The 72,089-nt window shown below is 36.9% G+C and overlaps 3 protein-coding genes and 2 long non-coding RNA genes across 8 annotated transcripts in view; 4 read left to right on the top strand and 1 right to left on the bottom strand.

Moving 5' to 3' along the window:
* The window catches only part of LOC112796472 (uncharacterized), a 4,895-nt gene extending 1,396 nt beyond the window's left edge, over positions 1-3,499 (top strand). The window contains exons 1-7 of one of the 2 annotated variants that reach the window (XR_003199214.3): positions 1-145; positions 237-361; positions 797-1,396; positions 1,537-2,038; positions 2,131-2,269; positions 2,618-2,749; positions 3,083-3,499. The exon at positions 1-145 is cut by the window's left edge and continues 1,396 nt beyond it. Coding sequence is in view for 1 of the 2 variants with exons in the window: in XM_025838937.2 (XP_025694722.1) it covers positions 1-145; positions 237-361; positions 797-1,396; positions 1,537-2,038; positions 2,131-2,269; positions 2,656-2,749; positions 3,083-3,200 (1,723 nt within the window). In the remaining variant the exon portion in view is untranslated. The remainder of the gene's footprint in view (positions 146-236; positions 362-796; positions 1,397-1,536; positions 2,039-2,130; positions 2,270-2,617; positions 2,750-3,082) is intronic. The other variant, XM_025838937.2, reaches the window with a different exon arrangement.
* Positions 3,500-6,358: 2,859 nt separating this feature from the next.
* Positions 6,359-8,792, bottom strand: LOC112796473 (fasciclin-like arabinogalactan protein 4). Its single transcript, XM_025838938.3, has 2 exons — positions 7,302-8,792; positions 6,359-6,866 (listed from the first exon to the last, which is right to left on the bottom strand). The coding sequence occupies exon 1, from the start codon at positions 8,609-8,611 to the stop codon at positions 7,304-7,306; it is 1,308 nt and encodes a 435-aa protein (XP_025694723.1). The 5' UTR covers positions 8,612-8,792; the 3' UTR covers positions 6,359-6,866; positions 7,302-7,303.
* A 7,563-nt stretch (positions 8,793-16,355) lies between these two features.
* On the top strand, positions 16,356-19,508 carry LOC112796471 (uncharacterized). Of its 2 annotated transcripts, XR_011881017.1 has the most exons (4): positions 16,356-16,888; positions 16,965-17,025; positions 17,145-17,327; positions 19,269-19,508. It is a non-coding gene; the product is annotated as an uncharacterized lncRNA (long non-coding RNA). The 2 variants fall into 2 exon arrangements; XR_011881016.1 differs by lacking the exon at positions 16,965-17,025.
* Positions 19,509-49,274: 29,766 nt separating this feature from the next.
* Positions 49,275-50,968, top strand: LOC140184300 (uncharacterized). The gene is made up of 2 exons (XR_011880726.1): positions 49,275-49,640; positions 50,725-50,968. It is a non-coding gene; the product is annotated as an uncharacterized lncRNA (long non-coding RNA).
* A 6,566-nt stretch (positions 50,969-57,534) lies between these two features.
* LOC112796469 (uncharacterized) lies at positions 57,535-60,874 on the top strand. Of its 2 annotated transcripts, none has more exons than XM_025838934.3 (2): positions 57,535-57,942; positions 58,410-60,874. In XM_025838934.3, exons 1-2 carry the CDS (start codon positions 57,887-57,889, stop codon positions 59,419-59,421), a joined length of 1,068 nt encoding a protein of 355 aa, XP_025694719.1. In that variant the 5' UTR covers positions 57,535-57,886; the 3' UTR covers positions 59,422-60,874. The 2 variants fall into 2 exon arrangements, with proteins under 2 accessions (XP_025694719.1, XP_025694720.1); XM_025838935.3 differs by having other exon boundaries at positions 57,635-57,942; positions 58,752-60,874.
* The last annotated feature ends 11,215 nt before the right edge of the window (positions 60,875-72,089 follow it).

The following is a 72,089-nucleotide window of genomic DNA, read 5'->3' as shown; positions in this document are numbered from 1 at the left end:
CATGATTGGTGCCCCGGGAAGGATTCGAGGCCGCCGGATTTTCACCGATATGCTTATGCAGCTGGAGAGGGACCGCCGAGGGGAGCTTAACCACCTGGCAGAACGCCGAGCCGTGTCGAGGTTCCCTCAAAAAGGACGAATTCAGGTATAATAATAGGAGACATCCTTGTTTCATTTCCCAAATTTTATAAGCTTTATGTTCATTGCAGCTAATTCTTTAATCTAACATGATGCAGTCATTGCTTCGATTAAGATTGTTGCAGCGGAATGCAGCGGCTGAGAATGATAAATCTCAACAGAAATCAACATTATCTAGACAGAATAAACAGACACAAGAATCTGCTGTTGTTATGGAACGAAGGTTTGACTATTTCTCATGAAATGGTAGCTTTTTATTTATTTTGTGATTTGCCTTGCATATTAGTTTCGAAAGGAGAAAGGAAAATTATGACATTTTAATATGGTGCCAAATGCATTTGTGTAGGCCAAGTAAACACTAAGGATACGTTAGTAGGCAACAATTGCGTCATTTGTATCTGGATTTCATAACTATAAAAAGTTTACTTTTAGCCACACAGAATAAGTACCCAAATTGTTCGGCAACAAATTTTCAACATTTTGAAGGGGGACTAATTTGTCTTGAAATATACTTTTTGGGATATAATTATCTTGCAATAAAATTTGTCCAACACGTGTTAAAACTTTGATTAAAAGCGGTAGAGGGACCAATCTCTATGAGGAGAGTAATTCTCCACTGCATTGGTTACTAAATTACATATGCTTATGTAAAATACAGGGGGAAATTTAGCACCGCAGTTGAACACAGAAATGCGGAACAGGCAGAAGTAGCTCATCCAACAACGTCACTGGTACAGACAGTTACAAATCCTGTAGCGTCGGATAAGTCTGCTGGCAAAGACACTTGCAACCAGACTGTTGTTCATGAGACTGCTAATAGCTCTGGAGAATCCACACGAGTATCAATCCCTGAGACTAATGCAGACCACAATAAAGAGAAAGCACATGCAAGTTCACATGTGACACTGCAAGAAACATGTGCAGAGGTTCAAAATAATGATTCGCTTGATACTGCCAAGGAACCAGCATCGATGGCTGATGATTCGGGCCATAATGAGATTGCAAACGGGGCTGAGTCAAGCGAACAACAGCATGCTGTAGAAGGGAGAGATGCAACAGATCAACACATTGATGAAAGCAATTATGATGATATGTTAGAAGAGATAGAGGCCATGGATCAGAACTATGATGCAACTAGTTATGACTGGATCAGCGAAATTTCTCGACCGAGGAGCTACTGGGAAGAGCGTAGGCAAGCATGGTACAAAGAGATGCTTGCCACTTCTCAAAATGAGGATATACGTATTCTCCTTGAAAGGTATAAGATTATTTTGTTTCTAAGACAGGACCAATGCTATAAATGACTGATGAACAATCAAATAAGAATGAAAACAAATATGAAGATAATAATTTCATGGATAACTATACAGTGATTGAATGAATAATTTATGTTTACAGAAAAACAGTCTCGACTTTCCTTTCCAGCAGCTTCCGGGCAGTGATAGATAGATTGATGAACTCCCATAAGGGAACACAGACACAACTAGTCAATTGCCAAGATGATGAGGACGAAAACCAAATTCTGATGGCGTATCTACAAGAACGCATGCGTTCTGCAAAATCTCCTCAAGAAGACAAACAAGAGGGAGGAGGGGAGGAGGAAAAGCGAGACGAGATGCAAAATGCTGGACAAGAAGAGGAGCAGAGGCAGGAGCAGGAGCAGGAGCAGGAGCAGGAGCGGTGTCATGAAGATGTTGAGTATTTTCCACAATCCTCATCACCATGCCCTTCAAGAACATGGAGTTATAAAGACAATGAAACCTGTGATGATTCTGATGGAGTAGTATTCGCATGTGCATCTGCATCTACATATTCTCCTTCACATTCACAACCCTCTCAGTTTCAATCTGCCTATCATGATAATAGGCGAAGTTCTTCACCGCCTAATCATCATTCAATGGTGAGTCTTTGTTCAAGTACATTCTTACCTTGAAATATCAAATCATACAAGGTTGTTAAATGCTTACTAGTAATGCTGTTGTGGTAACATAGGAAATGGAACTCATCTATGATTTGAGAAGACAAATGGAGCAACTTCATCATGAGATGTCTGAGCTAAGGAAATCGATTAAGAGCTGCGTGGATATGCAGATTCAGATGCAATTACAACAGCAATCCATGGTTCAAACAGGTCTCTGCTCATTTCTGTTCGTTTAAACTAAGCAATGTCATCACTACATGACTTATGTTTATCAGAATTCAATCATTTAAGCAAGTTCAGAAAACATGATTTTGCTTTCTACCTAAAAGGGAAAATCAAATAAATTTCTGTTTCAAATTTCTGTGTTTAGTAAACTTCTCACTCAAGGAAAATTAGGCTTTATTTTACTGTAAAATTCATATTAAGTTATTCTCATATGAAATTAATAGTTGAGAATTGTAAAATGTCAAATTATCTAATAGCTTTCAATCATTAACTGCACGTGAGTTTTCAATTTATTTTACATATACTGTTTTTTTCCAATTTCTTCCTCTCTAGTAACATTTGTGATGCAATGTACTATATGAGGGGAACAGTTAACAAAGAAGAAAACATGACGCAGAAGAAGGTACCAAAAAAAGGCAATTGCTGTATATGCCATGATAATAAAGCTGACTCAATTTTATACAGGTAAAATGTTTTTATTCGTTTGGTTCTAAACGAAAGAACCTTGTTTGAAATGATTTTAGGCAACTACTCCTATGAAGATGCCAAAAACATCTTTTTATGATGATCTTTGTTTAAAAAGTGTAACTTATTTGTTTAGCAACACTTTAAATAAAGATAACACTTTTACTTTAAATAAAATCAAACCCTACAATCTATCATCTAATGGTCAAAATGAAATATCTTCATATGATGACAATCATAAAATCTTCATTGGAGTAGCCACCATGATTTTATATTATCCACTTTGAGAATAGAATGTAACACTTATATTGTTACACCAAAATTATGTTGCAGGTGTGGGCACATGTGTGCGTGTCTAAAGTGTGCCAATGAGCTGCAATGGAATGGTGGAAAGTGTCCAATTTGTCGAGCCAAAATATTAGATGTTGTTCGAGTATACATTGATGCTTAGTCGCAAGCAAATACACATACTCTAGAAGAGGATAACAATAATACCCTTAGTCCTTGAAGCTTGGTGAATTAGCCAAGCCTATATGAGTAATATAACACATAACATAACCGTCATACATCGCTTTCTCCTTTAGCCATATACTTTATGTAGTTAAGTATATGTTTTTTGGAGGAGAAGAATGTGCGTGACAGCCTCGTTGTACATTTGGTAGTCTTTTCTTAATCTAACATCATTTCTACCCGCCATGGGTTTGACTTGTCAGTGCAAAATAAGAAAAAAAAATGCTAGTATTTTGATAATTTATATCTGGATTATTTTAGTTATTTTGGAACTTCGAGTTTAGTATTCAACAATTTTGATTAGCATTATTAAGGTATTCGCGCCTTGCTACATAAACGTTTTAAGACTCTTACCCTTTCGCTAATTATGATATGCCATTTTTAAAATGAAATGCATTTATGTATTGCTTTCCTGAAAATTGAGAAGTGATGTTTAGAAAATATAGCAACCTATTATTATAAATTTGAATGCATGTTCATTTGTATGTCCTCAATTTTTTTTGTTCACTATTACTTTCATTCAAAATAGCAAATACTATTAGAAATACAAGGCCTTAAAACTAGACAATGAACACATTAATGTTTGACAAAAGTTTTTTTTTTTTTCCCAATCAAAGGAAGCCATATTAGTACATTACTTTGGCCTAAAGGGCCAAAGAGAGAGATGCTTATCAAGTATACGAGGTTCAAGTTGTCTGTAGTTCCATTGGCCAATTCCATATCTCCAATGGTTTATATCAAAAGTCCAAGGTCCCATAGCCCTTGTAACATGCTTCGATTTAGTTTTGCAGCTTTTAAAAATATTATATAGAGAGGACCAGGAATGAAGTCATTTTCAGCCACTCATGATTGAATCATCTTACAAGGCATATATATCATCCTGAATAATTGTTTTGCTTATGCACCCTGTGCTTCAGTACACTCAACAGTGGTATATAGAGGAACAATGGACCACAATGGCACATGAGGATAGCCTAAAAAACAATATCCTATTGGCAAAGGTGGTTGTTGACCTTGAAGCAGCATATAACATTATTGAGTGATTGACATTTCTATTATTTTCATATCAAAGGTGAAATACAAGAATTCAAGTGTTGAAGTAAGCGCCACAACAAAATCTAAGAGTAACAAAATAAATGTGGATACAAAATACACAATATAAATGTTAAAAGTAACATTTTCCTGTTTCTAACAGACAAGTTGGCTGAATTTTTATGTTTCAGAAGTAGGCCCAAACAGTTATGTAACAGTTAAGGCAACTAGCCCCACCCTCTTTACTTGAAGACTCCTCATATTAAGGCTCCTTCAAGTACACCTACCCCGGAACTACATGGAAGGAAACTTTGCAGCACATACACTTGCTGTGTAGGCTACAATGGTCACTCAAGAGTGGAGACATAGTACATGACAGATGAGGACCCTATACATAATATCAAAGGAGAAACAAGAGAGAATTGTATGGGTGGGAACCCTTTATGGATAATGTTGGTGATGTTTCTTTATTTTTAAATGAACGGTTGCTCCTTCTGTGAGAAAAGGTCAAAGGCAATGCAAATAAATATTTTATTGCATAGAGACTATTACCATGTCAAATTAGTAGCACTTAATTTTACAGGTTTAAAAGGAAATAGACAATTGTTAGATGGCCACTAGTCTAACATCTCATATTTAGGCATGCTCTCAAAATGTTGGTAGGACCGATAAACTGGTTAATATATCACAAAATTGGTGGAACCCATTTTTATTTCAAGTATGCCTAAATGTGAGTTGTCAAACTTGTGCTCATACAAGAATCTCTCAATGGAAACACATCCTAACTCGTAAGCACTAAAGGGCCTCCAATGATTATAAAGGTAGGTAAACTCCAGAACAATAGCAAGCTTAATCCAAGTAGCTTAGATCTATCCCAAACGACCACCTAGCTTTGATAGACTATCTACCCTATTACAGCATTCAGAATCAAGAGGATGATAACAAACTACCAACATCTTTGGTACTCACATTTCAACTTTTGTTGTTTTGTGGTAAACCAAAAACTAAGAACAGAAACATATACAAGAACTACTTACATTGGAGGGAGAAGGGATACAAATAAGGTTTTTGCACCAATGACATATTGACATCTAATGAAAAGAATGATAACAAACAACCATGAAGAATTTTGGGGTTCACCATTCAACTTCTGTCGTTTTGCAGTAGACCAATAACTATAAACAGAAACGTAAATAAGCAGTACTTACATTTGAAGGGACGAAGGATAGAACTAAGGTTACATTGTTTTGCACCAATAACTTGCAATCTTCCAATCATAGAAATGCATAATTGAAGAGATCTTAAGCTTTTGTTGTTTCCTTTCAAATTTCCCTTGTATATCTATTCTAAATTATGTGTGAGAACTCAGAAACCAGCCCACTCATTGAATTTTCCATAGTATTCATGGAACAATAGGGCAATACTCCAAAAAAAAATAGTTCAGTCCAGAAGCCTATCGCATAATGGGTACATATAGGACACTTAGCTACAGCATGACCAGACTAGACGTAACTGAAGTCAAGTTTTATGCCAAAGGTGAAAGAGCCAGAAATGCAAAGGTTGGTAGAAGCCTAAACACCACCTTCCCATTTACTAATTAATTTCCCTCAAAAGACTCAATCAAGATGCACCTTGGCACCTTTGAAAGCCAGACCTCACATAACCAGCATCATATCATCTCCAGTTGTTTTTCAATATCTAGGGATACATGCAATCCCATGCTTAAGAGGAATCCTTAAAGTAGTCTATGCATTAAATCTTTTCTAGCCATTTTCGATCTTCAATTGCAACAAGCTTGAATTAGTACTCTCTTAATTATATATTTCTACTATCTAATGTCACACCACTATTCTAGTCCTCAGTTCTACAAACTTTGTAAAATACCAAATAATGAAAACAGTATGCTAACTCAGTAAGAGTATTCAATCATGCACCAAGAAAGAAGGGTAATACATTCCATGCAACCAAGTCTAGAAGCATAATTCAAAAATTTATTAGTTCCCCATGCTGTGGAAAGTTATTTCCAGCAATTTCTTAACTGGTCTAATTTGCATGCTGATCAATCTCTTTAAAATCCGGATCACAACATATTAGTATATTAAAACAGATAAAGCTACAACAAGAATTCCCAATACAGTTCTCTGCAGCAAAAGCTGCAAAAAATTTCAGTATATTCAGCATATTATTGTCAAACATAAACAACTCCAAAATTGTTGACACCAAATATAGTGCCTTTCTTAACAGAGTGCATACATAACAATTGCAGGTAGGCTTGGTTTCAGGAACAGTTATCTACTCTTACAAATAAATACAGGGATTAACCTGCACAATATGACATCCTTTTCGGATTTTCAGATTTACACCCTATATTGCAGGTTAACACAGAGAGAGAATCCATTATGAAATCCACAATTGTGAATTTGTAGCATGATAAACAAGAAACTACCTGATGGTCATCAAGGTAAGATGTCGAGCAAACTGCCAAACTCCAGCGTGGATGAGAACTGAGGTATCCTGCAGAAGCCAACTGAAATATGCCGCTCGATAAGGCAGAGATAATTCGTGTGTGCAACACCTGGAAGGTATATATATGCAAAAGGATTGTTTCGATAACAATGAGAAAACTGAAACTCAAATCAATTGCAGCACTCATACAAAACGGAAACTTATTTAACTCCCAATTTATACACAATGAACTTGCATTACATTTTCATATTATAATGCAAGTGTACTACTGCTACACAGAGAAACAAATAGTGAACATTGATCTCCAACTAATTGTTAGACCAATGGCTCAATTAATTCACATTGAAGATTTTATAATTTTTTGGGGGAAAAGAAAGAGATAAGGAAAGACCACCAAAAAGAAAAAAGGGAGGCTGCATTTGCAACCTGATAATGCAATTAACCGGGTACAGCGGGTGGAGAGAATTTAAAAAACAAAACCCCACAAAAAATTAATACTAATGATAATAATTAGGAGCAAAAACCAAAGAAATTAACCTCATACCACTAAATACAAAACCCTATACAGCAAACAAATACAGCAACAACAATGGAAGACTTGAATTTGGAACCACGAACACCGGAGGCAGCAGCGTTGGACTGCATGTCCTCGCGGAACCCGGGCGGCGATGAGAGGTGCGAAGGCTGGCCATCCATTGCCCCCGGCGACCCCTCTGGTGACAGCGCATCGTCTTCCGGAGGCGGTGCAGTCGATCCAAGCTTCGGCGTCGTGATCGGATTCTTCCCGAAGATCTCCCTCGGCAGCAGAACCTTCGAGACGCCGAAGATTGCCACGGGGTTCTGATCAAACACCGTCTGCGTCACGGAAGCTTGCACGATCCCAGTGTTGATCGCAACGGAGCCGTTCACGCGGGAAATGTTGAGCGTGAAGCTCCCAGCACCCATGGCCTCCGTCGCGAGCGTCGGCTGAAGAGGGTTCACCACCGATTCCAACGATCCCAAGGGGTAATACGAATGCAGCACATGAAATTTGAGCACGACGGCTTTCTTATCCGCCGGAAGGGATTGCAAGCTAACGGCTGGAGGCAGATCGGCGTATGCATCGTCGACGGGGACGAACATAGTAATTCCAGCGCCGCCCTCGTCGGCCTCGAATTCTTCGACGACGCCCGAGGCTGCGAGCATGGAGGCGGCGACGTTGAAGTTCTTGCCGTCGATTAAGGCCTTGGTGATGTTGAGCCCTAGATTGGGGTGAGTCTCCGAGGCCATGAGATCGAGGCCGAAAGGGAGGATGAGGTTATCAACGGAGAAAACGGTGACGTTATAAGGTAAGGTTTTGACTAAGGACAAAACGGTGGCGTTTGAGGAAGGGGAGTAAGGGGAAGTGATCGTAACGATGCCGTTTCGAGGGTCGCGGGTGAGGTTAAGGGAGCCGGAGTTGGAGGGGGCGCGGCCAGTGGTCTGGAAGAGAGTGGTGAAGAGCTTGCCGGAGGGAGGGAGGGAGTGGAGGTCGGAGAGGGAGAGGAATTGGAGGAGGACGTGGTAGCGGAGGACATCCGGGAGGGCGGAGGGAGAGAGGTGTGGAGCAGAGGAGAGGCGGGAGTTTGGGACGGCGAGGAGGGAGAGAGAGGTGCGGCCGGCGAGGTCGGACGAAATTGGGGCGAGGAGGGAGGTGAATTGGGAGAAGTCTGGGAAAGGGGAGAGGACGGCGGTAATGTTGATGGAGCGTGAGGGGAGGGGCGCCACCGCCACTAGCGCCACCGCCAGGTAGGAGATAATGAAGGTTGTCTTGAGGGTAAAATGGGGAATAGCCAAATCAGAAACAGAATAAAAAGAAGAAGAAGAAGGAGGCATTATTATTGTGTATTGCAGCTTCAGTGGTGGGTTTGGTTCTTAGTTCTTAGTTGTTAGTTGTTAGTGGAGAGTTGAGTGAGTGAGATGGGGAAAGTACAAAGGAGGAGGGTGGTGGAGTTGGGATTGTGAGCTGTGAATGATGAGAAGAGCACGGTTGTCATGCAATGATGATGCTGATGTGGTGGTTTTCCATTTTCTATTTATTCTTTTCTTTTATAAAATAAAATAACAATAAATAAATCAATTTTTAGTTTGCTTCTTACATTCCGTGACATCCGTGTCCTAAGTACACACTCACTTCACTGCACACTTCTCACACTCGAAGCTTAAGCTACTAGCGTCTAGCTCTAGCTCTAGCTCTAGCTACCCCCTTCGGCCCTTCCCTCAGTTGATCAACATTCTTTGACTAAAATATCCACCTTCCTAATTTTCATTTGAGTTGGAGTGGCATACATTTTTCTTCTCTAATTAGTAATTGTGAAACCAAAGTGAATTTAGACTTAGGCATGTGTCTAAATTTTTTGGGTGAAAGTTTTGATTTGTTTGCGGGACAGTAGTTTATTCGAAATTTTCGTTTGTACAATAATTAGGGTACTTAAAAGGGATTTTAATCCCTATCTCAGTAAAAATTTAAATAAATTTTTAATGAAATCAAAATTAAAAAAATACTTATATGTTAGATTATTTATAGAGTAATAATATAGGATTTAATCATTTTTTTGGAGATAATTTTTGAAAATTATAAATGATTATTTTCTTATAACATTAGAAGTTATCTGTTGTGATAAAAATGCTTTATCACATCTTATGTAGATGTCCATTCTCAAAGATGATTGTATTTAATATAATTTGAAAAAGTAAAGCCTTGCATATGTATAAATAGGGGCATAGGCTGAGGCTTTTTATACAACAACAAAGAATAAAATACTCTTTCTCTCTTTTACGTTGTAATACTTCTTTCTCTCTTTATATTTCTTTATTTTATATTTGTTACATCTTCCTTATTTATTTATTTAGTTATTTTATAATACGTTATCAGCACGAAACTCTAACGAAGTTTTAGGAAGACTTCAGGTAACAAATTTTTATTATGTCGAAACTCTTTCATCTTAAATATAATACTCTTGATATATTTAGAAATAATTATTTATCATGGATATAGATGTTGAAATCCATTTTGATTCAATGGATCTTGAAGATACCATTAAGGCTGAAAATAATATATCCCAAAAGGATAAAAGTCAAGGTCATGATTTTCCTTCATCATCTTGACGAATGATTGAAAAATGAATATCCCACATTAAAAGATCTTGCAGATCTGTGGAAAGACTTTGAAGAAAGGTACAATCATGTGATACTTCCTCAAGCCCGATATGTTAGAGAAAACTTTCTTGACCTTCCATGTCTCGAATGTGCTCCTGCAGCAGCAGTATCGAGAAAAAAAATTTAAAAATATTCTGAGTTAATTTCTTGCTTTCTTGTTGCTGAACGCAACAATGAGTTACTTTTTTAAGGAATCATGAAGCGCGTGCAGTTGGCGCCGCCCCATTTCCTGAAGTAAATGCGGCAAGTAACCCCAGAAGAGGTAAATGGTAAGATTTTGATAACAAGAAAATTTATGGAAGGAAAAGAAATTATGTCCACAAGAAAGATCTCACCAAAAGTGGGATAAAGAAAGAAATAATGTGCAAAGTATATCAATTGAGGATAAATACTTTCGTTGTGGTGAAAAGGGCCATTGATCACGTACTTGTCGTACCCCAAGGCACCTAGTTGATCTTTATCAAACATCCTTGAAAAGGGATGACAAAGAAAAGGAAACAAATTTTGTTTCAAATGATGAAAATTCTATCACTCATTATGATGTATCTAATTTCTTTAAGGATTCTAAAGGAAATTTTACCTATTTGATCAATGATGGAATAGTTTGATATATGAATGTGTTTGTTAAGTATTCATGTGAATAATTTTACTGTGCATGTACTTCTACTAATTTTATTATTATTATCATTTGTTTTTTGAAGAAAAATGGCAAGGACATATTCTGAAGATATTTGCCTTGCAGATAGTGCAAGTTCGCAAACTATTCTTAAAAGTGATATATATTTTACCCATCTTGTGCCAAAAGAAGAATATGTTAATACTATTATTGGCTCGGACAATGTGATAAAAGGCTCCGGAAGAGCTATAATTTTGTTTCCTGGAGGAACAACATTCATAATAAATAATGCACTATTGTCTACCAAGTCTCAAAGAAACTTGTTGAGCTTTAAAGGTATTTGCCGAAATGGATATCATATTGAGACTATGAATGAGAAAAATCATGAGTACTTATGTATCACAACTCATGATTCAAATAAGAAAGTTATATTAAAAAAATTACCATCACTTTCATTTGGGTTATATTATACCAAGATTAGTGCAATTGAATCACATACCACTGTAAACCAGAAGTTTACTAGCCCAAATGAATTCATAACTTGGCATAATAGATTGGTTCATCCGGGAACAATCATGATGAGGAGAATTATTGAAAACTCTCATGGACATTCACTAAAGAACTAGAAGATTCTTAAAACTAGTGAATTTTGTTGTGCTGCATGTTCTCAGGGAAAGTTAATTTTAAGGCCATCACCAGTAAAGATTGGATTTGAGTCCCCTGAATTCCTAGAAAGGATTCAAGGTGATATATATGGACCTATTCATCCACCATGTGGATCTTTCAGATATTTTATGGTCTTAATAGACGCATCTTCGAGATGGTCACATGTGTGCTTATTGTCTTCTCGCAACCTGGCGTTTGCAAGATTACTGGCTCAAATTATTCAATTAAAAGTACAATTTACAGAAAATCCAATCAAAGTAATTCGCCTTGATAATGCTGGTGAATTTACTTCCCAAGCTTTTGATGCTTATTGTATGGCTAATGGAATAAGTGTTGAACATCCAGTAGCTTATGTTCACACACAAAATGGGTTAGCAGAATCACTTATTAAACGCCTCCAATTGATTGCTAGACCCTTGCTTATGAGAACAAATCTTTCAACCTCGGTTTGGGGGCATGCTATTTTACATGCCGCAACACTTATTCGTTTGAGGCCAACGAGTTACCATCAGTTCTCTCCTATACAATTAACTTTTGGCCAGCAGCCAAATGTCTCCCATTTAAGAATATTTGGGTGTGCGATATATGTTCCCATTGCACCACCTAATCGCACCAAAATGGGACCCCAAAGAAAATTGGGGATATATGTTGGATATGATTCTCCCTCTATAGTGAGGTATCTTGAGATACAAACGGGAGATGTATTTAAATCCCGATTTGCGGATTGTCATTTTGATGAATCAAAATTTCCAACATTAGGGAGAGAGAATAAGCTTCCTGAAAAGGAACTTAATTGGAATGCATCATCGTTGATGTATTTAGATCCTCGATCAGGGCAATGTGAACTAAAAGTTCAAAAGATTATGCATTTGCAAAGAATAGCAAATGAATTGCCTGATGCATTTTTCGATACAAAGAGGATAACCAAATCTTAAATACCAGCGGAAAATGTCCCAATTCAAATTGATGTCCCAGTAGGACAAGTAGCCACTGAAGCAAATTCACGCCAGAAGCGTGGCAGGGCGGAAAATACCCCAATTTGAATTGATGTCCCGGTAGGACAAATAGCCACTAAAGCAAGTACACGCCAGAAGCGTGGCAGGCCTGTCAGTTCCAAAGATAAAAATCCTCGAAAGAGAAAAGAGGTAAATACAATTCCTGTTGAAAAAGACATAGTAGAGACACCTGCAGTTGTCCAAAATTCTGATATAATGTTAACACCAGAAGACGTTCAGGTACCTGAAAATTATGAAAATGACGAGATCTCGATAAATTATGTCTTTACAAGAGAGAAATGGGACCGAAATAAGACAATTGTCAATGAAATATTTGCATATAATGTGGCATTAAATATCATGCATGAAAGTAAGGATCTTGAGCCAAGATCAGTCGAAGAATGTCGACAAAAGAATGATTGGCCAAAATGGAAAGAAGTCATGAAGGCTGAATTAGACTCACTTGCAAAACGTGAAGTCTTTGGACCTGTAGTCCGTACACCTGAAGATGTAAAACCTGTTGGATACTGATGGGTATTTGTGAGAAAACAAAATGAGAAAAATGAAGTTGTGCGCTATAAAGCCCGACTTGTGGCACAAGATTTTTCACAAAGGCCCAGTATAGATTATGAAGAAACGTATTCTCCTGTAGTGGATGCGATAACATTGCGTTATTTGGTCAGTTTATCTGCATATCATCAACTGCATATGCATTTAATGGATGTGGTAACAGCATATTTATACAGCTCATTAGATCGGGATATCTATATGAAAGTCCCTAAAGGACTAAAGATATCTAAACCATCCAATGAATATTTGCAAGGGTTATACTCAGTCAAATTGCAAAGATCTTTATATGGTCTAAAGCAATCTGAACGAATGTGGTATAATTGTCTTACTGAGTATCTAGCAAAAAACGGATTCAAGAATGATGATATATGTCCATGTGTTTTCATAAAGAAAAAACTGCATCTGGATTCATTATAATTGCTGTGTATGTTGATGATTTAAATATCATTGGGACTCCTGAAGAGATTCCAACAATTATAAAAACTCTGAAAAAAGAGTTTGAGATGAAAGATCTTGGAAGGACTAAATTTTGTCTCGGCCTGCAGATCGAACATACAAAAAATGGGATCTTTATTCATCAAGCGACATACACAGAGAAGATTTTGAAATGATTTTATATGGATAAATCACATCCTTTGAGTATCCCAATGATCGTAAGATCTTTAGATGTGGAAAAGGATCAATTCCGTCCTAAGGAAGAAAATGAAGATATCCTTGGTCCTGAAGTACCATATCTTAGTGCCATTGGAGCGCTAATGTATCTTGCTAATAATACGCGACCTGACATATCATTCGCGGTGAATTTACTAGCAAGATATAATTCCTCTCCAACCAGAAGACATTGGAGTGGAATCAAACAGATCTTTTGATATCTTCATAGAACGGTTGATATGGGGTTGTTTTATCCCTATGGATCCAAGCCACAACTAGTTGGCTATGCAGATGCCGGATACTTGTCTGATCCACATAAAGGGAGATCTCAAACAGGATACCTGTTTACATATGGTGGAACAGCTATATCATGGAGGTCCACGAAACAGACGATAGCAGCAACCTCCTCTAATCATGCTGAAATACTAGCAATTCATGAAGCTAGTCGCGAGTATTTTTGGCTGAGGAGCCATATTCAATATATTCTATTATCATGTGGACTGACTGATCATAAGATGGCTCCAACTGTCCTATTTGAAGATAATACAGCATGTATTACTCAACTTAAAGGCGGATATATCAAATGTGATAGAACAAAGCATATTTCTCCTAAATTCTTCTTCACTCATGATCTTCAAAATCAAGGGACAATTGATGTCCAACAGATCCGCTCAAGTGACAATCTGGCAGATTTGTTCACAAAGTCACTCCCAAAATTATCCTTTGAAAGATTGGTACATGAGATTGGGATGCGCCGATTTCGAGACATTAAATGATGTCGACAAGAGGGGGAGACTGTACTATTTTTCCCTTGGTCAAGTTTTTTTCTCATTGGGTTTTTCTTGACGAGGTTTTTAATGAGGCAGTCCCCATCACCAAAGGATATTGTACTCTTTTTCCTTTACTAAGGTTTTTTCCCACTGGGTTTTTCTTTAGTAAGGTTTTCATGAGGCAATAATCTTAAATGGTCATCCAAGGGGGAGTGTTGTGATAAGAATGCTTTATCACATCTTATGTGGATGCCCATTCTCAAGGATGATTGTATTTAATATAGTTTGAAAAAATAAAGCCTTGTACATGAATAAATAGGGGCATAGGTTGAGGCTTTTTATACAACAACAAGGAATAAAATACTCTCTCTCTCTTTTACGTTGCAATACTTCTTTCTCCCTCTTTATATTTCTTTATTTTATATTTGTTACCTCTTCCTTATTTATTTATTTAGTTATTTTATAACATTATCTTCATATTTTAGGTTAGTTATTCAGCGAACAGTGATAATTGAAGTAGTGAGAAGAGTGTCTGATTTATTTCTCAAATTTCAGAAATCTATATCTTAGTCAATCCAACCCATGAGAATAAAGTCAACATAAACTGAGTTTCACACTTTATTGAACCGAGCGTCTGTAGTCCAATTACAAATTCTTTCTTATCTATTAATAGATTGTAAACTGGACTTATATTCAATGTGTAACAGTCTAAATTTTTAGTAACGGACTTCTCAAATTTCATGTTAAGAATTCGCAAAATTCGAGTAATGTGAATAGACTCCGTTTTTGACGAGCCAATTTTGAATATGTGAGAAAATAAATAATAATATTTTATATAATAATATTTTTGTATATTAATATTTTATTATAGTAATATTTTATGAAAATAATATAATAATTGAACACAAAAATCTACCAGTATGGATGAATGTCAGTACTCTTGTTACTAATATTCCCGTAGTATAATTATTTGTAACCTAGTAATTATCTTCTTAATATATTATATTAATTTAGTTAGGGGTAACTAATCACCCTTGGAGTTTGGGGCGTGCTAAATCGAGTCGCCTCCTACTTATTTTTTCAATTTTTGTACACAATCTCAATAGCACATCCTGTTTCTTTTTCTTCTTTGTACGTAACTTGAAAAAAAAGAACGAAAGAGAAAGTTGTAGAAAATTTTATAGCCATCAAGTTTCAAGGGTCAGGTCTTTTGGTTTTAAAATTCTAACGAAAATTCTAAATCGATTAAAGTGTTCATATCTTCCTTTTCTTTACAACCGTACTAGATTTGTGAAGGTGAGAGACTTCTTCTTGAACTTGTGATGAAGATTTTGTTATTATATACATTTTATGATTCATAAGTCGTTTTTTATCGAAAATTAGGAAGAAAAGCAAGCTCGAAATCATCGAGAAAAAATCGGTTTTTATAAGCTAAAAGGTAAAGTTTGGTAAATTAATTACGAATGAATTGTGTTTTGAAGCCTAGCTGATAGTTGAATTTTGATGCTTGAGTTGAATGTTTACGTAACAATTTATTTGACGTAAGGTTGGGATATGGGCGCTGGGTGTCCTTTCCATGGGATCTTATGGGCGCTAGGTACCCTATTAGGCCAACTGTAAGATCCAAAATTTTTGAAAAGTTTTATTATGAATTAATTTCAAATTATATATTTATCTACAGTTGAATTTCAAAAATCATGTTATTAAAGATTATTAAAGTAAGTTTTAATTAATTGAATTTGAAATAAATTAAGATCCTTGTTCAATTTTATAATTATTGAGTTATTCTCTATATTTAAATTATAAGTTAGTAGTTATAAAATAATGAGAATTTTATATATGATTTAATTTAAATAGTTAATATTTTTATAATTTAATACTTTAAGTTTTAGAAATAAAGGAAATTAATCTTATTATCTTATAATTTCAATTAAAGAATTTGATTTTAAATTAAATAGTATTTTAGTACAACAAATGATATTTTAAATTAATTTTTAAGGATTTTAATTAGAGTTCAAATTAATATTTTATGTCCCAATTTTATTAATTTACTACTCTACCCTCCAATTTTACCAAATTACCTATATTAGCCATAAAATCCCTAATTTTCACTTTTTTCCCAAAATTAAACCCTAACCTTAATTTTTTTACTCACATTCTTTGTCACTCAACACACACAACACACTAAGCAGCAGCAACACTGCAATAAGAGAGAAAAAGAAACAGAAAGGGAGAGCCGAGGAGAAGGAGTCATGCCGTCGTCCCTGCGCTGCCACTGTTCGGTCCGTCCACGAGCTGCCGCTAGAACCTCGCGAGGAGGAGGCGTCGCCGTCCTATGGAGCCCGTGTCGTCGCCATTCAGCCCACTGCCGGAGCAGAGACGCGCGAGGGAGGAAGGCGCCGCGAGGAGCGTCGCGCCGCTGTTGCTGTCCGTGCTGTCTTTGTCGTTGCTGATCCCCTTCGTCGCCGCCATCGTTAACGAGCCTAGCCGCCACCATCGCGTGCTCCATTGCCGTTGATAGTGGTCGGCCGCCACCATCGCATGCTCCATCGCGTGCTCCATTGAGGGAGAGGGAACACGAACAAAAGAGAAGACGGAGAGCCACCGCCGCTGTTGCTAAACCCCCAGAGCTTCACGTCGCCTCTACTGTTCGAAACCTCGCTGTCATCGCAGGGAAACCCTGCCAGTAAGGGTTTTAAAGTTTCAGTTTCTGTTCTTTTGGATTTTGGGAAGGTTTTTTTAACGCTACGTGGTTGTTACAGTCGTTGTCACTTGGGTTTTGCTCGCGACTGTCACTTAGGGTTATTATCAGAGCTACTGCCGGTTCGATTCGAAGTCGCATCTGCTTTATTTTGTTATTTCAATAAGTAATTATGTTTCAAAAATCATCACGTTGGTGTTCTGTTGTGTTTGGTTAATGAATCTGAGTTTTGGTAACGTAGGGTCGAGTCCTGATTATTATATGTTGCGATTAGAGTTGTTGTGGTGGCTGAGAAAGTGGTTTGGAGCTGAGGTTGCGGTGGCTGAGAAAGTGGTTTGGAGCTGAGGTTGCGGCTGTCGCAGTTGTGGGCCGAGAGAAAGCGAGTTGTGACACATTTTAGAGTTTTCGAATTTCGACAATTGAGGTAGGGGCTTTTTTCTAAAAATTAAAATTTATAATTTAGAATTGTTATAAATAGATATCGATATGAGAAATATGCTTTTTAATGGTTGTACAAGTCTTATGTATTGTTTGGCTATTTTGGATGAATATGATTATATGTTTGATTGGATTACTGTTTGGTTTTGATAAAAGAATTGTTTCTTTAAAGTTTTGGCAATGAGTTTGATCAGTTGATAATGATTTGATCTTGAAACGGTTTTCTTGAGTTATGAAAATAAGATGAATGGTTGGATTTAGCTTTCTTTTGAACTAATTTTTTTGTTTTGGACTGTTGAAAAGGATTGTGAAGTGGTTTGGTTGGGACTCAAAAAGGGTGACAAAGTCGAAGTTTTAAGGGAGGCGCTGCCAAAATTTTTATAAAAATCTTAGACTTTGTTTGAAAAGTTATTTAGAAAAGTTTGGATTTGAGATATTGTATTATTTGAATTATTAAGAAAAATAGTTATGTTTTTGAGTTTAATTTACTTAAGAAAACTATATCTCTTGACTTCAAATTATTTAGAAAAGAATTGCTTTACAATTTTGAATCACTGAAGAAAAGTATTATGTTCCAATATCGATTTTAAATATAAAAAAAGGCTTATGATTTTAAAGGGAATTAGATTTTGATTGAATAATTATGTTTGTGACGTTTTGGAAGAAGTCAGAAAATTGGTTTTTAACGGGAACTGAAAGTGGGTTTGATTTAAATGGATTGGTTTTGTTTCAAGTGAATTGGTTTTGGATTGGATTAGGGCTTGTGACTTTATATGATTCGGTTTTATAATAAATTCGGTTTCTATTTATTCAAACCAAGAAGCTATGATTTTAAGAGTTTCAAGAAATTTTTAAAAAAATTGAGATAGGTTGTACTCCCCTAAAGTTTTGAGACTTTGCTGTGAAATTTCATTACCAAATCCTGATTTAAACTGAATGATTTTGATGACTGTTGTAAGAGATTTACAAATGATATGATGTTGATGTTGTTTGGAGTTTTGGAGAATATTACCAAGGAAATGGGTTTTTGATTTTAAAGAAAATTGATTTTAAAAATTAGAAACTGATGTTGAGTTTTGGAACTTGGAAAAAGGACGATGGACTTATTGAAAGTGTGACAGGTACTATATCCTTGGAATGATAGTGTACAGGGAACTATATCCCTGGGTTGGATTATGATGGATAATCTTTTCTGTCCCAAGAGTGTGCCAGGCACTATATTCTTGGAACGATACAAAGGCGTGCCAGGCGTTATATCCTCGGACGTGGCAAAAAAGCGACATTCGAAAGGATGTGTCGGGTTGGCATTTATGGACCGACAAGTGATATCACGAGCCAATAGGATAAACATTCATCATATGCATCTATGTGACATTATTTTGGTGTGCAACTTGTAATTGGTTTGCCTATGTAAATAATTATGTTTAACTGCTAATTGATATACTTGATGAAAGTGATTTGTTTGTGTTTGAATCTCTCTACTTGTATTTGTAACTGAAATTGGTTGAATTGTGGTGATTTTTTTATGTTGATTGAGTTGTTTGAGTCTGAGACCGTGATTGATTATGTGATGGGCCGGATGCCGTAATTGGTTTGAGTTTCTGGTTTAGTAAAGTATGAAAAATCAAATTGGTTCAGTATAAACTTAATGAACCTATACTTGGAACAGCTTGGTCATTCATACTGTCTAGGAAAACTTTTAAGTTTTGATACAAAAGGTTTTGGGTTTTGAAGATTAAAAGGATTTCTCTTTTAAAAAGGATTTCGAATTTTTGAAAATGTAAGCCTTTGGTTTTTGAAACGATACATAAGACGAACAATGATCACTATACTTTGAAAACAGATTTATTTTACGTATCTTATTATAATAATTCTGTAACCCTATAGTAAGAACCCTTTTAAGGACGATGTTCTCACTCCCCTACAGGTATTTCCTTTTCAGGATATGGGCGAAGAAGTCTCAAAGAGTTTATTTTCTTTTCCGTTTACATGATGTATTGTATTTTTTTAGGTATTATGTTTTTCCTTGCCTTTATCTTCATACATTTTGTAAGAGGGATAGGACTTTGTGATATGTATGTTTGTAAGTTATTGTTATGTATATGTATGTATAATTTTAAACTATTGTATCTAGTCTGTATATATAAATATATGTTTTCACGAAAAAGTGTATTTTGAAAGGATATACGGTTTTAAGTTTCAAACAGGCTTCTAACTTAGTATTAAATATATTAAGAGTCGTCGTAATATCCGAGCTATCAGAGTAGCGCAGCCGAAAGTGTGACATTCTGGTAGTAAGGGTGTTACACCAACAACATGGGCGCTAGGGCACCTAATCATGTGTGTTACATAGGCACTGGGCGCCCAACCATGTACATGTTTAAAGGCCCTGGACCCCTAACCATGCAGTTCACGTGGCGCCTACTAGGCACCCTATTGTGAAAACCCTGGACGCTGGGCGCCAGGTGTTGGGCGCTAGGCGCCTGCATTTCATGACAAAATTTTGCGCTTCAAAGGTGCTAGGCGCTGGACGTGGGTGCTAAGCACTGTGTGTTGTGACTCGCGGGTTTAGTACCCACGATTAGCGCTAAGTACCAAAGCACAATATAATAGAATTACGTAAATAAACAAAGGATAATATAATTTGGTGGAATTCAATAAGGAAAATGTGATTAGTTTAAAAATGGAAGAGTTAAGTTATAATAAACTAAAGCTTAGAGATCAGAGTATAAATAACTGAGAGAAAATATAATTCAGTAGAAATTTAAAGGTAAAACTATAATTAAAAATTGAGGGGATTGAAGCATAAATAACTAAAGTATTGAAGTTTAATTGTAATATTCAAAAGTTTAAGAAGATAAAAAGAATTAAGGTAAGGGATGAGAACATAAAAACAACATAAAAGTTTAAGGAATTGGTAGAATTTGTAGTAAAAGGCATAGAAAGATAATTCAAAAGTCTAGAATCTAGTAATCTCTTCATAACACACATAAGAAGAAATACAAGAAGAAGATTATAATTAATTAAAGCGCTAAAAGTAAACCAAGAACACTAAAGAAAATACTAGCAAGAAAAGAGGCATGAAATTTGAGAGTGTGCTTGGCCTTGAAACTTGAGAAAAGTGGAATGTATAACCTAAGGATTGGTTATGGAAACCGATGACTATTGATTGGGCCTCTGGCTAGATAATGATTATTGATTTGGGCCGTCGAGCCGGATGTAAAAGATAGGACCCCCATGGAATGATTTTCTTTCCAGGTATACATCAGTCAAGGTGTTGTTCTTGTAAGGCAAGATTGCTTACAGAAGTGTGACGTGCATACTAAGCATATATATCAGTCAAGGTATTGTTCTTGTAAGGCAAGATCGCTTACAGAAGTGTGACATGCATACTAAGCACTGGAAGTGCTGTTCCTATAAGACAAGATTGTTTATAGCGGTTAGAGCAAAATAGTAGATAAATAAGTTTGTTATAGCAAAATATTACATGTTCACACATATGAAGTCATAAATTAAAGTTAGAGATCATTTGGTGTTCAGATTTTACCTTTGTTGCATGTGAAAGAAATTTTGATCCATTGCAGACTTGCAGTATAGTCATATACTCATTAAAAAGTTCTTTGAAAAAGTGTTGATAAGATACTATAACTCTTTTCACTAAAGCACTTGAATATAAAACACCTTTTGAAAGCATCTAATTAGGTGACTACAAACACGTGTCACAAATTATAGATATATATTTGAAAGACCACTTGAGTTATTTTATGATAATATGTTAGTAGTCTAATATTTTAAATTTTTTGTTAAACAAGAGAGTTCAGAGTGTTTAAGTGTCTTGTGAGCAAGTTAGCATAAACTCCAAAAATGCATGCATATTTGATTAGTAAGAAACAAACATTCAAGGTCTTTCATGTGAATACTATTTATATGGGTGTCATATCATTTTATGATATATTATTTCAGTGAGAGTGTACATTTAGATGCTCATATGATTTAGATAAATTTACGAAGATAGATATTTCTACAGAAATAAAGTATTCAGTTTCATTTTTACTCTGACTCGTGATCTCATAAAGTTTATTAAAGTTGGACCAGTTGAAAATAGGCATGCATGAGATCATTTTCGCATGCAATTTCAAAATTTTCTCATCCAAATCTTATCTATGTTATTGAGTATATTAGTATGGTGATCATCGTGATTTTTTCGCGACACTAATGTGATAAAAATTGTGATAATTTCATAACTAATATATGAGACAAATCATATTGTTAAAGTAATCAAGAAAATAGCATTCAGATGCGTATATAAAGTTTATAAAATGTGATTATCTCAAGAATATATATATATATATATATATATATATATATATATATATATATATATATATCCAAGTGGAAGATTATTAGGAAATTATTAATTTATTTATGAAAAATTATTAAATGACTTATATAACGGTGACTTTATTTATTGTCATAAATATTAAATTGAAGAAGTCATTATTACTTTTTGTTTAGAATTAAATGAGAATAAAAGAAGAGATACTATTTTATTTGGATTGTAAGGTTTAATGGTTGCCACACTCAAATATAAATGGTGACTTTAGGGTTTAGTCTCAATACATCAAAGTCGCTTCCGTAACTCTATTCCCATCAAAGGAGTTGCGATTCAACCATATTAGGGGAAAATAGATCCTCTCATTTTTTTTAAGAATTGAAGGAGTAAAATTTGATCTTTAAGACTTTAACCCTTCAATGTTTTCTCTCTCGTATTTTTTTGTCCCACTTATAAAATTAATAGTGAGAGATTACACTTTACTCCCTCGTTAAAAAAAATTGAGAGGGTTCATTCTCCTTATTTGGGATATAGAAGGCTTTAGTTGAGGAAAATTAAAGAACCAAACTCTTTCAATCATGCTTATGAATTCATGTACGTTTCTGCATTCAAGTACTTCTTTCTTAATAATTTAACATGAATGATTTTTGAGTTAAAGAAATATAAGAATTTTCAACAAGTGGTATTGGAGTCATCTATATTGAGTCATTAAAAATTTTTATGTCATCTTTATTATTTGAATCTTTTTGTTATGGATTAAATTTGGATTAAAAAAAAAAGTTGCATTTTTTATATCCAAATATATGTATAACTAAGGAAGTCCCACAATATATTATGTGGTTGTTATATATTGAGACTTATTATTTTTTTGTATTGTATAAGAATTTTACATTTGTTACATAAGAAAAATAGTAACAATATAATACACGTTTATTTTATAAAATTTAGTTTTAGACTAAATTGGTTGAACATTATACTACTAAAATAGCCTCTTTTAGGAAAACCAATTTATTTTGAAACATTAGGAATATGACCATATGTAATTCATGTGAATATTGGTCAGCCCAAAGGAAGGTCTATATTTAATCAAATTATACACATATATTGATGGTAACTATATATTTGGACAACTAGTTAAATTTAAACCAATGCTTATTATTTATGCGTACAATAATCGGCCCAAAAGAAGTTTATTATTTGGCTAAATAATAAATATTAAACCTTGTGTTTATTATCTATTTAATTACGCAACCAGTAATCGGCCCAAAGGAAGATTAGTGTTTGTTCAATTGATAAAAAATATATGCAATAATAAATATGTGTAATTCTCAAGTTTTCATGTGAACAATGAATCGATTCAAAGATAAGTTTATTATTTGACAGAATTTTGTGGAGAATATTTGGTAAGCCACACTAAATGAATTTATGTATGCGTAGTTTATACGAGTACAGATCGGTCCAAAAGAAGTTCTGTACTTAGCCAAATTACATGCGCATTTGTGATAATGAACGTGTGCTACTTATTTGATTCCATTTAAACAATAAGTTTGTCGAAAGATAGACTTATTGTTTAACAAGATTTATTATCAATGTTTGATTACTGTATTAAAAAAACTACTTACAAATTAATAGTTTTTTATTTATATGATATGTAACTGTTGTGAATATATTATTTTACTTTAAAATTGTATTTGCCAATGTTAGTCTATTTTTTAAATAGATTTTTTTTACAATTAGAAAAAAAAGATTAGCAACTTATATTTCATCATATTATTATCTCATATGGCCTTTCAAGATAAATGTGGTTGATAAATAATATCAGTTTAGTGGGAGTAAGTATATTTTTACTATCCTTATACGTTAGTGACATCAGAATTGTCTGAAGGTTTTAGAAGGTTTAGAGAATAGGGGTTGAATCTATGGCCTTCTTTTTCTTTAATTGATTAAGCTTTAAAACCAGAAATCAAACTGCAACTCTATTTGAACTGCATAGTGGAATATTTAAGAGACGATTTTGTTTTGTCTCTGATGAGTGGATAATTTATACGCTTTTTGGCACTGTTTTTAGGTAGTTTTTAGAGTAATCTAGCTACTTTTTAGGGATTTTTCATTAGTTTTTATGCTAAATTCACATTTCTGGACTTTACTATGAGTTTGTGTATTTTTCTGTGATTTCAGGTATTTTCTGGCTGAAATTGAGGGACATGAGCAAAACTCTGATAAAAGGCTGACAAAGGACTGCTAATGCTGTTGGATTCTGACCTCTCTGTACTCAAAATGGATTTTATGGAGCTACAAAACTCCAAATGGCACGCTCTCAACGGTGTTGGAAAGTAGACATCCAGAGCTTTCCAAAAATATATAATAGTCTATACTTTATTTGTAATTAGATGACGTAAACTGGCGCTCAACGCCAGTTTCATGCTGCATTCTGGAGTCAAACGCCAGAAACACGTCACGAACCAGAGTTGAACGCCAAAAACATGTTAGAACTTGGCATTCAACTCCAAGATAAGCCTCAGCTCGTGTAAAGATCAAGCTCAGCCCAAGCACACACCAAGTGGGTCCCGGAAGTGGATTTATGCATCAATTACCTACTTCTGTAAACCCTAGTAGCTAGTTTAGTTTAAATAGAACTTTTTACTAGTGTATTAGACGTCTTGGACTATCTAGTTCTTTTGACCATTCGGTCTTTCATGGGGGCTGGCCATTCAACCATGCTTGGACCTTCATCACTTATGTATTTTTAACGGTGGAGTTTCTACACACCATATATTAAGGGTGTGGAGCTCTATTGTACCTCAAGTTTTAATACAATTACTACTATTTTCTATTCAATTCAGCTATTCCTGTTCTAAGATATTTGTTGCACTTCAACATGATGAATGTGATGATCCGTGACACTCATCATCATTCTTCACCTATGAACGCGTGACTGACAACCACTTCCGTTCTACCTCAGACCGGGCGCATATCTCTTGGATTCCTTAATCAGAATCTTCGTGGTATAAGCTAGATTGATGGCGGCATTCATGAGAATCCGAAAAGTCTAAACCTTATCTGTGGTATTCCGAGTAGGATTCAGGGATTGAATGACTGTGACGAGCTTCAAACTTGCGATTGTTAGGCGTGATGACAAACACAAAAGAATAAAGGGATTCTATTCCAACATGGTCGAGAACCGACAGATGATTAGTCGTGCCGTGACAGAGCATTTGGACCTTTTTCACTGAGAGGATAGGATATAGCCATTGACAACGGTGATGCCCTACATACAGCTTGCCATGGAAAGGAATAAGAAGGATTGAAGGAAGACAGTAGGAAAGCAGAGATCCAACAGGGACAAACACCTCCACACACTTATCTGAAATTCCCACCATTGAATTACATGAGTAACTCTATCTTTATTTTCTATTTTATTTATTATTCAAAAACTCCATAACATTTACTATCCGCCTAACTGAGATTTTCAAGATGACTATAGCTTGCTTCATATCAACAATCTCCGTGGGATCGACCCTTACTCACGTAAGGTATTACTTGGACGACCCAATGCACTTGCTGGTTAGTTGTGCGGAGTTGTGACTAAGTGTGATTCATGTTTGAGAGCGCTACCACGTTTTTGGTGCCATTGTTGATGATCACAATTTCGTGCACCAAGTTTTTGGCGCCGTTGCCGGGGATTGTTCGAGTTTGGACAACTGACGGTTCATCTTGTTGCTCAGATTAGGTAATTTTCTTTTTATTTTTCTTTTCAAATAATTTTCAAAAATATTTTTCAAAATTTTTTCTCTTTGTTTTCGAAAAATTATTCAAAATTTTTAAGAATGAATTCTAGTGTTTCATAAAGTATGTTGAAGCTTGGGTGGCTGTAAAGCCATGTCTAACTCAATTGGATTGAGGCTTCAAAACCATCAGGATAGAGGCAAGTTAATTGGAATATCAGTTGTTCCATGCGTGATGTATATCTTCTAAAGTTGGCTACCTGTTAAGCCATGCCCAACCCTTGGATTAGAGCTTTAGACTAACATTGAAAGATTCCTCGAATTCTTATTAAAATTTTTGAATCTCTTAATTTCTTTTCCTATATGTTTTTTTGAAAAAAAAAATAATATAAAAGAAAATACAAAAAAATTATAAAATCATAAAAACAAAAAATATTTTGTGTTTCTTGTTTGAGTCTTGAGTCAAGTTATAAGTTTGGTGTCAATTGCATATTCATCTTGTTCTTGCAATTTTCGAAAATTCATGCATTCATAGTGTTCTTCATGATCTTCAAGTTGTTCTTGGTAAGTCTTCTTGTTTGATCTTGATGTTTTCTTATTTTGTGTCTTTTATTGTTTTTCATATGTATTTTTGCATTCATAGTGTCCATGCATTAAAGATTTCTAAGTTTGGTGTCTTGCATGTTTTCTTTGCATAAAAAAATTTTCAAAAATATGTTCTTGATGTTCATCATGATCTTCAAAGTGTTCTTGGTGTTAATCTTGACATTCATAATGTTCTTGCATGCATTATGTGTTTGATCCAAAATTTTCATGTTTTGGGTCATATTTGTGTTTTTCTCTCTCATAATTAAAAATTCAAAAATAAAAAATATCTTTTCTTTTTTTCTCTCAAAATTTCAAAAATTTGGGTTGACTTAGTCAAAAAATTTTAAAATTAGTTGTTTCTTGTAAGTCAAGTCAAATTTTCAAATTCTAAAAATCTTATCTTATAAAAACTTTTTCAAAAATCAAATCTTTTTCATTTTTTATTTAATTTTCGAAAATTTAATTTTTTAAAAATATTTTTCAAAAATCTTTTTCTTAGTTTTATCTTTATTTTCGAAAATTTTGCTAACAATTAATATGATTGATTCAAAAATTTGAAGGTTGTTACTTTCTTGTTAAGAAAGGTTCAATCTTTAAATTCTAGAATCATATCTTTTAGTTAGTTAAGTAATTAATTTTAAAATTTTAAAAATTAAATCTTTTTCAACCATATCTTTTTAATCATATCTTTTATATCATATCTTTTTCAAAATTTTATCTTTTTCAAAAATTTGATCTCAAAATATCTTATCTAACTTCTTATCTTCTTATCTTTTCAAATTTGATTTTAATATCTTTTTCAACTAACTAATTAACTTTTTGTTTGTTTCTTATCTTTTTCAAAACCACCTAACTACTTTTCCCTCTCTAATTTTCGAAAATATCTCATCCCTTTTTCAAAATTCTTTTTAAAATTAACTAATTGTTTTAAATTTTAATTTTAATTCTATTTCACCTTTAATTTTCGAAAATCATTAACTGCTTTTCAAAATTAATTTTCGAATTCTCTCTCTCCCATCTTCTTCTATTTGTTTATTTATTCACTAACACTTCTCTTCATCTCAAATCACTACCTCTATTCTTACCCTTGTGTTTGGATTCTCCATTCTTCTTATTCCCTTTCTTCTTCTACTAATAATAAGGAACCTCTTTACTGTGACATAGAGGATTCCTCTTCTTTTTTTTGTTCTCTTTTCTTTAATATGAGCAGGAACAAGAAAAAAAGGCATTCTTGTTGAAGCTGATCCAGAACCTGAAAGGACTCTGAAGAGGAAACTAAGAGAAGCTAAATTACAACAATCCAAAGACAACCTTGTTGAAATTTTTGAATAAGAAAAAGAGATGGCAGTCGAACCTAACAACAATAATGTAAGAAGGATGCTTGGTGATTATACTACACCTACTTCCAAGTTTGATGGAAGAAGCATCTCAATTCCTATCATTGGAGCAAACAATTTTGAGCTAAAACCTCAATTAGTTGCTCTAATGCAACAAAACTGCAAGTTTCATGGAATTCCATCAGAAGATCCCTACCAGTTCTTAACTGAGTTATTGCAGATCTGTGAGACTGTTAAGACTAATGGAGTAGATCCTGAAGTCTACAGGCTCATGCTTTTCCCTTTTGCTGTAAGAGACAGAGCTAGAGCATGGTTGGATTCTCAACCTAAAGATAGCCTGGACTCCTGGGATAAGCTGGTCACGGCCTTCTTGGCTAAATTCTTTCCTCCTCAAAAGCTGAGCAAGCTTAGAGTGGATGTTCAGACCTTCAAACAAAAAGATGGTGAATCCCTCTATGAAGCTTGGAAAAGATACAAACAGATGACCAAAAGATGTCCTTCTGACATGTTTTCAGAATGGACCATGATAGATATATTCTATTATGGTCTATCTGAGTTCTCTAAGATGTCATTGGACCATTCTGCAGGTGGATCCATTCACCTAAAAAAAACGCCTGCAGAAGCTCAAGAACTTATTGACATGGTTGCAAATAACCAGTTCATGTACACTTCTGAGAGGAATTCCGTGAATAATGGGACGCCTCAGAGGAAGGGAATTCTTGAGATTGATGCTCTGAATGCCATATTGGCTTAGAACAAAATGTTGACTCAGCAAGTCAACATGATTTCCCAAAGTCTGAATGGATGGCAAAATGCATCCAACAGTACTAAAGAAGCATCTTCTGAAGAAGAAGCTTATGATCCTGATAACCCTGCAATAACAGAGGTAAATTACTTAGGTGAACCTTATGAAAACACCTATAATTCATCATGGAGAAATCATCCAAATTTCTCATGGAAGGATCAACAAAAGCCTCAACAAGGCTTTAATAATGGTGGAAGAAACAGGTTTAGCAATGGCAAGCCTTTTCCATCATCTTCTCAGCAACAGACAGAGAATTCTGAGCAAAGCACCTCTAACTTAGCAAACTTAGTCTCTGATCTGTCTAAGGCCACTTTAAGTTTCATGAGTGAAACAAGGTCCTCCATCAGAAATCTGGAGGCACAAGTGGGCCAGCTGAGTAAGAAAATAACTGAAACTCCTCCTAGTACTCTCCCAAGCAATACTGAAGAGAATCCAAAAAGAGAGTGCAAGGCCATTGATATAATCAACATGGCCGAACCTAGAGAGGAAGGAGAGAACGTGAATCCCAATGAGGAATACCTCATGGGACGTCTCTCAAGCAAGAAGGAGCTCCCTATTGAGGACCCAAGGAATCTGAGGCTCATATAGAGACCATAGAGATTTCACTAAACCTCCTTCTGCCATTCATGAGCTCTGAAGACTATTCTTCCTCTGAAGAGGATGAAGATATAACTGGAGAGCAAGTTGCTCAATATCTAGGAGCTATCATGAAGCTGAATGCCAAATTATTTGGTAATGAGACTTGGGAAGGTGAACCTCCCTCGCTCATTGGTGAACTAGATACATGGGTTCAGCAAACTTTACCTCAAAAGAAACAAGATCCTGGCAAATTCTTAATACCCTGTACCATAGGCACCATGACCTTTGAAAAGGCTCTGTGTGACCTGGGGTTAAGCATAAATCTTATGCCACTCTCTGTAATGGAGAAGCTGGGGATCATTGAGGTACAGCCTGCCTTATTCTCATTACAAATGGCAGACAAGTCAGTAAGACAAACTTATGGATTGGTAGAGGACGTGTTGGTAAAGGTTGAAGGCCTTTACATCCCTGCTAATTTCATAATCTTAGACACTAGGAAGGAGGAGGATGAATGCATAATCCTGGGAAGACCCTTCCTAGCCACAGCAGGAGCTGTGATAGATGTTAATATAGGAGAGTTAGTCCTTCAATTGAATGGGGACTACCTTGTGTTTAAGGCTCAAGGATCTTCTTCTTTAACAATAGAGAGGAAGCATGAAAAGCTTCTCTCAGTATAGAGTCAAACAAAGCCCCCACAATCAAACTCTAAGTTTGGTGTTGAATCCCCACAACCAAACTCTAAGTTTGGTGTTGGGACTATACAACATTGACCTGATCACCTGTGTGGCTCCATGAGAGCCACTGTCAAGCTATTGACATTAAAGAAGCGCTTATTGGGAGGCAACCCAATTTTTATTTATCTAATTTTATTTTATCTTCATTGTTCTTTTATGTTTTATTAGGTTCATGATCATGTGGAGTCACGAAAAAATATTAAAATTAAAAACAGAATCAAAAACAGCAAAAAAAATCACACCCTGGAGGAAGGACCTACTGGCGTTCAACGCCAGTAAGGAGCATCTGGCTGGCGTTCAACGCCAGAACAGAGCATGGATCTGGTGTTGAACGCCAGAAACAAGCAACATCCTGGCGTTCAAACGCCAGGAATGCACCCTGAGGAGAGCTGGCACTGAATGCCAGAAACAAGCATGGAACTGGCGTTCAACGCCAGAAACATGCTGCACATGGCCGTTGAACGCCCAGAACATGCATCACTTAGGCGTTTGAACACCAGAATTGCATGCAAAGGCATTTTACATGCCTAATTGGTGCAGGGATGTAAATCCTTGACACCTCAGGATCTGTGGACCCCACAGGATCATCTCAGGATCTGTGGACCCCACAGGATCCCCACCTACCATATTCTCCCATCTTCTCAACATTCATCCTCTCTTTCCAATAAACACTCTTCCCCAAAACCCTTCACCAATCACCTCAATCTCTCTTCCCAATTACCCCCTTCAGCACTCACATCCATCCACTCTTCCCCATAAACCCCACCTACCTTCAAAATTCAAATTTCTTTCCCACCCAAACCCACCCTAAATGGCCGAACCTACTCCCTCTCCCCTCAATATATAAACCTCTCCATTCTCCTTAATTTTCACACAACACAACCCCCCACTTCTACACCTTGGCCGAATACACCTCGCCTACTCTCCTCTATATTTTCTCTTCTTCTTCTTCTTTTCTTTCTTCTCTTGCTCGAGGACGAGCAATATTTTAAGTTTGGTGTGGTAAAAGCATAAGCTTTTTGTTTTTCTATTACCATTGATGGCACCTAAGGCCGGAGAAAACTCTAGAAAAGGGAAAGGGAAGACAAAAGCTTCCATCTCCGAGTCATGGGATATGGAAAGATTCATCTCCAAAGCCCATCAAGACCACTTCTATGATGTTGTGGCCAAGAAGAAGGTGATCCCCGAGGTCCCTTTCAAGCTCAAGAAAAATGAGTATCCAGAGATCCGACATGAGATCCATAGAAGAGATTGGGAAGTTCTAACCAACCCCATCCAACAAGTCGGAATCTTAATGGTTCAAGAGTTCTATGCCAATGCATGGATCACTAGGAACCATGATCAAAGTATGAACCCGAATCCAAAGAACTATCTTATAATGGTTCGGGGAAAATACTTAAATTTTAGTCCGAAAAATATGAGGTTGGCATTCAACTTGCCCATGATGCAAGGAGATGCACACCCCTACACAAGAAGGGTCAACTTTGATCAAAGGTTGGACCAAGTCCTTAGGGACATATGTGTGGAAGGAGCTCAATGGAAAAGAGACTCCAAAGGCAAGCCAGTTCAATTAAGAAGACTGGACCTCAAGCCTGTGGCTAGAGGATGGTTGGAGTTCATCCAACGCTCCATCATCCCCACTAGCAATCGATCTGAAGTTACTGTGGATCGGGCCATCATGATTCATAGCATCATGAATAGAGAGGAAGTAGAAGTTCATGAAGTCATCTCCCTTGAATTCTACAAAATAGCCGAAAACCCCTCTACCTTGGCAAGGCTAGCTTTTCCTCATCTTATTTGCCATCTATGTTACTCAGCTGGAGTCATCATAGAAGGAGACATCCCTATTGAGGAGGACAAGCCCATCACTAAGAAAAGGATGGAGCAAACAAGAGAGCCCACTCATGGACACCAAGAGATGCATGAGGAAGCTCATCACCAAGAAATCTCGGAGATGCCTCAAGCGATGCACTTTCCTCCCAACAACTATTAGGAACAACTCAATAGTTCTCTAGAAGATTTGAGTTACAATATGGACCAATTAAGGGTGGAACATCAAGAGCACTCCATCATTCTCCATGAAATTAGAGAAGATCAAAGAGCAATAAGGGAGGAGCAACAAAGACAAGGAAGAGACATAGAAGAACTCAAGGACATCATTGGTTCTTCAAGAAGAAAATGCCACCATCACTAAGGTGGACTCATTCCTTGTTCTTAATTTTTTCTGCTTTTCGGTTTCTTTATGTTAAATGTTTATCTATGTCTGTGTCTTCATTACATGATCATTAGTATTTAGTAACTATGTCTTAAGGCTATGAATAATTCCATGAATCATTCACCTCTCTTAAATGAAAAATGTTTCTAATTCAAAAGAACAAGAAGTACATGATTTTCGAATTTATTCTTGAATTTAGTTTAATTATATTGATGTGGTGATAATACTTTTTGTTTTCTGAATGAATGATTGAACAGTGCATATTTTTGATCTTGTTGTTTATGAATGTTAAAATTGTTGGCTCTTGAAAGAATGATGAACAAAGAGAAATGTTATTGACAATCTGAAAAATCATGAAAATTGATTCTTGAAGTAAGAAAAAGCAGTGAAAAAGCAAAAGCTTGCGAAAAAAAGTGGCGAAAAAATATTTTTTGAAAGAAAAAGAAAAAGCAAGCAGAAAAAGCCAATAGCCCTTAAAACCAAAAGGCAAGGGTAAAAAGGATCCAAGGCTTTGAGCATCAATGGATAGGAGGGCCCAAAGAAATAAAATCCAGGCCTAAGCGGCTAAATCAAGCTGTCCCTAACCATGTGCTTGTGGCATGCAGGTCCAAGTGAAAAGCTTGAGACTGAGTGGTTAAATTCGTGATCCAAATCAAAAAGAGTGTGCTTAAGAGCTCTGGACACCTCTAACTGGGGACTCTAGCAAAGCTGAGTCACAATCTGAAAAGGTTCACCCAATCATGTGTCTGTGGCATTTATGTATCCGGTGGTAATACTGGAAAACAAAGTGCTTAGGGCCACAGCCAAGACTCATAAAAGTAGCTGTGTTCAAGAATCAACAAACTTAACTAGGAGAATCAATAACACTATCTAAAATTCTAAGTTCCTAGAGATGCCAATCATTCTAAACTTCAAGAGAAAAAGTGAGATGCCAAAACTGTTCAGAGGCAAAAAGCTACAAGTCCCGCTCATCTAATTAGAACTAATATTTATTGATATTTTGGAATTTATAGTATATTCTCTTCTTTTTATCCTAATTGATTTTCAGTTGCTTGGAAACAAGCAATAATTTAAGTTTGGTGTTGTGATGAGCGGATAATTTATACGCTTTTTGGCATTGTTTTTAGGTAGTTTTTAGAATAATCTAGCTACTTTTAGGGATGTTTTCATTAGTTTTTATGCTAAATTCACATTTCTTGACTTTACTATGAGTTTGTGTATTTTTCTGTGATTTCAGGTATTTTCTGGCTGAAATTGAGGGACCTGAGCAAAACTCTGATAAAAGGCTGACAAAGGACTGCTTATGCTATTGGATTCTGACCTCCCTGCACTCAAAATAAATTTTCTAGAGCTACAAAACTCCAAATGGCGCGCTCTCAATGGTGTTGCAAAGTAGACATCCAGAGCTTTTCAGCAATATATAATAGTCCATACTTTATTTGTAATTAGATGACGTAAACTGGCGCTCAACGCCAGTTTCATGCTGCATTCTGGAGTCAAACGCCAGAAACACGTTACAACTTGGCGTTCAACTCCAAGATAAGCCTCAGCTTGTGTAAAGATCAAACTCAGCCCAAGCACACACCAAGTGGGCCCCGGAAGTGGATTTATGCATCAATTACTTACTTCTGTAAACCCTAGTAGCTAGTTTAGTTTAAATAGAACTTTTTACTAGTGTATTAGACATCTTGGACTATCTAGTTCTTTTGACCATTAGGTCTTTCATGAAGGCTGGCCATTCGGCCATGCTTGGACCTTCATCACTTATGTATTTTTAACGGTGGAGTTTCTACACACCCGTACCTCAAGTTTTAATGCAATTACTACTATTTTCTATTCAATTCAGCTATTCCTGTTCTAAGATATTCATTGTACTTCAACATGATGAATGTGATGCTCCGTGACACTCATCATCATTCTCACCTATGAACGCGTGACTGACAACCACTTCCGTTCTACCTCAGACTGGGCGCATATCTCTTGGATTTCTTAATCAGAATCTTCGTGGTATAAGCTAGATTGATGGCGGCATTCATGAGAATCCGGAAAGTCTAAACCTTTTCTGTGGTATTCCGAGTAGGATTCAGGGATTGAATGACTGTGACGAGCTTCAAACTCATGATTGTTGGGCATGATGACAAACGCAAAAGAATCAAGGGATTCTATTCTAACATGATCGAGAACCAACAGATGATTAGCCGTGCCGTGACAGAGCATTTGGACCTTTTTCACTGAGAGAATGGGATGTAGCCATCGACAACGGTGATGCCCTACATACAGCTTGCCATGGAAAGGAATAAGAAGGATTGAAGGAAGACAGTAGGAAAGCAGAGATCCAACAGGGACAAGCACCTCCACACACTTATATGAAATTCCCACCATTGAATTACATGAGTAACTCTATCTTTATTTTCTGTTTTATTTATTATTCGAAAACTCCATAACATTTACTATCCGCCTAACTGAGATTTACAAGATGACTATAGCTTGCTTCGTACCAACAATCTCCGTGGGATCGACCCTTACTCACATAAGGTATTACTTGGACGACCCAGTGCACTTGTTGGTTAGTTGTGCGGAGTTGTGACTAAGTGTGATTCACATTTGAGAGCGCTACCACGTTTTTGGCGCCATCGTTGATGATCACAATTTCGTGCACCAGTCTCATGAATTTCAGAAAACAGAACATAAACAGAAAGAAAGAAGATGACACAGTCATGTATCCTGGTTCGACTGCCCTGTGCAATGCAACCTACATCCAGTCTGCACCACAACTAACGTTCATGTGAACAATGAATATGTGTAATTGATAAAAAATATATGCAATAATAAATATGTGTAATTCTCAAGTTTTCATGTGAACAATGAATCGATTCAAAGATAAGTTTATTATTTGACAAAATTTTGTGGAGAATATTTAGAAAGCCACACTAAATGAATTTATGTATGCGTAGTTTATACGAGTACAGATCGGTCCAAAAGAAGTTCTGTACTTTTCCAAATTACATGCGCATTTGTGATAATGAACGTGTGCTACTTATTTGATTCCATGTAAACAATAAGTTTGTCGAAAGATAGACTTATTGTTTAACAAGATTTATTATCAATGTTTGATTACTGTATTAAAAGAACTACTTACAAATTAATAGTTTTTTATTTATATGATATGTAACTTGTGTGAATATATTATTTTACTTTAAAATTGTATTTGCCAATGTTAGTCTATTTTTTAAATAGATTTTTTTTACAATTAGAAAAAAAAGATTAGTAACTTATATTTCATCATATTATTATCTCATATGGCCTTCCAAGATAAATGTGGTTGATAAATAATATCAGTTTAGTGGGAGTAAGTATATTTTTACTATCCTTATACGTTAGTGGCATCAGAATTGTCTGAAGGTTTTAGAAGGTTTAGAGAATAGGGGTTGAATCTTTGGCCTTCTTTTTCTTTAACTGATTAAGCTTTAAAACCAGAACTCAAACTGCAACTCTATTTGAACTGCATAGTGGAATATTTAAGAGACGATTTTGTTTTGTCTCTGATGAGCGGATAATTTATACGCTTTTTGGCATTGTTTTTAGGTAGTTTTTAGAATAATCTAGCTACTTTTAGGGATGTTTTCATTAGTTTTTATGCTAAATTCACATTTCTGGACCTTACTATGAGTTTGTGTATTTTTCTGTGATTTCAGGTATTTTCTGGCTGAAATTGAGGGACCTGAGCAAAACTCTGATAAAAGGCTGACAAATGACTGCTAATGCTGTTGGATTCTGACCTCTCTGTACTCAAAATGGATTTTATGGAGCTACAGAACTTCAAATGGCGTGTTCTCAAGGGTGTTGGAAAGTAGACATCCAGAGCTTTCCAGCAATATATAATAGTCCATACTTTATTTGTAATTAGATGACGTAAACTGGCGCTCAACGCCAGTTTCATGCTGCATTCTGGAGTCAAACGCCAGAAACACGTCACGAACCAGATTTGAACGCCTAAAACATGTTAGAACTTGGCATTCAACTCCAAGATAAGCCTCAGCTCGTGTAAAGATCAAGCTCAGCCCAAGCACACACCAAGTGGGTCCCGGAAGTGGATTTATGCATCAATTACTTACTTCTGTAAATCCTAGTAGCTAGTTTAGTTTAAATAGAACTTTTTACTAGTGAATTAGACGTCTTGGACTATCTAGTTCTTTTGACCATTCGGTCTTTCATGGGGCTGGCCATTCGGTCATGCCTGGACCTTCATCACTTATGTATTTTTAACGGTGGAGTTTCTACAAACCATATATTAATGGTGTGGAGCACTATTGTACCTCAATTTTTAATGCAATTACTACTATTTTCTATTCAATTCAGCTATTCCTGTTCTAAGATATTCGTTGCACTTCAACATGATGAATGTGATGATCCGTGACACTCATCATCATTCTTCACCTATGAACGCGTGACTGACAACCACTTCCGTTCTACCTCAGACCGGGCGCATATCTCTTGGATTCCTTAATCAGAATCTTCGTGGTATAAGCTAGATTGATGGCGGCATTCATGAGAATCCGAAAAGTCTAAACCTTATCTGTGGTATTCCGAGTAGGATTCAGGGATTGAATGACTGTGACGAGCTTCAAACTTGCGATTGTTGGGTGTGATGACAAACGCAAAAGAATAAAGGGATTCTATTCCAATATGATCGAGAATCGACAGATGATTAGTCGTGCCGTGACAGAGCATTTGGACCTTTTTCACTGAGAGGATGGGATGTAGCCATTGACAACGGTGATGCCCTACATACAGCTTGCCATGGAAAGAAATAAGAAGGATTGAAGGAAGACAGTAGGAAAGCAGAGATCCAACAGAGACAAGCACCTCCACACACTTATATGAAATTCCCACCATTGAATTACATGAGTAACTCTATCTTTATTTTCTGTTTTATTTATTATTCGAAAACTCCATAACATTTACTATCCGCCTAACTGAGATTTACAAGATGACTATAGCTTGCTTCATACCAACAATCTCCATGGGATCGACCCTTACTCACGTAAGGTATTACTTGGACGACCCAGTGCACTTGTTGGTTAGTTGTGCGGAGTTGTGACTAAGTGTGATTCACGTTTGAAAGCGCTACCACGTTTTTGGCGCCATCATTGATGATCACAATTTTGTGCACGAGTCTCATGAATTTCAGAAACAGAACATAAACAGAAAGAAAGAAGATGACACAGTCATGTATCCTGGTTCGGCTGCCCTGTGCAATGCAACCTACATCCAGTCTGTACCACAACTAACGTTGGTGGAATTTTCACTATATTAAGATTATTACATACACCAATTTCCTAGGACTCACATAACCCTATCTGGGCACACAAGTTTCAACCTGTTCATACCCTGGGTCAAGCTGTCCGACCCGGGATGTTCTACAGACAAAGCGCCCGACCTCTTTAGGTCAAGCGGACCGACTTCTTCGCAAAGAACTCGGTCTAAATCGACAGAAAAGCCCAAAGAAGGGTCTAACTCAAGGAATACAATCCCGATCCGAGGGCAGCCCAAGCCTATAGAGATAAGAGCGGTTCCATGGAAGATAAGCTGACCTCAACAAAAGATAAGATAAGATAAGATAGCTAACTTATCTTATCTAAAGAAGGTCACATCTCACCATTATAAATACACTGGAGCACGCAAGTATAACTCATACTCTGATTCTACTCAATACCTGTTTAATACCCTTGCTAACTTAAGTATCGGAGTCCCTTGCAGGTGCCCCCCACCCTTCGGTGACAAGGGATCAGCAGCATTCTCAGTTCCACAAGTCGGACACACCAGCTCCGGCTGCTACACACCTGCCGGACACGTCGGCTCTGACCAGCACAGAAGATCTCATCCGAGATCGACCTACAGTTTCAGGTAAACCCTCGGAACATTAGCGCCGTTGCTGGGGATCCTGGAAGTCATCCCATCACCATGGCGGACGACCATGACAATGACCACGATTTAGGTTTGGAAGATAGAATGTCGCACAAGAACGCGGACGTTACACTCAAAGATACTCCGGAGCCCAACGGGGACAAAAATTCATCAAATTCAGGAGTGATAGAGGCGCTTCAATATCGATTAAAGCAACTCGAGAAAGAAGCCCAACATCAACGCGAAAAAGAAGAGGATCTGCATCGGGAGATAAGGCGACGCCGAGAATTAGAAGATAAACTTCTAAAACTCAAAGCCGATCTCAAAACTAAAGCTACTCGATCCACTCCAGATGATAGCTCTCGCAAGGATCAAGATCCATTCACCAGGGAAATTATGAAGACCAAAATCCCAAAGGGCTTCAAACTTCCGGATATGACTCTGTATGATGGCACTTCAGACCCCAACCATCATCTCAGCAATTTCAGAAGAAGAATGTACCTCACTAACGCCTCGGATGCAGCTCGCTGCAAGGCCTTTCCAACAACTCTTACCAAGACAGCCATTAGATGGTTCAACAGCCTACCTCCAAAGTCTATCTCAAGCTTCGACGACCTGGCCAAAAAGTTCCTGGCCAGATTTTCCATACAAAAAGATAAGGCTAAACACGCACCCAGCCTACTAGGAATCAAGCAAGAAGATCGGGAGAGTCTTCGTAACTACATGGAAAGATTCAATAAAACATGCATGGACATACAAAGTCTACCAACAGAAGCTGCCATTATGGGCCTTATAAATGGCCTACGAGAAGGACCGTTTAGCCAATCTATATCAAAGAAGTACCCTGCATCCCTGGACGAAGTACAAGAACGGGCGCAGAAGTACATCAACATGGAGGAGAATTCTCGACTTGGGGAAGCCTCAAGGTTCGGTTCCGCCTACCGAGATAAAGATAAAAAATCCAAGAAAAAGGAAGATTGCTCCGGGGAGAAAATCAAAAAATATCATAACTACACCCCTCTTAGGGTATCCTTGGTAGATGTTTACAAAGAAGTCTGCCATACGGAAAAAATACCTCCAGCTCGGCCACTCAAAGGCAAAAGAGGAGGAGGAAATCAGAACGAATACTGTGAGTATCATCGAGTCCGAGGACATTCCACCAACGAATGCTTCGCCTTGAAAAATGTCATAGAAAAATTAGTAAGAGAAGGAAAACTAGATCGGTTTTTGGCCAACCGGGACGAAGAGCCAAGAAAAAGAAGAAGGGATGAAGATGTCGGACGGTCTGAGCGATCACCTCGCACACCGGAGAGACACGTCCACGTGATACACGGCGGATTTGTGGGAGGAGGAATCTCCAAATCATCTTGCAAGCGACACCTCAAAGAAGTATACCATGTCGAAGGAAAGAAGGAGGCGCCAGACATCCCAGCAATCACGTTTACCAAAGAAGACGCATCCGGAATCATCTCAGGACACGACGACCCCATGGTCATCACTATCATACTAGCAAACACCAACCTCCACCGTACATTAATTGACCAAGGAAGCTCCACCGACATCTTATTCAAAACTGCCTTCGACAAGCTCGGCTTAGAAGAAAAAGAGCTAAGAGCATACCCGAACAGCCTGTTCGGACTTGGGGATACCCCAGTACAACCACTGGGATACGTATCACTACATACAACCTTCAGAAAGGGGAACCAATCCAAAACACTCAAGATAGACTACATCGTGGTCGACGTAAGCTCAGCCTACAATGCCTTAATAGGTCGGACAATGTTAAACCAACTCGGCGCAATAGTTTCAACTCCACATCTATGTATGAAATTCCCAACTGCAGAAGGGATAGCTACAATAAAAGTAGATCAAAAGATGGCGCGTCGCTGTTATAACGAAAGTCTAAATCTCAGAGGCGAAGGAGGAGAGTTCCACACAATCGAACTTGGTGGAGTTCAGAGGCGAGAAGAACTCCGACCACAATCCGAAGGTGAAGTAGAGAAAGTTCAGATCGGAGACACCTCGGATAAGACAACTAATATTGGCACGATCCTGAAAGGAGATGCAAAGGAATCACTCATACAGTTCCTACGAGATAATGTTGATCTCTTCGCATGGAAAGCTGCCAACATGCCAGGCATAGATCCCGAACTGATGAGCCACAAATTGGCAGTCTATCCAGGATCCCGGCCGGTACAATAAAGACGAAGAAAACTCGGGCCAGAATGGTCTCAGGCTGTAGCAGAACAGGTGCAAACACTACTAGAGACAGGGTTCATAAGAGAAGTTAAGTACCCACTATGGCTAGCAAACGTCGTCTTGGTGAGAAAGTCAAAAGGGAAGTGGCGAATGTGCACCGACTACACCGACCTCAACAAAGCCTGCCCAAAAGACCCTTATCCACTCCCAAGCATCGACGCTCTAGTAGATGCCTCATCGGGATATAAGTATCTCTCATTTATGGATGCATACTCGAGGTACAACCAGATCCCAATGTATCCACTGGATCAAGAAAAAACCTCGTTTTTAACACCCAAAGCAAACTATTGTTACATCGTAATGCCTTTCGGCCTTAAGAATGCGGGAGCTACTTATCAGAGGCTAATGAATAAGGTCTTCTCAGATCACATCAAAAAAATCATGGAGGTCTACGTGGATGACATGTTAATAAAGACACAAAGTGAAAAAACATTACTGTCCGACTTGGTTTAAGTATTCGACACCATACGGAAGCATGGCATGCCACTTAACCCGGCTAAATGCACCTTCGCCGTGGAAGCAGGTAAGTTCTTGGGCTTTATGCTCACACAAAGAGGAATCGAGGCAAATCCAGATAAATGCCAGGCCATACTCAACATGAAGAGCCCAACCTACGTCAAAGAGGTACAACAACTCAATGGGAGATTGGCGGCCTTATCCAGATTCCTAGCAGGGTCAGCGATAAGATCCCTCCCTTTCTACGCTACTTTAAGGAAGGGAAAGAACTTCGAGTGGACAACGAAATGTGAGCAAGCCTTCCGAGACTTCAAAGAATTCTTGGGATGGCCACCTATCCTATCTTGACCACGAGAAGGAGAACCACTCATATTGTACCTCGCAGTAGGAAGCCGGGCAATAGCCTCAGCACTAATTAGAGAAGACGAGGGTGGGCAATAACCCGTCTACTTCATTAGCAAAGCACTGCAAGGGTCAGAGCTGAACTACCAGAAAATAGAGAAGTTTGCCTACGCTCTCATACTCACATCCCGACGACTTCGCCCGTACTTCCAAGCGCATACCATTAAGGTTCGGACCAACCAACCCATAAAGGGGATATTGCAGAAAACAGATCTAGCAGGAAGAATCCTACCGTGGGCAATCGAGTTTTCCGAGTTCGACCTCCAATACGAGGCGCGAACAGCCATCAAATCACAATACTTAGCCGACTTCATTGTAGAATTCACAGACACCCCAGAGATCCCCATAGAGTGGAATATATACGTGGATGGCTCGTCGAATAAAACCGGAAGTGGTGCAGGTGTGATAATCGAAAGCAACCAAGGAACCCAACTTGAGCTTTCCCTCAAATTTGGATTCCCGGCCTCAAACAACCAGGCAAAATATGAAGCGTTATTAGCTGGTTTGAAGCTGGCTAGAGAAGTTGGAGCTCGGAAACTCAACATCTACAGTGATTCACAAGTCGTTACCTCACAAATAACAGGGAGCTACCAAGCCAAAGATCTTACAATGAAAAAGTTTTTGGATAAAACCAAGGAATAGCTCAGACAACTCGGGAAATATAGGATCTGCCACATACCCCGTGAGCAAAACGCCCGAGCTGACGCACTCTCAAAACTAGCCAGCACCAAACCAGGGGGCAACAATAGAAGCCTCATCCGGAAAATACTGCAGAACCCGTCAATATCGGGAGAAGAAAAAGTCCTAGCCATAACAGGTCGGGATCAAGGATGGATGACCCCCATAATTAATTACCTCAAAACAGAAGCTCTCTCTACAGATGAAAAAGAGGCAAAGAGGTTAAAAAGGGAGACACAGTACTACACTATCATAAACAACACCTTGTACAAAAGAGGAATCTCAATACCATTGTTAAAGTGCGTACCGACCTCCAAAACAAAAGAAGTCTTGGAGGAAGTACACATCGGCATTTGCGGCAATCATCTTGGAGCGCAAGCTCTCACCAAAAAGGTACTCCGGGCGAGATTCTATTGGCCAACTCTACGAAAGGAAGCTACAGAATTTGTAAAGACATGTCCACCATGCCAGAAGCATGCCAACTTTCACATCGCCCCGTCGGAAAAACTCATCAGTGTAACCTCACCCTGGCCATTTGCAAAGTGGGGACTCGATCTTCTCGGACCGTTTCCACAGGGATCGGGACAAGTAAAATTCCTCATAGTAGGGGTAAATTATTTCACAAAATGGATCGAGGCAGAACCCCTAGCCAACGCCACTGCTCAAAGATGCCGAAAATTCCTATATAGGAACATCGTTACAAGGTTCGGGATCCCATACTCCATCACCACAGACAATGGCACCCAATTCACAGATGCAGGCTTCAGAAAACTAGTGGCCGACTTGAATATAAAACACCAGTTCACCTCCGTCGAACATCCCCAAGCCAATGGACAAGCCGAAGCGGCCAACAAAGTCATATTGGCCGGGCTGAAGCGGAGACTGCAAGAAGCAAAGGGGGCTTGGGCCGAGGAACTTCCACAAGTCCTATGGGCATATCGAATAACCCCCATTCTACTACAAACGAATCACCATTTCGATTAGCATACGGAGTGGAGGCAATAATTCCAATAGAAGTCGAGGAAGGGTCTCCCCGAGTAGTCCACTACAATGAACAAACCAACTCTCAACTTCAAAGAGAAGAGCTCGACCTACTTCTGGAAATCCAAGAAAGAGCTTGGATTAGAGAAGAAGCACTAAAGCGGCGAATAGCTTCCACGTATAATCAAAAGGTAGTGCCAAGAGGTTTTGCTGAGAATGATCTCATCTTAATCCGAAATGATATTGGAACAACTCGACCCGGAGAAGGAAAGCTGGCAGCCAACTGGAAAGGACCCTACCGAGTCACAGAAGTACTTGGGAAGGGCTACTACAGACTGTCCAAACTCGAGGGACGAGAACTCCCTAGATCATGGCACGCCTGTAACCTAAGAAGGTACTATAACAGGTAAAAGATCTCATCACAAGATGCACTCTTTTTCTTGAAAAGGTTTTTTAATGAGGCATCAAGATTGATATTTAATCTGACTTAAGGGTACGGAAAACTCCCGCATGTATATATTTGCACTTTATTTCATTTCAGATATTCTACGAATTCCCAAGACGCATTAATCTAAAGCATTCATCGTCCAATTATAAAGCAACGGATCGATAGAAAGTGAAGAATAGATTCACTGTACGATCTTGATAGGAATGATCGACCAACAAAGGTGAAAACGTGATTCACCTAAAGGATGATCAAACCGGGACAAAAACCACCATCTACAAATCGGCAAAGATGAACACAGAATAATGTAAGAAGTTATCGAAAGTGATCCCAAAAAGAACCTGACGAGGTCTTATGGATTGCTATATAATAACTTAAAAAGACTGGCCGACACTAAAAAGTCGGACCAAGTCAACCCAAGTTATCAGCAAATCCCTGGAAAGAGGTCTGGCCAACCCTATTAAAGAGGAATTGCTATAACTTAGAAGAGATCGACCTAACGAAGTCAGTCTCCTACAAGACAAAGTTATAAAAGTAATCCCTAAAAGAGACCTGACAAAGGTCCAAGAAAGAGGATTACAAAAATAACTTAGAAGAGATCGACCTAACGAAGTCGGTCTCCTACAAGACAAGTTATAAAAGTAATCCTTGAAAAAGACCTGACAAAGGTCCAAGAAAGAGGATTACAAAAATAACTTAGAAGAGATCGACCTAACGAAGTCGGTCTCCTACAAGATAAGTTATAAAAGTAATCCCTGAAAGAGACCTGACAAAGGTCCAAGAAAGAGGATTACAAAAATAACTTAGAAGGGGACCAACATAAAGAAATCGGTTATGGGACGCTAAAAATACAAGCAAAAGCGAGAAAACCGAGAAACAAGTTCGACCCATACAGTCACGGCCTCAAAGGATTCAAGTTACAAACAATAAGTGCAAAAGCAATCCAAAGAGGTCAAGCAGCAAGATTCCAACACTCTCAGAAACCAGACGAGATACCATGTTAAAGCGCAATGGAAGCATAGTATAATAAAGCTTCAAAAGGCTACCAAAATCTACCTCAGAAAGCTACTTTTGTTTTTCAAAGTAAAAGTTGCCAGGCAAGCAACTAAAAAAGCGTCAGCAGTTAAACAAAACAATAAAGTTCAAAAGCCCACAAACCGGGCTATTTACACAAATACTTAAAAAGAAGATCAACAAAGATTGGGAGCCTTTCCGGCAACATCAGTACGGGGAGAAGGAGGGCGAGTCTGAATAGGCACAGCATCTACAGTTCCATCATCCCGGTTCAGAATCTGACAATCCGGATCAGACATAACTAGAGGAACCGATGAAGTCGACACCTTGATAGAAGGCACTGGGGGAGGTTCAACATCATCATCGGGATCATCTGGGACAATCTTGCCATCCTTTACTACGTTATCAAGACTAACGAGAGTCAAATCGGCATCAGGAGCAACAATTCGGAACTGCTCCATCAGGTTCTCAGAGGCGGTAGTCACGCTGCCCACAAGGTGACCCTGAAGCTCGGCATAATTAACCCGAGTAGTTTCCAAATCATCTCGGAGATGCATCAACTCCCTATAAGCTGAGACATAGCTATTCTTGAGCTTCAGTGCCATGTCCTCAGCCAACTTCAAAGAAGCAGCCAAGGCAATAGAGCTGGCCTTCTTACCCTCCAGTTCCTTCTCTACCTTTGCCAACTTCACCTCCAACTCATCCTTCAGACCCTTGATCCGATCAAATTCTGATTTGGCCTCCTCCATGAAGGATTTTGTGGCATGAATCGGGATCCCCTGAACTGTTCAGAAAATAGCCGCACGCATATGTGCCATTTTCACACTACTTTTGGTGATAAAATCCAGATGCTGAAGAAGAGACACATCGTCCATGGAGAGCCCACCATAGGGAGCAATTTGCTGGTCAACAAACTCGACAGCATCAAAATCCAGGGCATCCAGGTTAAAGGGCTCGGATGTTTTTTGCTTTTTTAAGGGAGGAGCACCAGAAGCAATGGCAGAAGTCTGTGGAGGATCGACCTGACGAAACCGAGGAGTAGGAATTGCTTTCCTCAGCCTGGGAGAACTTGGCACAGGAGGCTTCACTGGGACCTGAGAAGATCCCTCTCCGGCCACCTTGGCCGAGATGTTCAGAGCAGCAGTTGCCTTCATTGCCTTTTTAAAGGCCTTCAAGGAGTCGTTGTTCTTTGACATCTCTGCAAATACAGAATCAGCCACAGCAAAGAGTTACAATCACAATAAGAGGAAGAAAAAATTAAGAAACAAGTATAGAAACAAGTCAGACAAGTACCCAAAACAGTCCGAACCAAGGACGGGTCATTCAAAAACCTTTTTGTATCAAGATGGGGTGGTTCCCCCCATAGATCCTCAAGAACAACAACAAAGGCACGCTCAACATCATCAAGCATCTCCCAGGTATAGCGAGACACTCTCACATCCCTCTGCCACTCTAGAGGGAAAGAAGGCTCATCATTCTCATCAAGAAAAAAGGGGCGGGCCCCCTCGACAGCACGAACCCTAAAGAAGTAATTCTTGAAGTCCTTAAAGGACTCATCATACATAGCAAAAACTTTATGGCCCTGGGCGGACCTGAAAGAAACCCAGGAAGATTTCTTTTTTGAAGAACTGCCAGGCTTGGCAGAAACAAACAAATAAAGGAAAAGAGTCTGAGAGGGTGTTACATCTAATTCTCGGTAGAGAAGCTGAAAAATTTTAATAAAACTCCAGGAATTTGGGTGAAGTTGGGATGTGGCAATATTACACGACCACAACAGGTCGGTCTCGAAAGCAGTAAAAGAAAAAGTAACGTTCAACTGACTGAAGAAGTATTCATAGGCATAGAAGAAGGGACACTCCCTCTCGATGGAAGTCGGAAAACAAACTCTCTCATCAGAATCAGGAGCAACAAGCTCATAATCCTCCTCACGAGCACTGTTACCACAAATCCTATGGCGCTTCCTCAGCTCTGTGCAAAATTCAGCATCCACAACAGAAACACACAACAAAACAAGGGAGTCCAGCCAATCGGACATCCCCTCGGAAACTCTGGAAGACATCTCTACAATGTTATTTCGAGAAGACATGAGGCCAACTAATCCTACAAGTAAGAAAAGAAGATGGGGTTACTAAAAACATCTCGGACAAAGAAGAAAACAACTCAATACGATACAGGCGAACACACAGAAAAGGAAAACTCCAAGACTCAAACCAAAGTCCTGGGGCATCCTTTGGAGGCAATAATAAAACAAGGTTTCTAGGAAAAATCTACTTCTCGCATCCCAGCACCTCTCAAAACAAGAAAAGAAAGCTTCAAACAACAAGCATTTTTCCATCAAAGCAAAATACAAAAAGTCATCAAAAACATTGCCTTACAGTCTAAACCAGCAAAAACCATCCCTAAAACATCAAACACGCCAAGCAGAGACCATTAAAGATGCAACCTTTTCAGAATCAGACAAAAGCAACCTTCAAATAAAACGAGAAACAGATGCGGACAGCGGTATCAGAACAGAAACAACAAAGAACATGCAAAGCCCTAAAAGTATCAAGCAAAAGCAAAAATGATCATGCAGAAGATGGAGAAACTCCCAGAACGCACATTTCAACAAATCTAGGGCACACTGGAAACAGAAAGATCCAAACTTTCTCTAAAAGGAGGATCAAAATCAAAACCTCATCACAAAAACAAAAACAAAGAGAAAGCACAAAATGGGACTAACCTGGAGATGAAAGAAGCTTCGAGAAAGAAAAATGGAGGCGCAGAAATGAAAGCTGCCAAGAAAATCGCCAAACGAAAGTCACAACACAAGAAAGTAGAAGCGCAAAATAGAGAGCGAAGAGAGTGGAGATAAGAAGTTACGAAAAGGGCGAAGGAGAGAAACCGTTTCTGGGTTTTCAAAATCAAAATAAAGAGTCTAAGGAAACGGGGCAATTAATGTTAAAATTAATGAAGGCATTAAACCCTCGCACGTTCCCAAAGCGTCGATACAAAAGCGCGCGCTTTTAGAGAAAAAACGCTCTACATTGAAAAGCTTCTACAAAGGAATCGACAAAATGCTTGAGTTCGGCTTCACTAGAGAAGGACCGAAGTCCAGGACTCGACCTCAACAAAAAGACCGAGCTCAAGCAGGGGCACTGTTCATACCCTGGGTCGAGCTGTCCGACCCGGGATGTTCTACAGACAAAGCGACCGACCTCTTTAGGTCAAGCAAACCGACTTCTTCGCAAAGAACTCGGTCCAAATCGACAGAAAAGTCCAAAGAAGGGTCCAACTCAAGGAATACGATCCCGATCCGAGGGCAGCCCAAGCCTATAGAGATAAGGGCGGTTCCATGGAAGATAAGCTGACCTCGACAAAAGATAAGATAAGATAAGATAACTAACTTATCTTATCTAAAGAAGGTCACATCTCACCATTATAAATACACTGGAGCACCCAGGTATAACTCATACTCTGATTCTACTCAATACCTGTTTAATACCCTTGCTAACTTAAGCATCGGAGTCCCTTGCAGGTACCCCCCACCCTTCGGTGACAAGGGATCAACAGCATTCTCAGTTCTACAAGTCGGACACACCAGCTCCGGCTGCTACACACCTGCCGGACACGTCGGCTCCAACCGGCACAGAAGATCTCGTCCGAGATCGACTTACAGTTTCAGGTAAACCCTCGGAACACAACCTAAAATTGACTTAGTTATGCTAATACCTAAACTCTTTACACTAAGTGCTTACCCAACTTAGCAAGTGGCACCTCTCAGGTACTTGACACAAGACAGAAAATACAATCAAATAAAATCTGAAATCATTCTTGACTTTTCTCTCAACCTTTTTCTCTTTATGGCTCTTTCTCGATGCCTCTCTTTTGCCTTTTACCTCTCAAAGAAAATACAGAAAGATATACATTAAAACTGAAATACAAAACTATAAAACATAAAGGAGATGATGAATAACAGCATTAAAACTCAACCTTTTTCTCTATCATGCTCTTCAGTAATCATGTCAGCTACCTCATCAACTCGGATTGGAGAGGTAAGAAGATTCTCATCAGTTCGAATAATGGAGTCCAGAAGAGTCTCATCAACTCGGGCATCTAAAGTCTTCGGGTCCTCAGCAAGGATGGTCCAGGCCTCAGGAGAAACAATCTTTTCTTCAACCACGACTTTATCGGGATCAATAGGGGTGAGGTCCACATCGGGTGCAAAAAGTCAAAATTATGGCTTCAAATTCTCCGCCATCTCGTCCATTCCCTAGGCCACAGACTCTTTCTGATACCCATATTCTTCTTCAAGTCTCTCCAGTTTCTCCTTCAAGCTCAATTTCTCCCCAAAGACATGGCAGTAGCTCTCCTCACCTTCTTTTGCAAGCCCTCTGCTATAGCACAAGTCGCTTCAGAATGCTTCACCCTATTACAAAGTTTGGAAAGATTGGAGGAAATTAAAGAACCTCTTCTTGGCCTCTAATTCTGACTTAGTCTCCCTGAGAGAAGCCACCTTAGAACGAAGGTCGGCCAATTCCCTTTGGGTAGCTCCAAGAAGAGTTTCATTAAACTGCTTTAGAAAGGTTAGGCACACCCTCGTTATCTGAATTTCTCCTCGAGCCAGCACCTGCAAATGTTTCTTCAAAGAAACGTCATCCATATTTATGGCACTATAAAAAAGAATGTATTCCTCACAGAATGCAATGGCATCAAAATCCGGGTCGTAAGCACTACCAAACTCGGAATATGGAGTCTTACGTTTTCGAAAACTCGGTTCAGTGAAGAGACGCACAAGGGGCACGATCCCGGGAGGAGGCTGTGTAATTGGAGGAGGAAGAGGTATGGCTTTGACCAAATGATATGAAGGTGAGTCCGACTTAGAAGAAGAAAAAGGATCTCCTATTTCTTGTTTTCCTTTAACTGTACTATCCGAACTGCTACATTTTTCTTGGCAACCCGAAGCCTTTACAAGGCACCAGATCCATTAGCCATTCTTGCTATAAAAACAAAGAAAATAAAGAGACTAAGGTTATAAAATCTGGAAAAGAAAAGAGAAATATCTACGAAAGGCAAAAAGCTAACTACCTAATTCAGTACAAACATAGCTCGACTTGCTTATAAAAAACTTCTTGGTGTCGAGGTGAAGAAATCGGCCCTAACACTCTTGAAATAAGGCCACTACACTCTCCTCTATCACATCCATATTCTCGAGGTTATATTTAACGATGCCGGATAGGCATGACAAAAATCCCCGGCGGGGCGGGTACCCGCGAGGATTTACCCGTCGGGGGACAGGTATGGGGGGCAATTTTTACCCGCAGGAACGGGGCCCCGTATAATAAACGGGGCAGAGGCGGGGGTAAAGGTCACCGCCCCATGAAGACCCGTTTAATTCCCGTGTATATGAAAAGACAAAAATGCCCTTAGAGTATATATATATATATATATATATATATATATATATATATATATATAACATTCGTGATTCATTGTTGGAGAAAGAAAACCTAGCCGTCGTCACATTGTACTCACTGCTCACACTTTACTGCTGCTTCAGAGACAAAAAACTCCTCTTCTCTTCACTCCTCACCGTGAAATCATCAATCTTGTCTCGTCTCCTCTCCTCGAACATCGCCGACCGCCGACCGCTGATTGCCGCGTCTCCTCTCCTCTCCTTCTCAAATATCACCGAACCGTCTCCTCTCCTCTCCTTCGTGTCTCCTCTCCTCAGCGCAGCCTCCCAACCCCTGAGTGGCTCGGTCGCTCACTACAGGTCTCGATCTCACTATGGCAGCCACATCGTCCTCTCCTCGTCGCTGGTCTTCAGCTCTTCACTGGTTTGTCCTTTTTCTCCGTCTGGTAAGTCAGTCTTGTGGCTTTGAAATTTTTGTTGTTGAGTTCTATTTAGGATTGATTTGATTCTAAATTTCTGATTTAGAGTAATTAAGTTTAGAGTTCTGAATTTTCTGGTTATGATGTCTATTTAGGGTTGATTTGATTTTGAATTTTTGATTTAGGGTAATTAGGTTTCTGATTCTGATTTCTATTTAGGGTTATTTGATTCTGAATTTTAAAATTTGGGTAATTAGGTTCTGAGTTCTAAATTTGTGATTCTAATTTCTATTTTGGTATTTTAAATTTTTTTTATAATTTTCTGGTGATTATTACCAGATCAATGTGATTTTTGAATCTAAAAAATTTGCAACATTCACCCTGGTTTGATATCAAATTATCGACATGCAATTTCTAAATCCGTTGATTTCCTTTGAAGCATGCTTAAAGAATATTCATCCATCTCTTCAGTTACATGAATAGCAATTATTAATTTTATGTATCAATTTTAAATTTTAGCATTTATGTCTTCTGAAGTGATTTTGACAATTGTAACTCGCAGATTTTATTTGATTTGATTTGGGATTAAAGTGATTTTGATTCATAAAGATGAATAGTTATTTGAATTCCTAATTTTTATTTTTTTAAATAGTTCGCTTGTAATAATTCATATATGTGGATTAGATAGAAACTTCAAATTTAGTTGAGCCAAAAGTCATGTGAAGTGTTTGTCTCTTAGCGTGCACTCTCCTAATACTACCAATTATAATGATGGATTGTCGTGTCTAAAGAAAATTAGCATCAAAGTAGGCATTATAAACATGATGTTGACGAGATTAATAACATATATATTTATTGATTTTCTAATTCTGTTGATTTTCTTTGAAGCATGCTTAAGGAATATTCATCCATCTCTTCAGTTACATGAATAACAATTGTTAATTTTATGATTTATAACTCAGATTTTATTTTATTTGATTTGGAATTAAAGTGATTTTGATTCATGTTTGAGAATATTTTGATTCATGATTGGAATTAAAGTGATTTTATATTATTGACTTATTGAGTTATTATATGATTTTGACTTTAAATTATTTTCTTGTCGATGTAGAATTCAAGTAAGTTGGAATCTACCGTCACTACCATTACGGTATGAAAGGAAGATTGAGACGGTGGAATTATGTTTTTATGATGTCATGAACTTTATTTGGTTGTTTATGAATATAGTTGGTTGTTTATGTAATATTTAGTTGTTTGTAGATATGTTTGGATGTTTATGTTTGTTGTTATTGTTATTTAAGTCTTTAAAATGGATATTATGTTTGTAATGGCAATTGAAGATTATCTTTGATTTTCTCTAATTTTTTTTATTTTTTTCAATTTTTATTAATTTTTACAAAAATCCGCGGATATCCGCAGAGACCCAGGTCCCCGGTGGATATGGGGTCCCGATACCCATCATGGGGACGGGGCGGGGACGGAGACAGATATTGGGAGCGGGGGGCAGGGGTGGAGGGCATGTCCCCGCCCCCATGGGGACCCGTTGCCATCCTTGATGCCGGAGACCTCCTCCTAGTACAAACAAAAAACGGATTCATCTCTCTCATTAAGAAAAAAAGTTCGGACACCCTCTGCAGGTCGGACCTTAAAGAAATAATTCTTTAAGACATGAAAAGAATTATCAAAAATAAAAAAATTCCTTCCCTAAATAGGTTGGAAGAAAATTCAATGTTGTTTTTTGGAGCTAAAATGCTTGATAAGTTGAAAGAGGTAAAAGAAAATATTGGAAGAAAGGGGAAGGTCAAGTTTCTAGCTTATTAATTGATAAACTTTCATAAAATCCCATGAATTCGGATGGAGCTAAAACAGAACAACCTCACAGATACGAAGAATTTCAGATTCAAAATCGGTAAATGGAAGTTCACCCCAACCCAGTAAACAAACAGTCATACAAGAATAGAAAGTTGTTTTCCGAGTACTAAATCGGAAGAAGCAAATTCTATCATCAGGGTCAGGAGTCACTAACTCGTACTTCTTCTCGTCCTCTTGGGTTCTACAAATCTTATGTTGTAAACAAAATTTTTCTATATACTCATTGTCAACTACGGAGAGAGCAAAACGTACAGTAATCATTCTAAGCCAAATAGTACTTTAGACGACATGTTGAGAACTACCAAACAAGACGTAAAGGATTATATCTATAAAATAGCAAAATAAAGTTATGTCACTACAAAATCTCACAAACTATAAATCGGATACAATAACACAGTGTACAAATACCAAGTACTTGATTTGATAGAAGAAAAATTACAAAAGATCAAAATCGACTAAAAAATATTTGATCAGACAAAAAAAATGTTCATATCTTAACCTACAACTTAAAAAAAGCCTAAAAAAATGAAGTCTAAGTTACACTTTACAAATAATGTTCAATTCTACACTACCTTAATATAAATACTTCATTTATCCTAATTAACAAATTTAGCATAAACCGAAAATGAAAGAATGAAAACGCTTACTTAAACAGAGTCCATTTGATCACTATCCACAACTACGCGTCATATTCCAACCGTGACACATAGGGTGTGTGTGGTTGGGGGAATTATAGAACATTTCCAGGAATTTTAAGATGGGAATATAAAATTCCTATGTGTGGTTCAAAGTTAAAAAAAACATTCCAAGGTAACTTTTATTCCTTGGAATTGAATTACTACTCATTCAATTCCTATCTCCCCCCTGGTTATCTTTCATTCCAATGGGAATGAAATGTAAATAATGAAACAAAAAGACTAAATTACCCCTATTATTTAATACTATATTTCACTTCTTCTTCAGTTTTTTTTGAAGCACTAAACCCTAGCAGAGCAGTTTTTCCCAAATCAGTGAGCTTCACCAACGCCACCGCCACCGGAGCCGGCACCGGCACCGGCACCTCCGTTACTCTAAACGGAAGATTCGTCTCCTTATCTTCTCCGATTCATATTTGCACTGCTTTTCTCTGTGAATTTTCTTCGAATCTCATATTAAGGTTTGAGTTTTTTCCCAAATCAGTGGAGGCTTCACCAACGCCACCGCCATCGGAGCTACACCGGCGCCACCGCCATCAGAGCTACACCGGTGCCACCGTTACCTTAAATGGAAGACTGGTTTCCTTCTCTTTTTCAAGTTCATGTTCGCATTGCTTATCTCTGCGAATTCTCTTTGAATCTCTCGTTAAGGTTTGGGTTCTTTTTTTGCTTTCTACATCATATTACACTAATTTTCTGTAATAGACTGCTAATTTGATTAGTTATTTTTTATTTTGCTTGATTTCTTATACGCTCTTTGTGATTATGTTGCATGCAAACAACATGTTTGATGATTTGTCTCAATAAAGAGTTTAAGCTTTTGACATATTTTTACATGCTTAATTTGGCTTGAATCTGACAAAAACATATTTTTACATGCTTAATCTTGTCTTAATTTGGCTTCCCATGCTGTGTACTTCATGAGCCATGCTACAATACACTACTAAGCTTGCATTACTATTGCTCTGCTTTTTTATCCTATTGTCTTGATGAATTTTACATACTAGTAACAATGTAAAGTTGTTTTGGTGGCAATCTAATTTTCAGCTACTGGATCTGTGAGATCTAGTTTTCTAGTTTTAAAATGTATTTTGGTGTGCATGTTCTGGTAATATTTGTTACAGTTTCGTATGATAGTGCAAGTTTGTTCAATTATTCAATCTGCATGTTTACATATTTTGGCATATAACAAGAAGCCCTTTAAGTTTTCTCCGATGCTTCTTCAATTTATTTATTCTGTTTTACTTGTTTGTTGATATATTTTAGATTGTTTGTTGATAACCATTGCCCATGGAAAGCAAAATGCCTTTCTCTTCAAGTATTATCCAAGCTAGGCCCAAACTTGACCAGCAGTGTTGTTCTTGAAGTTTTAGATATGGGTCTGCATGATGAAACTGAAAAAGTAAGAATTGAAGCTGTCATTTCTATGCCAGTGATGCTTTTCTGGTATACTCTTGATATATCATCTCCTGTTGGTGGACGAAATTGTGATTAATGTTCTTGTATCATTTGTGATCAATGTTCTAATTATGGCACTGGTTGAATTCACAACTCCGTTCAACTAACCAGCAAGTGTACTGGGTCGTCCAAGTAATAAACCTTACGTGAGTAAGGGTCGAATCCACAGAGATTGTTGGTATGAAGCAAGCTATGGTCACCTTGCAAATCTCAGTTAGGCAGATTAAAAATGGTTTATGGGTTTTCGAATAATTAATAATAAAAAGAAGAAATAGTAAAAGGGATAGAACACTTATGCAGATTCATTGGTGGGAATTTCAGATAAGCGGATGGAGATGCTGTAGAGCTCTCAGACGCCTGCTCTCCTACTCCTTCTACTCAATCGTTCTTACTCCTTTCCATGGCAAGCTTTGTATAGGGGTTCACCATCAACTGTGGCTACTTTCATTCCTCACGGGGAAATATCCTGTGCGGCTGTCACTCGCACAGCTAACCAGTCTGGAGGCATCACCCATGGCTGATGGCTACATCCCATCCTCGCAGTGAAAACTATGCTAACGCACTCTGTCACAGTACGGCTAATCACCGGTTGGTTCCCGCTCCTACTGGAATAGAATCCCTCTTTTGCGTCTGTCACTAATGCCCAGCAGGTTAAAGTTTGAAGCACGTCACGGTCACTCATTACCGGAATCCTACTCGGAACACCACAGACAAGGTTGGACTTTCCGGATTCCCAGGATCCTACTCGGAATACCACAGACAAGGTGAGACTTTCCGGACCCTCATAAATGCCGCCATCTATCTAGCTTATACCACGAAGATTCTGTTGGGGAATCTAAGAGATACGCATTCAAGCTCTGTTGCATGTAGAACGGAAGTGGTTGTCAATCACGCACGTTCATAAGTGAGAATGATAATGAGGGTAATTTTGACTCATCACATTCATCATGTTCTTGGGTACGAATGAATATCTTGGAATAAGAATAAGAGAGATTTGAATAAAAGAAAATAGAATTTCATTAATACTTGAGGTACAGCAGAGCCCCACACCCTTAATCTATGGTGTGCAGAAACTCCACCGTTGAAAATACATAAGCAAAGAGTTCAGGCATGGCCGAATGGCCAGCCCTCTCTAACGTGATCAATGATCTCCTAAGATGAAGAATAAAACAAAACTGAGACCAAAGATGAAACGTGGTCAAAAGACATCTAATACAATAGATAAATGTTCTATTTATAATTAACTAGCTACTAGGGTTTACATGAGTAAGTAATTGATGCATAAATTCACTTCCGGGGCCCACTTGGTGTATGCTTGGGCTGAGCTTGATGAATTCACGAGCTAAGGCATTTCTTGGCGTCAAACTCCAGGTTATGACGTGTTTTGGGCGTTCAACTCCGGATCATGACGTTTTTCTGGCGTTTAACTTCAGACAGCAGCGTGTACTTGGCGTTTAACGCCAAGTTACGTCGTCATTCTTCGAATAAAGTATGGACTATTATATATTGCTGGAAAGCCCTGGATGTCTACTTTCCAACGCCGTTGAGAGCGCGCCAATTGGAGTTCTGTAGCTCCAGAAAATCCATTTCGAGTGCAGGGAGGTCAGAATCCAACAGCATCAGCAGTCCTTTTGTCAGCCTTCTTCAGAGTTTTGCTCAAATCCCTCAATTTCAGTCAGAATTTACCTGAAATCACAGAAAAACACACAAACTCATAGTAAAGTCCAGAAATGTGAATTTAACATAAAAACTAATGAAAACATCCCTAAAAGTAGCTTAAACTTACTAAAAACTATATGAAAACAATGCCAAAAAGCGTATAAATTATCCGCTCATCACCTGTCATTCAAAAGATTGAGTAAGTAACTAAGTAAATGTTTTTGCGTACATGATTTAGATAATGTGTTTGGTCAGGCTTGTTATTTGGTTAGTTTCATTGTAGCTGTTTGTTTAACGTGAAGGCTCTCATCGACGAGATGTTGATATTTGAATTGCAGGAGGTAATTGAAAGAACATGTTTGCTATTTTTTTCCTTTCCTCCGAACTGTTGCTTCCTTTTTCTAGGATGATTATGTCTGGAACAAGCATTTCTTTTTCCTTTTCTATCTTTCTCTCTTTTTTTCCCCATCATTTAAAATTCAAATGGCAAAATCTTGTTCTTTGAAGTGTGTTTCCCTTTTATACCTCTATTTTTCATCAAGATTGTTTGATTAGAGGTTTTCTGTTTCCAAGATTTTTCCTGTTCCAATATTATGACAACTGCTCCTGTTCTTAAGCAGTTCTTTTGCCATTATGTATGTGTCAGTTAAATTTCCCATCACATTGATATATGCATGGAGGAAAGTTGTATCTCTTTTAACAAATGATGCATAGACAAATCTTCTGCTTGTTACATTTTTCCTATCTGTTATGCAGGTACATAAAGAGAGATAATGAGAAGGTAAAGAAATTGGTTCCCATAACACTTGGTCTGTTGTCATGCCTTTATGGATGCAGAGGAGCTACCTCTGGCTTACATACAGATGAATGCCTTTATGGTGAAGTCATTGTTGTTTTCTCTAACCATGTTGGAGATCATTTTGGTGTCTGGTTTCTTCTGAGCATTTTGGTGCCAAGGATGATTAGCAAAAGAACCATAGATGAAGCTGCTATTCAATGTGATACAAGCCTGATGATTGTAACTAAGAACGGAGATTTGAAGATTGCTTTTGTTGAAGTCTGACCACAGTTGGGCTCCAAAAGAATCTTGTGAAATAAACCAATCTATGTTGGGGTAGATGGAGAGATCAACTTGCACAAGAAATGTGGAACCAATGGAGGAGAAGACATCACACTCAATAATTGAAATAATTTTTCTATGTGAGGTTGTAATATTGATTTCATTTTGTTGATGTGTTTGTGTTCTTGTATAAGAGTTGTGCATGTATGCTTACTAGTGCTAGTATTTTTTACTTTTGAGACTTCTTTGTAACTTTCATTTGCATAATAGTAATGCTTTTTTAGTAAATTTAATTGTGATAATGTTAATTTTAATTAAAGATATTTGTTATTAGAGGTATTTTAGTAAATTTGAAAACATTAGAATCGATAATAATTTTAACTAAACATATTTTTATTAAGGGTATTTTAGTAAATTTTTTATTAGAAGTATTTTTGTAAATTCAACATGTAAAAAAATAATAATTTTAATTAAACATATTGTTATTAAGTGAAATTTAGAATCAATAATAATTTAACTAAAGATATTTGATATTGGGGGTATTTTAGTAAATTTAAAAAAATTAAAATTAATAATAGAATATTTTAGTAAATTTAAAAAAAATTGAATCAATAATAATTTTAGTTAAACATATTTGATATTGGGGTATTTAAGTAAATTTTTAAAAAATTTAGAATTAATAATAATTTTAGTTAAACATATTTGATATTGGAGGTATTTAAGTAAATTTTAAAAAAAATAGAATCAATAATAATTTTATTTGAACATATTTGATATTAAGGATATTTTAGTAAATTTAAAAAAATTAGAACCAATAAACAATTTAACTAAAGATATTTGATATTAGGAGTATTTTAGTAAATTTCAAAAAAAATTAGAATCAATAATAATTTTATCTAAACATATTTATTATTAGAGATATTTTAGTAAATTTATTATTAGAGATATTTTTTAAATTAAAAAATAATGTAAAAAATAATAATATTTAATTAGCTTTATATTTAATTTTAATCATTAATATTTTAATTTAAATGAGTAAGGGTAATTTTGACATATTACATAATATGACTAAGAAATTTAAACTCAACCAAACAAAAATTTAATCATCTTTAGAATTATTATATAATATTTTAATGCATCAAGTTTTATAAACAAATATAAAAATCTTACATTCCAAGTAATTTTATTCTTAAGCATTATATTCCTAGGAATAATATTCTTGAGAATAAAATTTAATCTTTGAACCATACACACCCATTCAGTCTGCGTAACATGATGATTATTTCCCGTAGTGTGTATGTACGTTTTTATAGCCTAATTTAGTATTTTTCTCTTATGCTTACTCTCACGGTGCACAGTCAAACCTTGGTCCGAAATGCATCCAACAACCCAACCCTAACCCACAGCAACCAACAACCCTTTCTCCTCCGTTGGATTGGTTGAACCTCCGAACTTTTGAACCGATATCCGGAATGGTTCGATGACCTCTCAGTTTTCAGAATCTTGGTTTCCATGGCCGCGTGGCTACCATGATTGTTATTGAGAGAAACTTCCACTCAAGACTCTGCATCCACTCCCCGCTTTGGTAAAGATTATCTTCTGCTCTTTCTTGCTCTCTGTCTCATGCGCCCTCACTGTGTTCGATGAAATGCTCCAATCATATATATAATTTTTTTCCTTTCTCTCTTTTGATTATGAGTTTATGAATGACTTGTACATGCTTCTAAGTGGCTTCCGCCATAAATATTGTGTACATGCTGCAGTAAGATTGTAAAAAAGGAACATTCCACCATTACGACTGATTTTGTAATGCAATGCATATATTAGTTAGTTATTGGTTTAAATAAGTTATCACCCATCTTCACCTCGTATATAATAATTGAACCACCCAGGACTAGTCCTATGCTAATGAAACTAATGAGGAATAGGAATCATATATGTTCATCGTATTATTCTTTTGAATGTTAGTTATGTATTTGATAAGTATCAGATGTTGTCGTGCTAGTATCTATGGTTCGAATCATCAAATGACAACTTCTCTTTGTTTAACAGTTGTGAAGTTGCTTCATCATTCTCTCACATTGTTCGACTGCATTGCATGCACAAAATTCGATGTTATATGGGTGCTCTTGATGCATGTCTGGGTAATAAGAAAAACGTTAGTAGCAATTCTTTAGTATCGGTTATTGTAGGATCTAATTCCTATAGCCATGCTCCTAATAACAACTTTAGAAGTTTGAGCATAGTTGGTGCCATGTCAAAATACGAATCTGTCGAAACTCATTCTTTCCTTCAAGCACCGAGTCTTCAACACCGGTTTAAAAACTGGCAAACACTTAGAAAACACAAACTGACAGCTAGCACTTTCGCTGCTGCTATTGGATTTTGGCGTAGGCAAAGGTGCCAGTTGTGGCTAGAGAAGATCGGTGCTATTGAACCATTCTCAGGAAACATCGCTACCTGTTGGAACAATATCAAAGAGGAGGAAGCACTTGAAAGATACAAGCTGATAAGTGGTAATACTGTATTGTTTCCTGAACTTCAGGTGTATGGTGCTAACACTGAAAATGACTGGCTAGCTGCTTCACCAGATGGTGTACTTGACAGAAAGGTATTTGAGTTGTCTTCTCATGGGGTTCTAGAGATAAAGTGTCCTTATCTCAATGGAGACATGAGTAAAGCTTTCCCTTGGTCTCGAATTCCAATTCGCTATATTCCTCAAGCTCAGGGATTAATGGAGATTCTCGGGAGGGATTGGATGGATTTTTATGTATGGACTCCTAATGGCAGTAGTTTGTTCAGGTTACATCATGATGCTGAGTACTGGAATGTGATGGAACTGGCACTATCTGATTTCTGGTGGAAACATGTCCATCCAGCAAGGGAGTTGTATAGTAGGAAAGTTATAACAGACCCTCTTTTTGAATTAAGATCATTTAGACCAGCTCGGAGGCATGAGTTATGTAGTCATATCATTTCTGAAAGCATACGGATTGCTAATAGTTCGAAGTTATTAATGCGGGAAATACGTGGAATATTGCAACCAGATGACTCCCACGGTTAGAGGAAGGACATTAGTGTAGTAATAACATTTTTTTTACAGGGATCCCAATTTTTTTTTGGTGATCTGTTTATATCAGTATAGTTTATGAAGATATTGATGTTGCTGACAGAGGATAATATTGTAAATTTGATATGGTTATAGAGACATCTATGAGAATATATGAAATAAAGAAGTGATTGTTAAATATGATTGGTTGAAGCCGGAGAATAGAGAAGGGGATAGAAACAAACTTGCCAGGTTATGGAACCTTATAAAGTTGGGACATTTGATATGGAGAAAGTGGAGAGTTCAACAGCTGGTACATCTGTCAATACACCACATCATTTCTTTATTTGAGAAAACAAAATGACCTAATATGTGAAGTGAGTAGAATGTTCATAGTATGAAATGTGAATTTACATGCTATAAAGTCTAGTCTAAGGATTCAAGACTACATTCCTTTTATCTTCCTCTCTGGTTTCTCCTGAGATTAAAATCACTTCTCATTTGCAGAGTGACCTGGTTCTCTAGGCTTCATCAAGGTAATTTGTTAGGCTTAATGAACTTGAACTGAAGCATTAGCTGTAATTATCATTTGATTGATTGTTAACCTGTTTCTTCTGATCTCAATTGCTTGGGATATTATCTATGAAAGTTTTAAAGGTATAGACTCAATATAAAGTTATCTCTCACATGCAAAATATAGACATGTAAAGTTATTTTTTTCCTCTCTTGTAACCATACCGCTTCAATTATGCTGAATATGGTCTTTAGGTCACATCTTATTACACTAAAGTCACTTGCGAAGATATGATAATAAGATTTTGGTTGACAACAAATATATTGTTTCTGTTAGTGCTATCTCATTCAAGGATAAATGGTACTTTCTGAAAATGTGAAGTCATAAATTTTAAGTCTTTAGTACCTCTAATTTAATATATTTTCTCATATTAAAGCTATTGCAAAATAGAATTGATCAAAGTGTCTGTGAGAACTCGGCATCTTCATATAGCACTGCTCATTGGTATCTCCTTGGCTGCAATGGACGGTGCATCTTTCAGGTCTCTTTAGGTATTGTTGTCACCAAGTATGTCAATATTTTCTAGATTTTCTATATGCTTGATATTGTTTATCAATGTGTTGAGTTTGTCTTCATCTCTATCTTAATCTCATCTTGTCATTTATAATTGGTGCTAGTATGTGTGGCGCTTTGAATCTGAAGCGTTTACTGCTTAGATGGTCCCCATAAGTCAAAGATGATGTGTTGGACATGAAAATTTGCTCCACGGTGTATGTTGGTTGCTTATCTTAGATTTCATTACCATATCCTTATCATGGTTATAAGCCTTTTATTATCACCTTAATGTTCAAATATAGCTGTATTATGTTATCAGTATTCTGGTGATTCCCAATTCGTACTGGATTCTAATGCATTGTGTTTGTTTGGGATGGAGTCACTTCTTTTCCCTTTGAATGGTGGAACTTGGAAGGTTTGTGGTTAACTCCACACATATCTGTTACAAGTTTTTCTTTTTGTTAGAATGGTTTGTCTTCCCTATTAAAGTGGATTGTTTTACTCATTTCTTTATGACCTACATAAGTTGGTGTATGTAAAGTATAATGTTGGAATATGAGTACACAGGCAATGGCTGGAAAGGAACAGAAAATCTCGTCCTTGTTGGATCTGTGACTATGTTAAGCTCAACACTCTAGCTCTTTTACTCTAATTTTTCCTCCTTCAATGAGCATCAAGATTAGTTGATTACCTCAATCTTCCCATTAGAGGGAAATAAAACGAGACATTGTGTGTGTGTGTGTGTTTTCTCTTCTTTTTTTTTTTTTTATTTGGTCGGGAGAGTTTGATTATACCATATTGAGCAAACTTATTAGAGAAATGTTGCTGCTATTTTTGTTAAGACTTTTTTTCATCTTAGGGTAGTAGTGTAAGAAGTGTGTGATAAACAAGTTGAAGATGGATAATAGTGAAGAGTTGCAGTTGCAGAGCAATATTTCAATTTAGAGGTTTCTAGTTCAAGTCCCTTTGCTTGGGTCCAGGCTGCAACATAGTTCAGTTTACTTAGCCTCCGTGATTGCCTGTGATGAATTGTATCCGAATAGAACAACTTGGTAAGCTTGGGTCTTGGGGCATACGAGTCCAAAAGTTTATTCGGACCATCTCAAACAAGTCCACCTTCTCCAGACGGCCAGACCCCAAAAAAGAAAAAGGAGTTGGTCCCAGAGGTAAGCGGTTCGGATTTACCTTGGAGGGCTAGTGTATGCAATTGTTCCCTTTGGGAGCCTACTCATCACAGCCGAATGCGCGACCCAGGTTGTATCTGGATTAGTCGGGGGACGAAGCTCCGGATACCAAGCAGGCCACCAAAAAAAATAAGGCAAGTAGGCATTTCACTTGAGGTTATTGAAACACGTTTAATCTAATTGCAAAAAAAAAAACGTTTAATCTATTTAATTTGATGCTGACTTGAGGGGTATTAGTTTCTTCAAGTTTGTTTGTTGTTGCTACATAGGAGTAATACTCTAATTTTGCAAATCTAACCTATTTAAATTTCTATCACTATCATTCCTTTTTTTTCTTTTTTTTTTTTTGGTTAGAAAAAGAACGAAACGAAATCCAAAATAAAATGATTTCTAACGTTCATCCCATTAACATGAGTATCACAAAATAACCAATGGGCCCACTAATTATCCATTAGGATGTATAAAATAAGTGTCAGTAAAAAACAGGCTCAAGAAATACCGGCTATTAGCGAGCTGCTGATTCCAAACTCGTGTCTCATCGTTTGAGAGGCTAAATTTCCACATCCAAAGAAAAAAGGGGGCTAAATCTTAACAAGTTGGTATAAAAGGTTAATGCATCTTTTGGTTAATTTAATTGATAAACAGAAATCAATGAGGTAATAAAACTTGATGTGAGGAAGCTATCTAATAGAAATTAGTTATTGTTCTAGATGCGATTCTCACTACATTAGAATTTATCCTAAAAGTGAAATAATTATAATTAGAATGGGGTTTACATTTTGAAAAAGATTTATAACAGTTATTTTTATGCAAAGTTAGTTGAGAATTAATTCTAACTAATGAATACCTTCATATCATTTATGGTATTCATTGGCCCTATAGTGTTTATAATAGCTTGTTATTTATTGTGGCATTGTAAGAACTTGACTACTATTAGTTTATTAGGATGTATTTATTTGATATCTCTTATAAATTAAGACACAGACACAGAGTTAGAGACACAAAGACATAAATATATGCATAAAGACATGATAAAAAAATTGTGTCTAGTAGTTATGATGGACAAAACATAGATTTTGAAAATATCTATTTTATCCTTCATAGCATAAAAAGTGTCATTATCATCTTCATCACTTTCAACTCTTCCAATCTTGTTTCTCATAGTAATTTCAGATCTAATCTTATTTTTTAAAAAAATAAAAATAAAATTAATGGTATAACCAGAACATTTATCTAATAAATTTCATAACAAAACAAGATTTATAATATATATTTTGGAAAAAAATTAAAATGAAGATAGATAAGCAAAGAAGCACAAGGAGATAGAAACGAAACAACAACAGAATAAAGATACTCACATTAACACTAATCTAATTACAACAAATTCAGTGTCAAAAAATAACAGTTAAACTAAACCCAAATAACCAAATCCGCATTTAAAATATTATTATCCAAAAAAAAAAAACTCGAGGTAAAGTGTGAAACAGTTAGAGCAACGGACACTTGCAGTATTCACATTGATGGCGAGTCCACAACAGTGAGGGAAGGGTGATGCTGTGAGACCTGTGACAACGAGGAAAGGAGAGACGCCGAGATGTAGAGGCAAGAGACAGAGGAGAGATGACACAATGGTGAGAGGAGAGGTTGAAACGGTGGAGTTCCAAGTAAGGGATGTAGGTAGCAATGGCAGCGAGGAGGCTGAGGGAGGTTGGAGGCGAGACAATGTTCAGAGAGAGAGAGAGAGAGAGAGAGAGAGAGAGAGAGAGAGAGAGAGAGAGAGAGAGAGAGAGAGAGAGAGAGAGAGAGAGAGAGAGAGAGAGAGAGAGAGAGAGAGAGAGGGGTGATTAAGGCACTGACGGGGAGAAAAAGAGAATGAAAAGGTCAAATGACATAGGAAAATGTGAAATTTTCAAAAAATATTATAGGTAAACTCGTCTAAAATAATAATTCAATTTTTGTCTCAGGTTAAAAATATGTCTCATCATTTAGGAAAGACACAAAATACACATATTTCATGTAGTTTTATGTGTGTCTGTATTTCTCTATTTTTTTGTGTCTTACAAAACAAACATTAAACGTGTGTTACCATATCCATGTTTTTGATAGATATGGACAGTAACCAAATGGGCTGTTAGTTATGGATAATGCACATGCCTTTTTGCCCTAGATTGTAGGATCATAAAACCACTTGAAAAGTTTTTGATAATCATCCCATCAAAGAATTTTATTTTAGGACCATTTTGGTAATTCTCTCTCTCTGAGCCTTACACACTTGACCGCAAGCTTTTCTTGACCTCCATGAGAGGAGGCTACGTGAGAGGAGGAGCCTCTAGAGTTCACACCCCAAGAGATAGCCAGAACGTGGAGAGGGGACCGCACGAAAAGGTTAGAAAAAGTAAAGAAATCAACTGAGGAAGGAGGAAAGGAGTTCATAGGAGACACTGCCCTTCTACCAAGAATGAAGGATTGGATGGTTGAGGAGGAGATAGGAAAAATGACAACAAAAAAGTACAGAACAGGCCCAACTGAAGGTGGAGAGGTTGGTCGAAGTTGGAGCCTCAAAGCCAAACTCTTTTGCAGATACTGTTCGAATGAGGAAGAGCACTAGAGGAGGGCACACACAAAGGGAGCAGGAACCAAAGACTAATGGTGGTGAAGACACAGATATGGAAGAAAGACACAGAAATAATAGTCAAAAAGCTGCCGAATAGAATATACAATTTAGTCATAAAGGAAGGAGTGAAAAGGGAGCTCAGGAAGGAGTGGTGGGACACCCTCATTGTCAAGCTTCTGGGGCGAAAGATCTCCCTGTTAGCCCTTAAACGGCATCTGAAAGTTATGTGGGGAAAAAAGGGGAGCATTCATGTGATAGATTTGGAAAACGATTTTTTCTTGGTCAAGTTTTTCAACTCAGAGGACCTGGACTTTGCACTCACTAAAGGACCTTGGAAAATACTTTATCACAACTTGACAATCAGGTTTTAAAAACTAGAATTCAACCCTTATAAAGCCTCCATTTACATTATTGCTGCTTGGATTCGACTACCTGAATTAGCAATAGAATACTATTACAGAGCTATTCTTGAAAAGATTGAAAATATTGTGGGGAGGACCTTAAAAATAGACAATAATACTGCAGAAGTCTCAAGAAAAATGTTTGCTAGGATCTGTGTGGAGATGAATTTGACAAAGCTGTTGGTTGCTCAATATCAGAGAAATGAAAATAGTCATCAAGTAGAATATGAGAGGATTCACCAAGTTTGTTTTCAATATGAAAAGATAGGACATGAAAAGTCTAGCTGCTCAAAAAAATAAAATATAAAGGCTGTACAGAAAGAAGTTCAACAGACACCCCAGGAGGTTGAAGATAAGGGTAAAATAGAAAATACTTCAAAAGACAAGGACAAAAATATCATGGATGAGTGCATAGAAAACTTTGGCCTATTGATGTTGGTCCAAAGAATTCAACATGGAAAGAAAAAATGGAGAGAAGGTACAAGTAATGGAGGTATTGCAAAAGAAAAGAAAAAAATTGTAGAAGTGGAAAGACAAACCTCTCGTTTTGCAGTGTTGGCCAATACAGAGATAGTACAGAGTGAAGATGACGCTCAGGAGAACCAGCATCAGCAGACAGAGAAAAAAATTAGTCCTGCCCAAACTGTTCAAAATAAGAGCAACAAATCAGAAACTAATAATAGACTTAGTCATGCACCAAAAATCCAACTCGACCCAAAAATAGTGACACTCCCTTCTACCCAAAACATTCCATTAAAAAAACAGCTTTTGCAAACCAACCAGAACAAACTAATAAACATCCTAACAAAAAATTCTCTTCTCTAACCACACAACTAGAAAATAACTCACAAGATAAAAACTTGGCCCAACTTTCGCAGAACTCCAATGATCAACAAGCCACCCATTTAGAACCAAATATCCCCTTATACTACCAAGAGAATTGGGCTAGCCAAATCTCTCCTAGCCCAACTCTCACTTCTGAAATTTCTGAGACTATACCCCCCTGACCCCACACATGAGGAACCCCCTAACCCCATTAATATGGATTTTGGCTCCATAAGTTTCACTGCTTTAGATGAAGCTATGCAGCAGTTTGAAAATGATGAAGGCCAAGCAAGAGAACAGCAAGCAGGAAAACCTCCACATCAAGTGGAGGAAATGCAATGCTCTTGATTATTGCGTGGACTTAAGGTTCTCAGCTAGTAAGATTTTACCATGTACTTTGTTTCTTTCTTATCTAGATTTTATCATGAAGATAGTAGCTTGGAACATTAGAGGAGCTGCGAATATTGCTACCATTCGCACCCTAAAAGAAATTAAAAGGCAACACAAGCCTACTATTACTCTTCTCTACGAAACTAAGTACAGTAGATATAGAGTAAAAGAAGTCATTAGAGATATGCAGTATAATTTCTACCATATCGAAGAGGCCGAGGGTTATGTGGGGAGTATATGGGTTCTTTGGAACCAGCCTTCTATCAGGATTGATGTTTTAATATCACATCACCAGTTTATTCATATGGAGATAAGAGACCAGCAAAATAAAGTTTGGGATCTCACAATTGTGTAAGTTAGTCTCCAAGAGAGAGTGAGAAGAACGTTGTGAAAAAGTCTTAAAATAGTTGCTGAAAATATTGCAAGAGCTTGGCTTGTGGTTGAAAATTTTAATGAGATTGCTGATGAGGGAGAAAAAAGGGAGGAGCCAGTGTTGATAGAAACCCTTCTAGATTAAAATTATATGGAAAACTCACCTCACTTTTAATGATTTCATAAGCAATTTGTGGCCGAAGGACTCCTTATTCTCTAGAGCGCTCTCATCTCTCATTACAGCTCTCAAGAAGTGGAATAGGGAGGTTTTTGGTAATGTCTTCAAGAGAAAGAGAAAGTTCCTAGGAAGAATTATAGAATTCAAAGAACATAATCATATGGCAGGAACTCTTTTTTGAAATATTTGGAGAGAGAATTAAATCGGGAGTTAGAGCAAATCCTTGAGCAAGAAGAAATTCTATGGATGCAGAAATCCAAACAATTGTATTTGTGGATAATAGATGGAGATTGTAACACAAAATATTTTCACACAAAAATAGCCATAAGAAGAAAGACGAATAGAATTTTGAAGCTGAGATTGAAAATCGATTGCTGGAGTGAAGATCAGGAGGAACTTAAAAAAATTCAGCAATAACTTACTACTTAAAGCTTTATATGGAAGATTATTTTTACAGCCCTTGTTTCAGAACCAGCACTACTTACCATGAATTGAGCAACCAAGATAAGAGATCTATTTCAAAAGGTCTAAATCTTGAAGATATTAAAGCAGCTTTGTTTAACATCGATTCGCTAAAGGCCCCGAGAAAGGATGGGTATCCAGCTTATTTCTACAAAGATAACTGGAATACTATCCAAGAGTCCCTATATGCTTTTATTAGGTATATTTAGAAAAATTCGTAGGAGATGGGAGCCATCAATCAGACCTTTATCATCCTTATTCCAAAAATAAGACAACCAGAATTTATCAACCAATATAGGCCAATTGCTTTATGCAATGTGATCTATAAGATTATTACGAAGATTTTAATGGCCAGAATCAAACCTTTCCTTGTGGATCGCAAATTTTTCGACCAATCCAGTTTTATACCCGGCAGAATCATTCACGGCAACATAATCATAGCAAAGAAAGTGACACATGATTTAAGGAAGATGAGATGTAAGAAAAAGTATATGACTATCAAAATATATTTTGAGAAGGCATACAATCATTTTAAATGGAAGTTCATTCTTCAGTGCCTAGAAGAGTTCGGAGTAGATGTGAAAGCTAAAAGAATTATTGAGGCATGCATCAGTTCAATCACATACAAGCTACTATGAAATGGAGGAAAAAATGGTACCATCAATCTTTCTCGGGGACTAAGATAGGGGGATCCCCTATCCTTCTATTTTTTTGTGATAGCCATAGACAAGCTCTCTCATATCATAGAGGAGAAGGTTGAAACAGGAAGCTGAATAACTATAAAAGTGGCGAGAGATGGACCAAACATTTCTCATCTTTTATTTACTAACGACATCCTTTTGTTTGCAGAAGCATCTGTAGAAAAAATGGACACCATTATGGAGACCTTCAACTCTTTTGGAAAGGCGTCGGGATTGAAAGTAAATCCAAATAAAACTTCAATAGTTTCTTCAAAGAATGTGGATAACAGAGATAGAGTTTTAATCATCAACATGTGTGGCTACAAAGGAAACTCCAGCTTGAAAAGATACTTAGGGGCTATGCTCACAGATAACAAAAGGAAGAAAGAAAATTATAAAAGCACCATAGATAGAGTGAAGGCCAGAATCGGTGGATGGAAAGCAAAATGCCTTTCTTTGGCAAAGAGTAACTTTAGCTCAATCCACTATCAGTCCAATTCTAAACTTTGATATGCTGTACAGCCAAGTCGCTCAAGGTATTTATAAAGAAATAGAGAAATTATAAAGGAACTTTATCTGAAAAAAAAATTGATCGAAGAAAGATGCATGCTACTAGCTGGGAATTACTTTGCAAATAAAAAAAAAATTGGATGGCATGGGACTTTAGAAACATGTCAGTAATGAATGAGGCTTTTTTGCACAAAATCTTCTAGAGAGTCTGCACAAAATAAAACAATCTTTGGGTAAAAATTTTAAGAAGCAAATACGGAAGAAATCAACACATTGTCCAGAATATTATCTGCACGGCTTCAGATTCTCCATTATGAAAAAATCTTGCTAGAGTCTGGAGTACCTTTAAGAAAAGCATCTCCTTTTCTATTGGTGATGACATAAGCACTATGATATGGACTGATAACTGGGTTAAAGGTAAGGGAAGGCTTATCGACAAAGTCCAAAAAGTAATTGAAGATAGTTTTTTAAACTTTGCCGTAGCAGAAACAACAGACAAAAATGGTGAATGGAACATAACTTGGCTGGAGTAATTCTTCACTAATGATACTATAAAGAAAATAGCAGCTATTCACCCCAGAGAGAAGATTTAGGGAGGGATAGGCCTACATGGAATTTAACCCCATCAGGAGAATTTTCTGTCTCTATTGCATGCTACTGCCTAACTAATCGTATCGAAATTACAGATCACATATGGGAGATAATCTGGCAATAGCAAGGAACACAAAGAATTAAGATGTTTATGTGGCTTACCTCACACAAGAAATTGATGACTTCTATAAGGAAGAACAGAATCTTTGGAGCTTGTCTAGATTGCCACCTTCGTCAAAGAACCCTAGAAATCATAATCCATGTTTTGAGAGATTGTCCGGGAGCGTCTTGCATGTGGGCACAACTCATCAACCCTGCAAAAATCTAAAACTTTTTTTCGAGCTCCCTTCGAACCCTGGTTGAGATGGAATCTCACAACTGAGCTAGGTCAAAATCTCCAAATCCCGTAAAAATCTATTTTTAAGATGGGATGTTGGTGGACCTGGCGATAGAAAAATAAAAAATTTTTTATCCTCTTTTAAAAGACTTCAAGCAGCAAAGAAAATTATTACTCAGTTTGTAACAGAAATAGCTGAAGCTTTCAAGAAGCAAGATCTTATGAAACAAATGAGGGCAAAAACAAAGATTCAAGTTGCTTGGAAAGCCCCTTAAAAATTTGGATAAAGGTGAATTCAGATGGGTCATCGAACGAAAATTCAGGTTTGGCAGGATGTGGAGATTTGCTGAGAGATAGTCATAGAAGATGGCTAGCGGGGTTCATGGCGAATTTGAAATGTTGTGCCGCTTTTCTGGCAGAAGTTTGGGGAGTTTGCAACACGCTGAGAACAACCTGAAATTTGGGAGTTACACATTTGATATTGGAAATGGACTCCATGAGCATTTGAGATTTTGCCAAGAAAGAAAAACTAAAGAGAACACCCTAATACTGGTATAAAAAGAATTGAAAGATGATTTCAAAAAGATTGGGAAGTCAAAATTACATATACTTACAGGAAAGAAAACAAAAGTGCGAACTGATTGGCAATAGAAAGTTTGAAGATGGAACTTGGGTATTACTTTATTGATCTTCTCCCAATAGGGATAAAAGCTCTTTTAGTTAATGATATAAGAGGTAAGTAGTCCCCGTTTAATTGCTGAATTGTAAACTCCTGTTTTTGTCTTTTGGGGGCATTAGCCCTCTTTTTTATACTAATAAATAAATAAATAAATAAATAAAACTATCCGAGAATCATAAAATACATCCAAATTCAATGGTATAGCAGCGAGAAGGTGTTTGAGGTTTGTGTTTTTATAATTGACACCTTTATTTAATCATGTTTAATCTTACCTTTCTCTTTTTTAAAGTATAATTTTGCATGGTCAATACTAAATAAAATTGATAAATTTTAAACAATCAAATTTTTTTAATTACGTTTAACCAAGTTAACTTTATATATACACTTTTTTAACATCATTGTACGTCCATCTTTCTCCCCCACCACATCTTTCTTCTTCTTTTTTTCTTTTTTTTCCTTCCTCCTCCTCCTTTATCATCGTCATCATCATATTTTTTTTTCTTAGTTTAATATCATACAATAATTTAACGATAACAAAAATACATAATTTAGTTGTAAATGATACAGAATTTTAGAGAATAATATAAGAAATTTATTGAAAACGGTAATTTTTGGTAAATGACACAAGAAATTTTAAAAAATCTGTCATAGTTAAAAAATTTATGTGTCAAAATAAAGAAACTTCTTATGTCACTGTTAAAAAATTTTAATACTATTTTTTTGATAAATTATGCACAATTAAAATTTTTTTTTTCGTTATCTTCTTCATCATCATCATTTTCTTTTTCTTTTTCTTCTTCATATTCTCTTTCTTGTTTTATTTTCTCACAATTCTTTTTGTTTGTCACGGTTAAAAAATTCATGTGTCAAAATTAAAAATTCTTTTGTATAATAGTTAAAAAATATCGATGCTATTTTTTTAATAGATTCTATATAATTTAAAATTCTCTTTTTCTTTTTTTTGTCATTGTCTCTTTATTTTTTATAAATTTTTTTATTTTATTAATAAGAATAAAAATAAAAAAATTCAAATAAAAAAAGAAACAAAAAATGAAGAAAGAAAAAAAGAAAAAAGAAAATACAACAGTAATAAAAGAATAATAATAAAAAAATAAACAAAAAAATTATAAAAAAATGTGTGATTTATATATATGTTTTGTGAATAATTTTTATTAAATTTAGATTAATTTAATTAAACTTGATAAAAATCTTTAGATGTATTGGAGAATATGTGTTAAATAACGATTCATGTTAAATTTGTTATGTGCACTAAAAAGACGAAGATATAAATATTGAGACAAGCACACATTCATAAAGATACTGTTAAAAAGTATTGTGTTTGTCAATTATAATAGATAGAATACATATTATTTTAAAAAATTTATTTTACCCTTGATATATGAAAAAAATTTATTAATTGCATCTCTATCTTTATTTGTGTCTTAAGTAACAAATTTATATCTTACCTTTTTGAAAAGACACAAATTACATATATTTTATGGGTATTAATGTGTAATCGTATCTTTTTTAATTTTATGTCTTAATAATAACTATATATATATATATATATGTATATGTATTTATATCATTATGTCTTATCTGTAAAAACAAACACTACCTCAAATAACTAAGAGCTTGGTGTGAACAAGTTATTAGATTTCATTAATTTAGTTCGTCAAAATGAGCATACAACAAGTAACTTCACAATACTAAAAATCTAAACATCATTATTATTATAATTTTCAAACTTTATTCAACAATTTTTTTTTTAAAATAAAATTATGGACGAATTAATATGTATAAATTGTCAATATAAAATATTTATATAATAAGTAGTTTCATGAAAGGTTAATTGATTATATAGTTTATACCGCTTTTTAATTTACATATGGAACCATTGAAGATGTAGGACTCGAATATGGGGGTGGGGAGTGCTTCACAAAATGGTGGTGTCAGGGGAACAACTCAGACCCTCCGAGTTCCAATCACAACACGCACGGTCCGAGTAGCTTGCATTTGGTTCACGCCAGTTCCCAACTCCGACCCTTCGAGTTTCATGAAGTTTACGGACCGCCCAATTTCCAATCAAACCAATCGCACGGTCCGAGTTTAGTGCCACACTCAACACGCGTCGCTCTCTTGTTTATCCCTGAACGGTGCCCCTAAAAAACAAATAAACACCTTTAACCCTCTCTTACCATCCGAAAACAAAACACATCTCTCACAGTTCACTCTCACACTTTCTTCTTCCTTTATGTGAAGCTGAGTTTTGCATGGTGAAGGAGAAATAATCATGCCCAAAAAATATAAAGTTAAAGATGTTAATCGATCTGAGCTTAAATTATTCATTATCTCAGTGATTTTGATTATGTAAGTTTTTTATAAATTTTT

Source organism: Arachis hypogaea, chromosome 4 (assembly GCF_003086295.3).
Source record: "Arachis hypogaea cultivar Tifrunner chromosome 4, arahy.Tifrunner.gnm2.J5K5, whole genome shotgun sequence".
Taxonomy (NCBI): Eukaryota; Viridiplantae; Streptophyta; class Magnoliopsida; order Fabales; family Fabaceae; genus Arachis; species Arachis hypogaea.
This window is presented reverse-complemented; position numbering and strand designations above follow the sequence as displayed.

What these genes read in the sequence shown, in the direction of transcription:
- LOC112796473 (XM_025838938.3), bottom strand. Translation starts at nt 8,611, where the DNA reads ATGCCTCCTTCTTCTTCTTCTTTTTATTCTGTTTCTGATTTGGCTATT.
- LOC112796469 (XM_025838934.3), top strand. Translation starts at nt 57,887, where the DNA reads ATGATTGTTATTGAGAGAAACTTCCACTCAAGACTCTGCATCCACTCC. An exon ending in TGCATCCACTCCCCGCTTTG is followed by an intron (nt 57,943 to 58,409) that starts GTAAAGATTATC and finishes TTTGTTTAACAG; the next exon opens with TTGTGAAGTTGCTTCATCAT.